Source organism: Panicum virgatum, chromosome 7K, assembly GCF_016808335.1.
Source record: "Panicum virgatum strain AP13 chromosome 7K, P.virgatum_v5, whole genome shotgun sequence".
In the NCBI taxonomy this organism is placed as follows: domain Eukaryota; kingdom Viridiplantae; phylum Streptophyta; class Magnoliopsida; order Poales; family Poaceae; genus Panicum; species Panicum virgatum.
In genome coordinates this window covers 4872966-4945054 of record NC_053142.1, presented here as the reverse complement: position 1 = coordinate 4945054, position 72089 = coordinate 4872966, and the positions used below count along the sequence as shown (strand labels likewise).

General features: G+C 44.4%; 2 protein-coding genes across 2 annotated transcripts; both read right to left on the bottom strand.

Annotated features, from left to right (window-relative positions):
• Window positions 1-19060: 19060 nt before the first annotated feature.
• Window positions 19061-19546, bottom strand: LOC120642852. The gene is made up of 2 exons (XM_039919460.1): window positions 19227-19546; window positions 19061-19119 (listed from the first exon to the last, which is right to left on the bottom strand). The coding sequence occupies exons 1-2, from the start codon at window positions 19498-19500 to the stop codon at window positions 19073-19075; spliced, it is 321 nt and encodes a 106-aa protein (XP_039775394.1). The 5' UTR covers window positions 19501-19546; the 3' UTR covers window positions 19061-19072.
• A 15208-nt stretch (window positions 19547-34754) lies between these two features.
• LOC120639644 (GDSL esterase/lipase At2g42990-like) lies at window positions 34755-46764 on the bottom strand. The gene is made up of 3 exons (XM_039915501.1): window positions 46303-46764; window positions 35313-35802; window positions 34755-35226 (listed from the first exon to the last, which is right to left on the bottom strand). The coding sequence occupies exons 1-3, from the start codon at window positions 46684-46686 to the stop codon at window positions 35033-35035; spliced, it is 1068 nt and encodes a 355-aa protein (XP_039771435.1). The 5' UTR covers window positions 46687-46764; the 3' UTR covers window positions 34755-35032.
• Window positions 46765-72089: the final 25325 nt, after the last annotated feature.

Sequence of the window (72089 nt, the reverse complement as noted above, 5' to 3'; positions counted from 1 at the left end):
TATAGCGCTTGTCCCATAGGATGTAGCCATGAATGGCTTCTGCTAGTGTCCTCTCCCCATCGCCTCCAGGAATATCAAGCTCGAGCGTCTCCCAACCCTGGCACACCTGCTCCACGCCAACTCTTGTGTATCTAGGCGGAATTTGTTGGCCGTGGTACACGTCGCCTGGTTCGGTTGGCATGGCGGTACCGTACGCAACAGTGAACATTAAGTTCTTAACGGCAATCTGCAGGTCACAAGGTGTCCGGTGGGTGATCTCATCCACTGGAAATCGCTGCGGGGCCGACGCTTCAACTGCGGCCTGGATCCCCGTGGGCTCGGCGATGGCGACGTCTGTGGAAGCGCAGCTGCTTTTCCGCTGAGACAGGTGATCGGCTGCGACACTAGGCTCTGGAGGCACCGTTTGCGCTTGCTGTTGCTGGCTCATTGCTACGGCCACTTGGCGTTGAACCTCTTCCTCCAGTCTTTGATCGTGTGACATGAGCCGTTCCTCTAGCCTTCGCAAGTGCTCCCTCTCATCATTCTTTCTTCTTTGCCGGCTTCTATATGAATCAATGTAATCTCTGAACCCATACTTCCACGGAACCACGCCTTTGCCTCTTGTGCGGCCCGGATGCTCTGGATTCCCAAGGGCGTAAGTCAGCTCGTCCCTCTCTATCCGGCTGGAATGTTCCCTCGGCCGCTGCTTGTATGGCCTCCTGTAGTCTCTGGGCTGCTCGCTGGATGTTTGGCCCATAGATGCAGTCACCAGTCATTGGGTCCAAGCTTCCCCCGTGACCATAAAACCAGGTCCTTGACCTTTCAGGTCAGTTCATGGTCGCAGGTTGGATGCCTCTGTCAAGCAGATCCTGCTCCATCTTCTCCCATTTGGGTACTGCAAGCTTGTAGCCTCCTTGGCCTAGAGTGTGATGGTACACTTTCTTCGAGGCGTTGTCTTTGGCCTTCTGCACCTTCTGAAGCCCAAGCTCTGAAGACTTGTATTCTACAAATGCATCCCAGTGACCCCTGAGCTTTTCGAGCTCGCCGGTAAATACGGGTGTGGTCCCGGTCTTGATATATTTCTTCGTCAAAATTTTCTTGAATGATCGCTGCTGTTCGGCCATCTTACTCAGGGTCCAGCGCTTGCATATCTCTTCGGATTCAGCTGGAACCGTGAAGTTTTTCTTAAGCTCCCGCCAGCACCATTCTTTTTCTCTTTCGGGTACCGCATCCCGTTCCTCGCTTGGATTGGAAGCTTTCCAGAGCCTGAAGCTGATCGGGATGTGGTCCCTAACAATACATCCGGATTGTCTTATGAATTTTTTGGCGGCAGCTTCTGGAGCGATCGGTTCGCCATCTGGACCAACTTCCGTTATAATGAACCGCCCTTCTAGTTTTTTTGTTGGGCCTCGCTTCGTCTTTTTCTGCTGCGACGATGATCCAGACGACTATAAAAAACATTCATAGTATTCATATAGATTCAGATAAAAATATGATTGTCACTACAAATAAGTATAGTTGTGATGTGTACATTAGCACTTTGTTCAGCCGCAGCGTCATCCTGAATAGATGGTGCCTCAATTCCATCACCGGACATATTCAAATATATGTCGGTATTGCTGCCATCATCAGCTTGTTCAGGGACATCTCCTTGACCTTCGCCAATCATATTCAACAGGAACTGTTCATCTTCCGCGTCTGTGTGTCGCGGGTCCATCGTAACTAAAATATGAATACAAATAAAACCCTTAAAAAATTCTCTAAATAATCCACATATTTGCGAGCATTTAACTAAGTACCGATCGATGGATGAGGTCGAGTAATATTCTCTAAGTAATTCAAGAAATAAACTTGAAATATTCTATATATGAAATGTTCTAGACGGTTTTTTCACTAAGTACCGATCGATGGATGAGGTCGAGAAATATTCTATCTATAATTTCACTAAGTATCGACTGTGAAATACTCTAGATGGTTTTTTCACTAAGTACCGATCGTTGGACGAGGTCGAGTAATATTCTCTAAGTAATTCAAGAAATAAACTTGAAATCATCTATATATGAAATACGCAATATGAAATCATCTCCAGGATCATCTTTTCTAATCTTGTAACGCAATGCACTGCATACGGGACATGCATCCAAATTCTTGTACTCGCCTCGGTAGAGGATGCAGTCGTTGGGGCATGCATGTATCTTTTGGACTTCTAGTCCCAAAGGGCAAACAAGTTGTTTGGCTTCATACGTTGTGGCAGGCAATTCATTGTCCTTAGGAAGCATTTTTTTAACAAGTTTGAGTAATTCACCAAATCCCTTGTCGGATACACCATTTATCGCCTTCCATTGCAGCAACTCCAAGGTGGTGCCAAGTTTCTTAAATCCATTTTGACAATCTGGGTACAACAACTTATGGTGGTCCTCTAACAACTTCTGGAACTTCAACCTCTCCGTTTCACTCTCACAGTCTGCCTGCACATTGTGCAATACCTGCCCCAGATCGTCGCTGGGATCATTTTCTGCTACATCTACTTCGGGCTCTTCCATGGGAATATCGTCATCGAATGCACCGATTCCAGCATTCCCGGGAAAGTGGTCGTCAAAATCTTCTTCTTCATTGTCTTCCATGGTAACCCCCTGTTCTCCGTGCTTCGTCCAACAAACATACTTTTTCATGAAACTATTTGCGAAAATGTGGCTGTGTAGGATTCTTGAAGATGAGTAATCCTTATTATTGTTGCAATGAACACACGGGCAGCACATAAAACCATTCTGCTTGTTTGCCTCAGCCACAGACAAAAAATAATGCAAGCCATCAATGAATTTTTTCGAACGTCGGTCAGCATTGTACATCCATTGCCGGTCCATCTGCATTTTAAATAAATCGATTTGAATTCTTTACACGTATCGAATAAATAAAATATATCAAACCTAAATTAAACTAAATGTAATATAACATGAATAATTAAAAGATATGCAATATCCATCATACATCTTGATTAATTAAAAGGAGTACTTAATCCATTACAGAACTTAACAAAGGAGTACTATACATGAAATTTAAAAATTCGGTCAACAACTCATAGGTTTTCAACCGTCCTTGCGTTGGAACGCAGAATGTTCTAACGGATTTCTTGCTGGCGCAGAAGAAGATGGCGGAGCTGAAACCTCCGAGTTTGGTGGTGACGAACCGTAACGCCGCAATAAATCCTCAAGATCAAACGGAGGTTCCTCGCCCCTTGCCATGCATTCTCTATATTTTTTTTCCAAATAACGAAGCACTGCCCTATGAAAAGCACTAAGTTTTTTGGACCGACGACCTACTCGAGTTGTGCCCTTCTCTCCAGAAGGACAACGATCACCCCCACCGGCGCCACTCCCTCCAGCTGCTGAAGCCATATTTTACTGAAAAATACCTTTTTTTCCACAAAATTATAAATTCTTACCATTACAAAGCAAAAATTATTTACTATTACAATTACAATGATCAGATTAATAACTCTTGCAAATAATAATGAAATTAGATAAAAAAGACGAAATGTATCATTAATCCTCAAGAAATCTCTAATTAATTGAAAGAAATCTCTATAACTTCTAATTACTTTGACACCCTTCAGTTCCAGGAGTACACTCTTTTCAATATCCATAAACCCTCTAGAAGAAAAATAGGCACAGTCGCAGCACCAACATTTACGATTAATAGGCACAGCACTTGGCACAGGCAGCATGCTCGTTGATATGCTCTCAGTACAACAACGGGCATGCTGACTGCGTCAAATGCTGTCTTCTTATCAATCGAAAGTGCTGGTGATGCGACCAACCGATTTGCGACGTCCTTATAGCGCATCGTGTATCCCCGAAAGGTAGTGCCATCACCGTTGGATGGAGATTAACGACGTATACTTGTTACGAAATAAAGATTTTTTTAGCTTCTAGATGGTTTCAATGTGAGCCTGATTAAATACATCACTAGAGTGTCAAAATAATCCATTCATAATACAAAAAATTCTAATATACTCATTTCATTAATTCATTCATGAATAAAAAAATCAACTATCCACAATATGGTCATATATACAAGTACATCACATGAAGTGTCTACAATCATTCTAAAAATTTCTACTATCCATATACTCATCTAAATCTAAAAGGAAATCACACCTACATATATATGCAATCTAGCTAAATGTCCAAGAAATGAGCTAACTACACATTTTCTCTATTTCTAAAGCATGAAATGAGCTATACAATCCAAGGAAGAAGAGAAAAACAAGCCCCAAACCTTTAGCGCCGATGGATGGATGGGGAATCAAAGATCTTCACAAATATGGTGAAGAAATGAGCAAGAACTCCTCTATCCCGAGCCAAGAACAGCAAGAAAACAAGTGAGCTGAATGGCTCGGGCGGGGGGAGAGGGAAGGGGATAAGGGGGCCAAGGTCTTTTGTCCCGGTTGGAGACACCAACCGGGACAAAAGGGGGTCCTTTTGTCCCGGTTGGTGGTTCCAACCGGGACAAAAGGCTACGCGGGCTTTTTGTCCCGGTTTGATCCCCCAACCGGGACAAAAGACCCCCCTTTTGTCCCGGTTGGTGGATCCAACCGGGACAAAAGGCCCCTGTCCCCCCGCTGGCCCGGCTAGCCGTTGGACCCGGGACAAAAGCCACCTATTGTCCCGGGCCCAAAAACTGCCGGGACAAATGGCCTGAAAGAAAAGTCTATTTTGTAGTAGTGAGAGCCACTCTGCCCATGCAAGCAACGGTGACTACTCGCAAAGGCCACTCCACCACGAGGACAAAAGTACGCCCTAACATGTGCACGGAGGCCACAGTGCCACCTACCGTTCCCCTAAAATGTGACGGGAGAGGGTAATAGCCCTGCGTCAACGAAGCATGCAGTCATCATGACCATACAGACTCCACGAAGGCACGCCCGTCAACTAGGCCAAGGACACGCCTCCAACAGGAAAGCCAGCCCCTACTGATAGGTCATGATGCTCACGACATCGACTCGTCCGCCGAGAGGTCGGTCGGAGACAGAGCCCGTACGATGACTGGAAGGGGAGACTTCCCCGACTAACCAAAGGGACAACTCCAACTGGCTAAGAGGACTTGACCGATTGACAAAACAGGAGGACACCGATCAGCCAACCACGACCACTACCAGACGAAATGATAGAACCCTGTAAGAGGGCCCCACCTTGGAGTATAAAAAGGGAGTCCTCAACGTTGAACAGAGGAAAATGGAGAACTCCCCAACTCATTTTGAGCATTTGGGCTCGAGAAACATAGACACACTCATTCTGAACTAGACGTAGGGCACTCCCAGGCTGAACTAGTATAATCCTCGAGTCATTGTGTGCTAGACCATATCCGATCTGACGCACGATATACACACAATCGAGTAGATTAGTAGTCAGCCAATTCTGAAATCGACAACCGGCATCAAGCTTCACCTAAGCACAACCTTTCATCCTCATACGGATGGCCAGTTGGATGTTGTCAACAAGACCATTGCCATGTAGCTCTATTGCACCATGCATGGGGGACTGCCCATTCACCTAGGTCGCCTAGCATCCATTGGTGAAGTATTGATATACTTCATTCCACACAGCTCTAAAAGAAACACCCTTCCAGGTGGTGTACGGATAGCCACCACCACATCTTCAACCGCATGCGGCCACCGCAGCCTAGACGGAGGAGGTGGACATTCTCTTGTGTGACTGCAATGCCTTCCTCGAGGAGGTCCGCGAGTGTCTTCTCTAGGCTTAGCAGTATGCCAAACGCTACTACAACAACCACCATCGGGAGATCGAGTTCGCGGTGGGAGACTAGGTGTGCCTTCGCTTCGTCCATCACACGAAGCACTCCCTAGCGTCTCGGCCCTGGGGAAAGCTCGGGTCTCGCTATGCTAGCCCCTTCCTGGTGCTGGAATGTGTGGGTTAGGTGGCCTACCATCTTTAGCTGTCGGCCAGCGCTCGATTCCATGGTGTGTATCACGTGGGGCTAATCAAATCATTCCATGCCACACCACTGCAGCCCCGCCGGTTGTTTTTGCTGGTGCAGGATGGCCGGCTGCTGTCGGCAACGGAACACATCCTGTGGCCAAACTTTGACGGGACATCCAGCATGTTTTCGTGAACTGATAGGGTCTTCCCAGCAATGATACCACTTGGGAGCTGCTGCATAAGTTCAAGGAGCTCTACCGTGGCATTCAGCTCGTCACGAGCTGTTTGGAGAGGCGGGGAGAGATGTTACAACGGACATCATGTATAGACATCAGGAGCACGCTAGTGGCTAAGATCATGCCGTCAGGATCAGAGGGGCGCAAGGGCTCTTAGGATTTCCCTTTTTATTTCCATAAAAATAGGATCTTGATGGGTTTGTTAGGAGAGGATATCTACCCTCAAATTGGTTTGGTATTAATTAAGCAAGGCAATTATCTTGCGTGGCCTCACGGTTCCTTCTCCCATGCCTCGCCCTCTTCCTCCATCAAGAACGGTGCCGCATGCTCGCCGCCCTGATGATCACCACGGCCTCCAGTCGCTTTTTCCTACCACTGTACAGCCGCGGTAGGACCCTTGGTCCTATCATTTATCCTGTCTTTTAAGATTTCAGAAGTTCTATTTAGTGAAGTTTTTTTAGACTAAAAGGGCGGGGGGGGGGGGGGTCCTCTATTTTCATTTCCAGGAAACAAAAACGTCACACGTCTTTACAGTAGTTTAAGCATTTTGAAGCATATTCTAAGCGCGCCTGCTCTGAATATCTGCTAAGGCAACAGAAAGGATAAATCCTAAGCAGCTACATTAGTCTCCCTGCTCACGTCAAAACTTGATGAAACGCCCGCTCTTTCTACTGCCGAGTTCCAAGCTTCTGGAGCAGCCTGCGAACCCGGCACTGTCTAGCCAATGCATAGAGGTTGTGCTGCTCTTCTGTTCAGTTCTTCCACAATCTCCCCCAAGCGCAGTTCCACGGCCTCCTTGGATAAGCTTTTCCATCTCCTCAGCATCCTGCTTGCTTTCCTGAGTACCATCCGCACATCTAACCATGTCGCCCCCGGAAAACAAAGAGCATTCCTCAGATTCCAAATACTCCAAAAAAAACAGAGGTACACATGTTATGGACCATATGTTATTTATTGCTAATCCACCAACGGGAGCTTCAAAGCCATCAGCCCCTTGGATGTTCATGATATCAGCACAAGAAGCCCGAATTTCCATGGAAACGCAACAATCGAAGAAGAGGTGGTGAATAGTTTCATCTACCCCACAGAACAAGCAAGTTTAGTGAAGTTTGAAAGTGAATCCCTGAAAAAGGGGTTATGCTAGAATATAGTGAAGACTGGGAATCTAGACAAGTATCTTTAAAGATCTGTATTTTAAAAGCATACTATAATCTTCATGTAAAATAGTTCATATTTTGTTCTATAAAAATATTTATTCAAATAAAGTAAGGTTATTGAAATCTTAAGTGCTGGTTCACCAAATATTGTTTGCCATTAAAATGATTTTTCAGTATCTGTCACAGAGAAACATTATTGTAGCTAGATAGATAACTGAAAGATTCAAAGGAACATATATTGTATCTGTTGTGTTTGAATTTTGTGCCCTACATGTTGGGAAACGGGTAGGCTACGCTAGCATCACTACCGCATATACCCAAGATACTTGCGAGTAGAAGATCATAGATCGTTACCACTAGACGCGCAGCGCAGCGGAAGAAGTCGCGCGTCGATATAGAGGAAGTAGTCGATCACGTCCCACGAACCGAGCTCCTCGTACCTGATCCCAGCAGCCGATCAGCGCAGCAGTCGCAGCAGCGCCTCCACGGAGTCAACACGTACGGGGATGAAACACCGGGCGTCGGTGTGCTAGCACCGCAAGCACGGCATGGGCGGCGGCCGAGAAAGAGAGGGAGGGGCGGCGGCTAGGAGGTGGCGCGGCTCACGGGTTCGTCGCCCCCCTAGCCCCTCCCTCGTATATATAGGGCGTACTAATGGGCTTCTATCTCATAGGCCCATTAGTAACCCTAATCCCTCTTGGATCAATATCCTCTTGGGCTTTTAAACCGTATTGTGATGATGGGCTCTTGGGCATATCACCAACAATCTCCCACTTGCACTAGAGACAATCATACAGACAAGCTTTCCAACATTCCAAACCCCTTAAGTGTGTGACCCATTAGGTTCATGTGTAGGTGGTCGTGATCAGAAATCATTTCCGAATCACAAGTCAATAGCGGCACCTAGCAGGGCATAGTGACTCACAAATACACATAAAGATCATATCGGCCGAACCATAGATATACTCATACACCGATCCCTTTGCCACACGATACCAGTCAAGCTCAAAGCGAGATGCGTGCCACCTTTGTGATAGCTCGACCATTCTCTCGATCTAATAGTGAATTCTATTCATAACTAACCTTTAGTCATCATGATTAACTCTTTAATCACTTTGGCATGGCCATGCACTTTCAAATCCAACTATCTCGAGGGGCCCAGAGATATCTCCCCCGTTATCTAGGAGGGGCAAATTCCATCTTGATCCGCTCACATCCCATTCCATGTTTCATGACACACCTGTAAGCTACTTTTGTAACTACCCAGTCACGGAGTAGCGTTTAGCAGCCCCAAGATGCACCACTACACACAGTGAGAAACAATGGCGATCTCAGGTCTAAGGATCTAGTAGGTATAACACTCAAAAACAACTGATGGCACATACAAAATAACAATCCCAACATTGTCTTGGAGTGGGTCAATCCAACACCATGTTCACCAACATGTGTCCACATCATTAATCCGATATCTCCATATCCGTGATCCGTGAAACATGATCATCAATTAATGCATGTGCTAGTCTCAACGTCATTGTTGTCCCACACAACGACATAAACTAGGGATAATTTAGAATCATATCATTGTCAATAAAGAGTTTCACGAACAAGTCACATACTTGATAATCAATGTAAAAATAATCATCCATGGAACAAATAACAATTATTTATCATTACATAAACATACTCATGACACAAAATCTCCCACGCACACTAGAATCACTGATGTAAGTATCTAATACCCATAGATCTCATGTGTGCCTCATGCTTTGGTTGTGGGAGAGGCTTCGTCAACGGATCAGCAACGTTTGAATCCGTGTGCACCTTGTAAACCTCCACATCACCTCTCTCAACAAAGTTACGGATGAGGTGATACTTCCGCAGTATATGTCTGGACTTCTTAGTTGTTCTAGGCTCCTTTGCTAGTGCAACGGCACCACTATTATCACAATAGAGGTCCACTGGACTGGACGCACTAGGAACAACACCCAAGTCAGAAACAAACTTTTTGATCCAAACAACTTCTTTTGCAGCTTCGGAAGCTGCAATATACTCGGCCTCTGTCGTCGAATCAGCCACTGTATCTTGCTTGAAACTCTTCCAGCTCACTGCCCCACCATTGAGGCAGAAAACAAAACCGGATTGCGATTTGGAGTCATCTTTGTCTGTTTGAAAACTAGCATCGGTGTAACCCTTTACAAGGAGCTCATCTTCGCCTCCAAATATTAGTAACATATCCTTAGTTCTTCTCAAGTACTTAAGGATACTCTTTACAATTGTCCAGTGAGCTTCACCGAAATCTGACTGATACCTGCTCGTAACACTTAGAGCAAAGGAAACATCTGGGCGCGTGCAAAGCATAGCATACATGATTGACCCTATGGCTAAAGCATAAGGAATCGTACTCATCCTCTTTTGCTCATCAGGTGTCGTAGCACACTGACTCTTGCTTAGAGCAATGCCATGTGACATTGGCAAGAAACCTTTCTTGGAATCTTGCATATTAAACCGATTCAATATCTTGTCAATGTACGTGTCTTGGCTTAATCCAATTAGCCTTTTTGATCTATCTCTATAGATCCTAATACCCAGAATGTAAGCCGCCTCTCCTAAATCCTTCATCGAAAAACTCCTTTTCAATGAGGTTTTAACGGCTTCAAGCATTGGAATATCATTTTCGATCAATAATATGTCATCCACATATAGGACCAGAAACACAAGTGCGCTCCCACTAGCCTTTTTGTAAACACAAGGCTTATCTTCATTCTTGATGAAACCAAACCCTTTGACTACTTCATCAAAACGAATATTCCAACTCCGAGATGCTTGCTTCAATCCATAGATGGACCTCTGAAGCTTACATATTTTCCCAGCATTTTTAGGATCGACAAAACCTTTAGGCTGTGTCATATACACATCCTCACTTAGATGTCCATTAAGAAAAGCGGTTTTGACATCCATTTGCCATATCTCATAGTCATAATATGCGGCAATTGCTAGGAGAATCCGAACAGACTTTAGCATTGCGACTGGCGAAAAGGTTTCCTCATAGTCAACACCTTGAATTTGTCGGAAACCTTTCGCCACCAATCGTGCCTTATAGATGTGAACATTTCCATCCATGTCTAATTTTTTCTTAAAAATCCACTTACAGTCGATAGGTCCTACACTGTCAATCTGATCGACCAAGTTCCAAACTTGATTATCATGCATGGATTTTAACTCGGATTCCATGGCTTCAAGCCATTTGTCGGAGTCGGGTCCCATCATTGCTTCTTTGTAGGTCAAGGGCTCATCATTTTCCATCAATAATACGTGGCGCTCCTCCGTAATAAGGAGGTTGAGCTTGTCAGTAGCGCGACGTGCCCTTATAGACCTTCGTGGGGCTGGTGCCTCAACTACGGATTGTGCAACATCTTGCACATCCCGTAGATCTTCAGTGGGTGCTGAAATAGTTTCGGGTGTTTCCTGAATTTCTTCAAGTTGCACCTTGCTCCCACTAAGTCCTTTTGAGAAAAACTCCTTTTCTAAGAAAACACCATTTCGAGCGACAAACACTTTGCCTTCTGCCTTATTGTAAAAATAATATCCTTTGGTTTCCCTAGGATACCCCACAAAGAAGCATTTGTCTGACTTTGGAATGAGCTTATTTGACATCAAACGTTTGACATAAGCCTCACACCCCCAAACTTTGAGAAAAGATAATCCGGGATGCTTCCCAGTCCATATCTCATATGGTGTTTTCTCAACAGACTTACTTGGAACCCTATTCAGTGTGAACGCAGCAGTTTCAAGAGCATAACCCCAAAATGACAATGGAAGATCAGCTTGGCTCATCATGGACCTAACCATGTCCAACAAGGTTCGGTTCCTCCGTTCGGTTACCCCATTCCATTGAGGCGTTCCGGGCGGAGTTAGCTGCGGAATAATTCCACATTGCTTCAAATGATCACCAAATTCAAGGCTCAAATATTCTCCTCCACGATCAGATCCCAGAAATTTAATTGTCTTGCCTAATTGATTTTGTACTTCATTCTGAAATTCTTTGAACTTTTCAAACGATTCAGACTTGTGCCTCATTAAGTAGATATAGCCATATCTACTAAAGTCATCAGTGAAAGTAATGAAGTACTGAAAATCACCTCTGGCTATTGAGCTCATTGGTCCACATACATCGGTATGTACAAGTCCCAACAAGTCACTCGCCCTCTCACTCTGACCAGTGAAAGGCGCTTTGGTCATCTTTCCAAGCAAACAAGACTCACATGTGTCAAATGATTCAAAATCAAATGAGCTTAACAATCCATCTTTATGGAGTTGTTCAATGCGCTTCTCATTTATATGACCTAAGCGACAATGCCAAATAAAAGTGGGATTCAAATCATTTGGTCTAAGCCTCTTAGTATTAATGTTACAGACAGATTTATCCTCAAGATCAAGAACATATAATCCATTCACCAATGGACAATGAGCATAAAAAATACCATTGCAAAAGATAGAACAACGTTTGTTCTCTATTACAATCTTAAAATCACCAACTTCTTCCAAACATGAAGAAGAAATAATGTTCTTGCTCAAAACAGGAATGCAATAACAATTATTTAATTCCAAAACTAATCCGGAGGGTAGAGACAAGTGGTAGGTGCCGACCGCCAACACTGCAACCTTTGCGCCATTGCCGACACGAACGTCCAACTCGCCTCTTGCAAATCTTCTAGTCTCACTTAGACCCTGCAATGATTTGCAAGTGTGAATCATCGATCCAGTATCAAATACCCATGATTCACTGGAAGATAATGCAATATTAATTTCTATAACATTTATACCTGAAGTGGAAGTCTCACTTCCCTTCTTCTTCTTCTTTTCTTCCAAGTACTTCTTGCAGTTCCTAGACCAATGTCCCTTTTCATGACAGTGGAAGCATTCATCCTCAGAAGTAGGGCCAGATTTGACCTTAGGTGCTGGTTTTAGCTTAGAGCCCGAGGACTCACCACTAGAACTCTTTTCCTTGCCTTTACCTTTGGGATTAGGAGGCGTCCAACGCTTCCTCTTTTTGTTCCCTTCTGAATCATCATCACATGATTGGGATTCTTCTTAATGCTCTCCTCTGCTGTCTTTAGCATCCCATGCAACTCACTCAATGTTTTATCCAAGCCATTCATCTGAAAGTTCATGATAAAAGGCTCATAGCTCGCCGGGAGCGACTGGAGAATAACATCAGTAGCCAAGTCTTGGTAAAGTTCAGAACCAAGTCTGTCCAAAGTCTCAATGTAACCAATCATTTTGATCACATGAGGACTGACCGGGCTACCTTCTGCCAGCTTGCACGCAAACAAGGACTTTGAGATATTGAACCTCTCAGTCCTGGCTTGGTTCTGAAACATCCCACGCAGCCCCTCGATCATGGTATGAGCATCCGCATGCTCATACTGCTTCTGCAGATCAGGGGACATGGTGGCGAGCATCAGACAGCTGACATCAAGTGAGTCATTGCAGTGCTTCTCATAAGCTCTGCGATCAGTAGCAGTTGCATTGTCAGGGAGATCATCAGGATATGGCTGCTCAAGAACATACTCCTTTTTCTCTTGCCTGAGAACAATTCTCAGGTTGCGGTACCAATCAATAAAGTTTGTTCCATTCAACTTTTCTTTCTCAAGAACAGAACGCAAATTGAAAGCGGAATTGTTACCGGCAGACATGATCTACAACATTAAAGTAAAGCAAGATTTCAGCACTAAGTTTATGTAAAGACTTTCATTAACTTATTTAACAAAAGACAACCTACTATATCAAAGTCATCTTCCCTCTAATGATATATAGTGGTTCAAGATCCATAATCACTAAAATTCTAGTGAGCTTTAGCATCACGGCTAGAAAAGTAGTGATACAGGTAAGTAACAAATTACTAATCACATCTCTATGCGACTCTTGTTTGTTGGGTGGCATCCAATGCCCCGGCCCCAACCCTATGCCTTAAAGCCCAAAACTGTTTTGATAGCTTTGCTGAGTAAACCAATACTATGCTTGTGAATGTCCGACATCCACCCTATACAAAAGTGATAGCTGAGGGTACTCTACTTTGGTAAACCTACCACACAACAATCAAAATTTATAGGTGCAGCTATTGGTAAAAGGCATAAAAAACTCAAACTTTTCTGAGGGAAGCTATTCTATCATGATTAAAGCATCCACCATATGTAAAAGCATGAAAGAATAGTATGACAGGAAAATAAACATCACAGGCATATAATCATATTATATTGTGAATAGTATGGCCTCTTGCATCACAATGGGCTCCATCGCCATGGCTCCAAGGTGACCTCCATTGCCATCCATCCTGTCTTGTGGTGATCATCATCGCCATCATGATTGAAGCCTCCATGAAAAGATACTAAGCTACTACATCTAATAGCTAGTGAAATAATTACATGAGGATTCAAACATCACAAGTCGACATGCAGGTCGTTATACAATAATAGTGCAACCTCAACCCGGTTGTGTTAACTTAAGACACGCAGGCCGCACAAATCATCACATACATCATCACATGACATTGAGGCCATACCATTCACATCACACCCTGCAAAAACAAGTTAGGCGTACGACGTGTTCTACCAAAGTAGCGCTTAGGAAGCCGCTACAGCGAGAAAGCAACGGCGGTCCCAAGATACTTGCGAGTAGAAGATCATAGATCGTTACCACTAGACGCGCAGCGCAGCGGAAGAAGTCGCGCGTCGATGTAGAGGAAGTAGTCGATCACGCCCCACGAACCAAGCTCCTCGTACTTGATCCCTGCAGCCGATCAGCGCAGCAGTCGCAGCAGCGCCTCCACGGAGTCAACACGTACGGGGATGAAACGCCGAGCGTCGGTGTGCTAGCACCGCACGCACGGCATGGGCGGCGGCCGAGAGAGAGAGAGGGAGGGGCGGCGGCTAGGAGGTGGCGCGGCTCACGGGTTCGTCGCCCCCCTAGCCCCTCCTTCGTATATATAGGGCGTACTAATGGGCTTCTATCTCATAGGCCCATTAGTAACCCTAATCCCTCTTGGATCAATATCCTCTTGGGCCTTTAAACCGTATTGTGATGATGGGCTCTTGGGCATATCACCAACACTACATGTTGATAGGTCTGAGCATTGTTTCAGCACTCGGAAGTGGTGCAATGCTTCTCATTTTAGTTGTTGGCACTATGTATTTGAAACGTAAAATTAAGATGCAGAGGTTAGAAAGGATGAAACTGAAATTTTTCGAACAAAATCGTGGGCAATTGCTTCAACTGTTGGTATCTGAGAGGGCAGATATCGCCGAAGGAATGATTATAACGTTGGATGAGCTACAGCAGGCTACAAACAACTTTGACAAAGCACTTAGGCTCTGCGGCGGAGGGCATGGCAGTGTTTACAAGGGAATTTTGTTGAGCCAAGATGTTGTTGCCATCAAGAGGTCCAACATTGTGATTCAAAGAGAGATTGATGAGTTCATAAATGAGGTTGCAATCCTTTCTCAAGTTAAACATAGGAATATTGTAAAACTACTCGGATGCTGCCTTGAAACAGAAGTTCCACTACTTGTTTATGAGTTCATTTCCAACGGGACTCTATATGCTCATCTTCATATTAGAGATCCCATATCACTATCTTGGAATGATAGGTTGAGGATTGCAGTTGAAACTTCCAAAGCACTTGCTTATCTTCATTCGCTTGTTTCTAGGCCAATAATTCACAGGGATATCAAGTCAACTAATATACTTCATGATGATAATTTGACAGTCAAATTATCAAATTTTGGAGCTTCAAGGTGTTAACTTTAGAATCAACACAGTGCACGATCAAGATGGATCTCTTTCTCTTTTCTTTGTTCAAGCACAAGATGTTCCTAGATCTAGAACGTAGAGAACACAAGAGTACACTGAGAGGGAGAGAGACCTTCTGTACCACCAGTGGAGCTCGAGACGGCGGCCATCTCGGGTTCGTTGATGGAGATCCGCTCAAGGGCGGCGACGAGTGAAGCAGAGAGGTCGACGCCGGGCCGACGGTGTCGAGGACGGTGGCGGCGACGGCGGGAGGGAGTCGGCTGCAGCGGAGGAAGCGCCAGTGAAGCAGAGGTGGAGGCTTCCCGTTGCTCCTGCGCACCCTCAGATCGGCTAGGGTTTTCGGTGGTTTTGGCGGCGCACAGGTGAACCTCGTACCGTGTGCCGCCGGCCTCCACCTTTCTTTATAGCGCAGTGCAACGGGGGCCCACCAACCATTAAGGGTTGGACGCCCCCGATCAGGGCACGGATTAAGGGCCTAATAGGCCGTTGGGCCTATTAGGAAGGAGATCAACCTAACATTCTCCCCCTTGATCTCACTTTGTACTTTAACTTTATACTTTAACCTGAAATTTTTCCTTTAGTTGTTCCATCACAGATTAATGAATAGTGCATGCCTTATCATCACGGTCCAAGACCGATAGACTCAACAGCTACCACACACATCACTGTTTTTGAAACAAATTCTTTATCTTTTGGGCCCTTTTGTTTTCCAGAAATCACAGGCTTTCCCTTAAATCCATGCCGGCTATGTGTTCCATGAACACATTGGGTGGTATGCCTTTAGTTTGCGGATCCGCAAGCATTTTCTTTGTACTTATATGCTCGAGTATAATAGAGTGATTCTGGATTTTCTCCTTCACAACATAAAACTTTATGTCAATGTGTTTGGCAGCACCACTTGACTTATTGTTGTGAGCATAAAACACTGCTGGTTCATTGTTGCAGTACATTCTGAGTGGTCTTTGAATGCTGTCTACCACTCTTAAACCGGGTATAAATTTCTTTAACCATTCAACCTGCCCCGAAGCCTCATAACATGCCACAAATTCAGCGTACATCGTCGATGATGCAGTGACGCTTTGTTTGGAGCTTTTCCACGATATAGCTCCCCCTGCGAGTGTGAACACATAACCGGACGTGGACTTTCGGTCATCAATGTCCCCCGCAAAATCTGCATCTGAGTACCCTTCTATCTCCAGGGAATCGGATTTTCTGTATATTAGCATGAGGCCTTTTGTGCCTTGAACATAACGTAATGCTTTCTTTACCATAATCCAGTGTGCCTGTCCTGGATTACTTTGATATCTGCCAAGTATCCCGGTAACAAAAGCTAAGTCATGGCGTGTACAAACTTGAGCATACTGTATGCTTCCTACAGCTGAAGCATATGGAACCGCTTTCATTTGATCGATCTCATACTGGTTCCTGGGACATTGAAATTTCCCAAATCTATCGCCCTTGACTATTGGAGCAGGTGAAGGCTTGCACATATGCATACTGTATTTCTTTAGAACCTTTTCTAAGTATGCCTTTTGTGACAGTCCCAATACCCCCTTTGTTCTATCTCGGTGAATTTCAATTCCCAAAACAAATGAAGCTTCACCAAGATCTTTCATATCAAAGTTTGAGGACAAGAATTTCTTTGTCTCCAGTAGCATACCAACATCACTACTAGCAAGTAGAATGTCATCCACATATAGGATCATGAAAATAAATTTTCCACTTCTGAACTTTGCATAAATGCAATTGTCCTCCTCATTTTCTTTAAACCCAAATTTTCTTATGGTTTCATCAAACTTTAAATACCACTGCCTAGAGGCTTGCTTTAATCCATAAATGGATTTCTTTAAGCGACACCCCATATGTTTTCTTTCCTTTCATGACAAAACCTTTTGGTTGTGCCATGTAAACATTTTCATACAAATCCCCGTTAAGGAATGCCGTCTTTACATCCATCTGATGTAACTCTAAGTCATAATGTGCCACCAATGCCATTATAATCCTGAAGGAATCTTTACACGAAACCGGAGAAAAAGTTTCGTTATAGTCTATCCCTTCTCTTTGCGTAAAGCCTTTTGCCACGAGTCGTGCTTTGAACCTTTCTACATTCCCTTTGGAGTCATGTTTTATCTTATAAACCCATTTACAGCCTACTATTTTGGCTCCTTTAGGAATTTCCTCTAAGTCCCAAACACCATTGGAACTCATTGATTTCATCTCATCCTTCATAGCTTCCAGCCATTTAGATGAGTGAATACTTCTCATGGCTTCTTCATATGAAGTGGGATCACCCTCCATATGAACCTCTTCTGTATTATAAACTTCATAGTCGCTAGAAATAGCCGACCTTCTTTCTCTTTGTGACCTTCTAAGGGCCACTGCTTGTGGCACATTTTGTGCCTCAACTTCTGGCATATTTTCCATAGGGGGCTGTAGCACCTCCTCCTCATGTCCAACCGCGGGTTCAGGCGGTTCCTGGATGACAGGTTCCAAACCTTCGCTCACTGTTGGTATGGGTGGAGTTGCGACAGGTGTTGACACCGTAATAACTGGAATAGTTGGTGCAGCAACAACCGAAGAAGGTACTGACGTCACTATTTCAGGAACTTTTGGTGCAGCATCAACAGGTAGTGAGAAAAATGGCTCTTGAATCATAGGAGTAGGCACATACACCCGCTTCTCCTCAAGGTCAATTTCTCTAGGTACCATGCTCTCCCTGATCATTTCACTTTCTAGAAAGACAGCATGTCTCGTTTCTACAAACTTTGTATGTCTGTCTGGGCAGTAGAAACGAAAACCTTTCGACTTTTCAGGATAGCCTATGAAATGACAGCTTACAGTTTTGGGATCCAGTTTTCCAATATTTGGATTAAACACTTTAGCCTCAGCTGGGCTCCCCCAGACCCGTAGGTGAGTCAGTGAGGGTTCTCTTCCTGTCCATAGCTCATACGGCGTTTTGGGCACCGATTTGCTTGGCACTCTGTTGAGAATATGGATGGCGGTTTTCAACGCCTCCATCCACAGACTCAATGGCAATGAGGAATAACTCATCATACTGCGCACCATATCCATTAGTGTACGGTTGCGCCTTTCAGCTACTCCATTTTGCTGAGGCTGCCCCGGTGTAGAGTATTGGGCAACTATACCATTTTCCTGTAAAAACCTCGCAAAAGGTCCAGGAACTTGTCCATAAGGGGTATGTCGACCGTAGTACTCCCCTCCACGGTCTGATCTTACTATTTTAATTCTTTTGTCAAGCTGATTTTCAACCTCAGCTTTGAATATTTTAAATTTATCCAATGCTTCAGATCTTTCTTTAGTTGGATAAATGTAACCATAGCGGGAGTAATCGTCTGTGAATGTTATGAACGAATCATAGCCATCCACACTTTTCACAGGAAATGGTCCACATATATCAGTGTGAATTATTTCTAACGTTCCTGCACTTCGTTTGGCACCCTTTTTAATTTGCTTTACAAATTTTCCTTTAATGCATTCGACGCATTGTTCAAGATCAGAGAACTCTAACTGTGGAAGAATTTCACTCTTCACTAATCTTTCAATTCTCCCCCTCGAAATATGGCCTAAACGACAGTGCCATAATTTCGATGAAGTATCTTGAGTTCTCTTTCGTTTCTTTGTTTCTTTCTCTGACAAGGATTCATTCACATTCACATTACATACAGAATGCACTTTATCACGCATAGACAATAAATAAAGATCATTGTAAAGGACAGCATCACCAATACAATTATTATCAAACCATAGTTCACATTTGCCATTCGCAAAATGACAACCAAAACCATCTGTGTCTAAGCGTGATACACTTATCAAGTTTCTTTGAAGCGAAGGAACAAATAAAACATCTTTTAATACAAGCATGAAACCATTAACTAGCTCGATGGAGACATCGCCAACAGCTTCAACATCTGCTTGTACTCCGTTCGCGACTTTAATGTGTCTTTCGCTTCTTTGCGTAGTCCTTGTCGAACGGAATCCCTGTAAAGAATTTGCAACATGCACAGTTGCACCAGAATCAATCCACCAAGTAGATTTAGAAAACTTTAAATACAGGGATTCATTAACAAATGAAATTACATTCTCACCATTCTTTACCATTATCATCTTTAAGTAAGCGGGACAATCTGCTTTACGATGCTCCTTGTCAAAGCAGTGGAAGCACTCATCTTGTGCTGGAGTGCGCTGTTGCTGACGCTGTTGCTGATACTTTTGTGGCATAGGGGCTTTGTCTTTAGCTTTAGAGGAAGAAGCAGCATGGAAAGGCCTTTTCTTGTTATTATGCACAAAATTGACAGACCCACCATTCTGTTTATTGAGTCTATCTTCCTCTTGTGCACACATGGCAATAGCCTTTTCCATGTTTCACTTCTCTGGCTGTGAGTTATAGTTTACAACGAATGTTGCAAACTCTTTTGGCAGAGAAGCGAACACCAGGTGCACCATAAACTCTTCCTTGAGATCCAAGTTCATTGGTTTGAGCTTGGAGTTCAAGGCGCACATCCCCATGATATGATCTCTTATAGTACCGGCATTGCCATAGTAACTCTTTGTGACCAACTGCTCTATGATCTGTGTGGCATATGTCTTTGAAGAACCAGTAAACTGGTTCTTTATCTTTTCAAGGTACTCTGCAGCTGAATCACACTCTCCAATTGAACCCAAAATGTTAGGATCAATTGTGTTCTTTATCACTGCCACACATTTCTTGTTGGCATTATTCCACTTTATCTTTTGGAGATCATAAGCCATCTTTATGGGAGCATAGTCCCTTTGCTTTTCCTGCCACTCATCATCAGTGTCAGATTCCCCTCTCACTGGAGCCGGTGGCTCAGTGGGCTTTGGAGTGGTGATCATCTCATCCACCTCTCCACAGACGAAGGCAAGATCAACCTTCTTGATCCATTCGCCATAGTTGTCTCCTTTTAGAGTCGGGATGTGACTGATGAATCCCATCAAGTTCATCCCCGCTGAAAATTTCAAAAAATAGTGAGAACATAATAACAACAATTGTATGTAATAATTCCAACGTTGGTCAAAACTAGAACATACAACTGTTTATGCAATTAAATCCATATCACCGTTGGGCAGAAATAGAAATAAATGCACAAAAACTATGAAATTACAGTATTGTAATTAACAATGTTGGTCAGAAAATTAACAAAACCATAATCCTTAAAATAAGCTTTTAACCATGCTCTTAAACTTTAATTGTCTCGTTGGTTCGAATTAAAGTATAAAAGCAACTATATAATCTTAGCAGCGGAAACATGTAGGAATTTCTATTTCCAGAAGCAAAACTATAAACTTTTATCTCTAAACAATAAACATGTTGGTGCAAAATTGAATAGAGATCAAACTATAATCAAAACCATTCAAAAACTATTGAAATTGCTTCTGGAAAAATAGAAAAAACAATAAAACTAGGCACTGTTCAGGCGGCCCAGAAGCAAACCGACCCGCGGCCTGCTCGGCCATCTTTCCTTGGGCCCGAGGCCCGACAACCAACGGCCGGGCCGCCGAATCGGCCCGCCGCGGCGTCCCCTCCCCCGCCCGCATGGGCCGCCTATCAGCCCAGGAGCCGAGGCGCGATCTCGACCGTCGATCTTGATCGGACGATCGCCCGCGTGGTTCGCCGAATCAAAACCGACGACGACGCGGCGTCCCTCAAACCCTAGTTCATTCTTTCCCTCCCCTTTCTCTCTCCACGAAACGGAGGCGACGGCCGCTGGCCATGGTGGCCCGGCGGAGTGGGCAGGGCGGCGCCACCGCGGCTTGCTCGACGGCGGCGCGCTCACCAACTCATAGGCTAAAATTTAGGACTATGAGACCACTTTTTCACTATTGTACAAGTTATTGTTGCCATGTAACTCACAATATTGCCTTTTTCAATGCACAAATTATAGAATTATGTAATACTATGAGACAGCTTATAAGACAACATATTGTATGTATTGCCTTTTACATCATCTCAAGATGATGTGGCAATGCATGAGACCACCTATTAGACTAGACCAATATACTTGCTCTTAAGCTGTAGCGCCTAGCTGAAGTCCAATGTAGTATCATGGCCTTTTCTAAATTTTGGTGTTATAACATATTTGCCAAAAAACATAAGAAGCCAGTAAAATCCAGCAATACAGGCCGATCTGCCTCCTGAATGTGAGTTTCAAAATCTTCACGAAAGTGGCAACAATTCATGTCAACTCAGTCGCAGAGAATATAATTAGCCCTTCACATATGGTTTTTATGCGTGGCCGAAATATTTTAGAAGGAGTTGTGATCTTGCATGAGACGGTTCACGAATTGCATTGCAAGAATCAGAGTGGGTAATTTTCAAAATAGATTTTGAAAAGGCCTATGATAAAGTTAGGTGGAACTTCTTGATTAAGACGCTTCGGTTGAAAGGCTTTTCCCACAAGTGGATTGAGTGGATTAAGTCTTTCATCTCAGGCGAAAGTGTAGCAATAAATGTCTATGATGAGGTGGGCTCATATTTTCAAACAAAGAAAGGACTTAGGCAAGGAGATCCACTCTCACCCAACCTTTTAATATAGTAGCCAATATGCTCACACTTTTCATTAAGAGAGCAAAAGCAGAGGGTTTGTTGAGTGGTGTTGTGCCCCATTCGGTAGATGATGGGCTATCAATACTACAATATGCTGATGATATAATCCTCTTTATGGACCATAACCTGGAGCAAGCTCATAACATGAAGACTATTCTTTGTGCTTTTGAGCAGCTATCGGGCCTTAAAATTAATTTCCATAGGAGTGAAATCTTTTGCTTTGGAGAGGCAAAGAATTACGAAAGTCAGTACATGGAACTATTTGGTTGTAACACAAGATTTTCCCAATCCAATACTTAGGTATTCCGATTCATTATAGAAAATTGTCTAATAGCGATTGGCTGAAGATCCAAAAACGGTTTGAAAAATGCCTCAGTAGTTGGAAAGGTAAAAAACCTTTCAACTGGAGGTCGTTTAATACTGACTAATTCTGTTCTTAGCAGCTTGCCCATGTACATGATGTTCTTCTTTGAAATCCCAAAAGGGGTTCGTAAAAAGTTGGATTATTTTTTATCTAGATTTTTTTGGCAAAGTGACGTGTATAAAAGAAAGAATCGGCTAGCAATGTGGGACATCCTGTGTCAACCTAAGGATCAAGGGGGACTAGGGATTCACAATTTGGAATTTAAAAAATATAGCTTTGCTCAGTAAGTGGCTATAATTTGGAATTAGATCTGTTTTCTAATTGGCAATAAGTTGATGATGTGGAACAATTTTGTCTCACGTCTATCAACTATCGATCTAAGCCAAGAAAATGAGGGCTTGAAATGGAACTTAGACCAGACAGGTAGTTTTTTTGGTAAAATCACATTATCTGGAATTAATCAATCAGAACACTCCTAACCTAAATAAGAGAATATGGAAATTAAAAGCCCCCACTCAAGATAAAAATATTTCTCTGGTATCTTAGACCAGGCGTTATTCTTACAAAGCATAATCTTGCAAAACGGAATTGGCAGGGGAAACAACAGTGTTGTTCCTGTCATGAAAATGAAACGATACAACATCTATTTTTTGACTGCCGATTCACGAGAATGGTATGGGCTTCGGTCTATGTGGTCTGTGTCAGTGTTTACCGCCAAGCCTGCTCAGGAATAATCTTAGCAGTAGGGTTGTAGGTAGGGATCGACTACTCTGGAACTCGATGGTACAAGAAACACAAAGATTTAGACAGGTTCGGGCCGTGAGTTGTGTAATACCCTACGTTCTGTGTGGTTGTTTGTATTGCCTTAGGTATTGATGTGTTTCGAGGGGATCCCTGCCCGCCCTTATATATCTGGGGGGACAGGGTTACATGGAAAGTCCTAGCCGAGTACAGTTGGAGTCCTACTACAATATGGTCGGGTAGTTTCCTTGTACTGCAGCTAGTTCTACGCTTATTCGGGTAGTTACAAGAGAGGTAAGGTACATCCATGAGCTATCCCGTACTCTAGAACATTTTACGCCTATAAGCAGTTGTTGACACCAGATTTTGGCACGTGTCAAGGAAGAGTGTTGCAAAGGAGTACGATCGGTGGATTTGGAGAGGTGCTCGCGTGTCACGGTTGAAAATCTTGTTGACCGATGAAGAGGAGATTGACCAGATATTTTGGCTTCGGTTTGGCAAGAGTTATCTTATTTTAGAATAGTTTTTATTTCTTAAGATAGAATCATCCTTTGCCGTAATCGGCTAAGATTGTGTTAGCGTGGGGTATAAATATGAACCCCCCGACTATTGTAAAGATTGATACACATCCAACAAACACAACTTTACTACATGCAATTTACTTTCTCGTCGGCGACTTCGCCACCCTTTTTTCTTTTTCCACGAGTTCTTTCAAGCTGATCAAGGACGCCTCACATTCGAGCGACTTAGTTTGCTGGTAAGTGTTCGTTTTACCGAGTAAATTTGAGCTTTAGCTTCCGGGCGTATCGTTGTGGCTTCGTTCAGATCTATTCAAAATTTACCCAATTTATCTAAGCTTTGATCTTGGGCGTATCGCTGTTTTCTCGTTTAGATCTATTCACAATCTATCCGGCTTAGCGATTTGTCTAATCGGTTGTAAGCTCCTTGTTTATCACAATAAACCTTGTAAAGCTGATTAGATTGTTTGTAAGCTTAGCTTTGTACAGATCCATACATTCGTGGGTTTGTACACTATTATCTGGTACGTGTCGGCTCTAGATCTAGCCGTCTAGCTGCATATCGATATCGACAGCTCATTGCTGATTCCCTGTAGATCGCTTTTATTACACAATTTTTATACCCGATCTGCTGTCGTTTTCTGTATTGGCAGAGCTTTGCCGATACGCCGTGTAAGAGTGATTCGGAAATCCAGCCGATACACTCTTGAATTTGACGATTTGTTGTTTCCTTGTCAATTTATAGGTCAAATTGACTAGCACGCCTTGATTCGAATCAAGTGCAGTTTGAGCTTGGTGTGTGATCATTTCGCGTCTACAGCAGTCCAGCTGCCCCGGGTCTGACAAGCCCCTGAGCTCTTCGTAGCCGAGTCCTGCAGGCGTCTTCGAGTACTCCAAGTAGCCAGAACATCCGTCTGGTTACTTCTAGTCCTTCCTTCGGGTACGTCGAGTAGTTCTCCAAGTACTTGTGGTTGCTCTCGAGGCTGTGAGGTGCTCAAGCCCCGAAATCTTGGTCATATATGATGTGCGAAGTACTTGCGCTCCATTTGGAGTAGCCCCCGAGCCTTAGGTTGAATCATAGGATAAGGCTGAGGGTCACTTTAGTCTTTTCCTTCATTATTTTCCAAAAAATTTGAAAAATAAATCTCTAATGCATATATCCCGCAGCCCCCGAGCCTTTAATTTTAAATCTTTTAATTTAGATTTAAGGATCCAAAACTTGTGGCAAACGATCATATCCCAATTTTCAAGAACTGCTCAGAATAAACAATGACTGCTAGTCTTCCGAGTATTCACGAGATTGCCATTCAGTCCCTTATTAACTCATGCGGTAACTTTTAGGGTTTTTACCCTTTTGATTCCTGGCTGCCGACATTTTTAGATCCAAACTCCCCAAGCTTTTGCCTTCTCAATTCTCCGTCCACTAGCCTCTCTCGTAGCCCCCGAGCTAAGATCATAGCTCATGACGCTGATATGGCTTCCAAGAAGAACAAGTCCAAGGTCGATGACGAGGAGGTTGCTAATCTCTCCACGGGCTGGCGAAAGAGCAAGATGTCCAAAGCAGTTGTGCAAGAACTGGAGACTATGGGGCTGCTCTAGAGTCAAGCTGTGATATTGTGGCGTCCTGCTAAAGGGGAAGAGTACCCATTTGAAGGTACATTGGAAACCATCATGTTTCGTGATTTCGCAGAACGTGGTCTTGCAATGCCTGTCTCAGAATTCTTACATACTCTTCTTCAATTCTAGGGAATTCAATTGCATCATCTGACCCCACAATCCATCTTACATCTTTCCATATTCACCCATTTTTGGGTAGCATTCCTTGGCATCCTCCCTCATTTCCATCTTTTCTAACATTTCTTCATCCTTGTAGCCATTCCGAATGCTAGCAATCCTGCCGTCGTTGGTGGATGTGAGTTAGTACTCCGTCCTGAGACCCGAGACGAGTACTTATCTTATAAACCAGCTAGTAAAAGAGTCGAGTGGAAAAGTTTCTGGTTTCATGTCGGGAACTTTGAATCTCCACTTCCTCAGAGAACTCCTGGCACCCCCAAGTCCGAGCATGCTGGTCGAGTACTGGACCTGGTGGCGGCCAAGTAACATGCCTTCTTAACGCTATTGCAAAATTGAAGTAGAAAGGAATCACTGGAGACCATGTGGTGTTTTCCTACGTGAGTCATCGGATTCAACCTCTGCAGCGTCGGAAGCATCCTGCCTTCAGATATGAAGGCATGAAAGATCCTACCAAGTTTACTCCAGAGGCAATGTCTCATGCTGAGGTAGTCAAAAGGTGCTGCAAAGTACTCGACCAGTTCGACAACTCTTTGGTACTACCAGCACTTTTCTCGGCAGTCAATCCACCTGAGAATACCTGGGTAAGTGTCAATAAGCACCCTCGAGTACTTGTAAGTAAGCCTTTTGCTATTCTGATGAATCCTCTTTTGCAGAAAAATTATAAGACATGGTACTGCATGCCTTCGTCTTCCGATGATGCCGCCCATTCTGGTGGCGATAAGAAGCGTAAAGCGGCTCCTGGATCTTTGTTGCGGAGGAAGGCATACCGACCCGACAGTGGCTAGTAAGAAACTTACTTTCTCCATTAGATTCAATTTAGCCTCATACTGCCTTGTGCTGAATTTGGCTTGTCCAGGATCCAATATCTTCCTACGCATGAGAAAGATGAAGTCCAAGACATCCGTAACTGGGTGCAGAGCGACCCAGAGTCAACTAGTCGATCAGTCCCCGGGTCACCAATAATTGGGCTGATCGAGAACTCTACTGCTGCTACTTGTCAAGAAATAGGCACATCTGGAATGACAAAGGAGTCTACTCCAGAAGCAAAGAAATCTTCCCCATCTGCAGCTAATACTGGTTATGGTGTGGCTGGAGGATCAGAAAATCCTACTGTGCGAGTAGTACCCTTCCTGTCTCTACCTCAGTCTACTCAGGAGGAGATGGGAAAAGAACTCTTTGACGATCCACTGCTGTCTGTGGAAGATGTGAAGAAGCTTGCAGATTATATGCAATGGAGCTTCAAATTTACCAAGGTAAGATTTCTGCTGTTGTCTTTGCTGATGTCAAGTGGTTTTATGATATCTGACATCGTTTGTTGCACTTGTAGGATGTTGCCAATCGGTCCTTCTTGAAGTCTCAAGCTTTATATCAGACCATTGACAATCGAAAAACCTTGGCTCAGCAAAATGCAAAAATTACCAAACGACTTGATGAGGCTCTCGCTGCACGCAACAAGCTTTATGAAGCTAACCGTGAACATACGCGAGAACTTTATAAGATGAAACAGTAGATCAAGAGCCTTAAAGAAGAGAAAACCAAACTCCAAGAACAACTGCATACTGCCCAAGCTTGTAAGTACTTGAATCTTTACATGATAGTATTTTGCATATTCACTGAAATATCCTTGTATCAGGTTCTTCAAGTGATCAAGCTCGACTAGTAGCTGCAGCTCAAGTCATTGTGGACATGATAGATTCTGAAGGGGAAATGTCGAGTAGTAAATCTCTGGTGGAGCGCTTAGAAGAAGCTCCCAAAGAGATTTTCGACTTCATGACGGCAACCTCCAAGAATTATCTTACCCATATGCTTGGGATTGTAAAGTCTTACTGGCCTCAGCATAACTTAGCTCCCATAGCTAAGGGAATAGCAGCTGATTGCTCTGAAGAATCTTTCCAGGGCTATTGTAAAGACACAAAGGTGATTGCTGAGGAGATCATGAAGAACCTGGCAGAGTAATCTGCTTGTAATAGCTCTTGTGATCTTGTAAAGACTTGTCGTTGTATATGTTGCTTTATCCAGTTGGTGTGTCTTCAGAAGCTTGGTCTGATACCATAGCATAAGTAATCGATATACAAACTACTCGAGCAAGCAAGTAGAGTGCTTCCATGGAGTAACCTCCGTAGTTTATCAGTTAGGATGTGTCCCGCCGGATTATCCAGATAGAAAAAATTGTATAGAGATATCCATAATCTACTCGAGCGAGCGAGTAGAGTGTCTAACTTGTAGACTGGAGTAACTATTTAGATTGACCAGTTAGGATGAACCCCGTCTGGTTACCCTAGTAGGACAAATTTTAATAGTATCCAAAACATACTCGAGCGAGCGAGTAGTTGTGCCTTTAACACAAGACTGGAGTCATCTTTATAATTGACCTGTTAGGATGAACCCCATCGAGTTACCCAAGTTGGACAAACTAATAAAGGTATCCATAGAACTTCTCGGACTAGCGAGTAGGTTATGTCCTATGCAAAGGACAGGGATGTGGCCTGTATAGTTATCCTATTCGGATGAACCTTGATAGGTTATCCCAATGGAAAAACTGTGTAGGCTATCCAGATTGGGTTATCCAGGTTGGTATGAATTTATAAAGATTACCCTGGTTGGAAAAAACCTTTGAGAAGTAGTTGTTCTTGATGCTGTCAGGTTGATAACTGTCCTTAACGTAGTCGAAAGTTGATAGAAACTGTTGCTTTATTAAAGACATCAGCTGACATCATCATACAACTTTGGATCAAGGACAAAACCTATGTAAGTGCTCGATATTCCAGGAATTGGGTACCTCATTACCAACAGCATCAGTGATTCTGTAAGATCCAGGTCTTGTAACTTTAGACACGATGAAAGGTCCCTCCCATCTGGAATTTAACTTGTGCAGTCCTATTTCATCTTGAATTTGTCATAGAACCAGATCTCCTATGTTAAAAGATCTTTGCTGGACATTGTGATCATGATAGCATCTGACTCCTTGAAGATATCTAGCCAACTGAGTCAAAGCATTGATCCTGACTTCTCCGACTGAATCTAACTCAAGTTGTCGAGCTTCATCTGCTTCTCCTTCCTGATAGGCTTCTGCTCTTGGAGATTTCCACATGATATCCGTGGGTAATATAGCCTCTGAACCGTATGTGAGGAAGAAAGGAGATTGTCTAGTTGCTTTGCTGGGCTGCGTTCGCAGCCCCCAGAGATCCAAGGAACTATTACAGTCATATCATTCTGCCAGATTCTTCAAGATCTCCTCAGCAATCATTTCTGTTTCCTTACAATAGCCTTGAAAATCCTGATCTGAGCAATCAGCGGCTATCCCTTTTGCTACTAGAGCTAAATTATGCTGAGGCCAGTAAGACTTTACAACTGCAAGCATGTGTGACAGGTAGTTCTTGGAGGTCGCCGTCATGAAGTTAATAATCTTTCTGTGAGCTTCTTCGAAGTGTTCGACCAGAGATCTATTACTCGATGCTTCTCCTTCTTGAGGATCCACCATGTCCACAATCGCTTGAGCTGCGACTACTAGCCGAATTTGTTCATCTGATGGACCTATGCAAGACCAAGCACTTCATTGATTTTGCAAACAATGGCCAAAGACTACCAGGTATATTTCGAGTACTTACAAGCTTGGGCAGTCTGTAGTTGCTCCTGGAGTTTGGCTTATTCATCTTCCAGGCCCTTGACTCGCTGCTTCAGTTCCCAAATCTCTCGCATATGCTTTCGGTTAGCTTCATAAAGCTGGTTCCGCATAGCAAGAGCTTGGTCAAGGCGCTTGGCAATTTCGGCATTCATTTGGGCCAGGAGTTTCCGGTTATCTACAGTCGTGTACAAAGCATGAGACTTCAAGAAAGACCAATTGGCAACATCCTATAAGGCACAAGATGATAAGTCAGAGATCTCAACTAGTCGATATAAAGAAAGTCAATGGGAGAAGCTCTACCTTGGTAAAGTTGAAGCTCCACTACATATGATCTGCAAGATTTTGTACATTCTCCATGGTGAGCAGAGGATCATCAAAGAGTTCTTTTCCCAACACTGCTTGGGCAGATTCAGGGAGAAACTAGAAGGGTACTACTCGAATACTAGATTTACCCGACCCTCCAGCCTCTCCACCACTAGTCGCAGCAGCAGCAGCAGTAGCAGCCGCGGGAGGAGGAAGTTGTTCAATAGGTGGGGAAGATTTCTCTGCTTCAGGAGCATCTTCCTTCGATGTGCCAGAAGTTCCTACTTCCTGCCATGCTGCAATGTCAGAATTCTCGATCAACCCGATTATTGGTGAATCAGGGGCTGATCGAGTGGTTAATTCTGGGTTGTTCTCTACCCAATTACGGAAATCTTGGAGCTGAGTTTTCTCATGCTCAGGGAGGTAGTGTATACTGAACAAGCCGGAATCAGCGCAAGATAATTAAAGATTAAACTAGATCTGACAGAGAAAGCAAGGCCTTTACTGGCCACTGTCGAGACGATACATTTTCCTCTGCAACAACGATCCAGGAGCTGCCTTCCGCTTCTTTCGCCACTCGACTGGGCGGCATCAGTAGGAGATGGAGGCATGCAATACCATGTCTTATAATTCTTTTGCAAAGGAGCAGTTTTATCAGAAAAGCAAAGGGAATTAAGCCTACAAGTACTCGAATATGCTTACTGAGACTTACCCAGAAATTCTCGAGTGGGTTGCCTGCCCTGAATAGTACTAGAAGAATCAAAGACTTGTCAAAGTTATCGAGAACTTTGCAACATCTTTTTATCACGTCAGAATGAGCCATTGGGTCACGAGAGAATTTGGATGGATCTTTTGTGCCATCATATCTGAAGGCGTGGTGTGTTCGATGTTGCAGGGGTTGTACTCGACAATTCACGAAGGAGAATACTACATAATTCCCAGTAACTCCATTCTTCTTCAATCTTGCAAGAGCACCGAGGAGGCATGTTACTTGACCTCCACCAGGCCCGGCACTCATCCAATTTGATTGGGCCTTGGGGGCGCCATGAGTTCTCTCAGGAAGTGGAGATTCAAAATTTTCGATATAAAACCAAATTTTTTTTCCACTCGACTCCTTTGCCAAATGGTTGGTAGGATAAGTACTCGTCTTGGTTTTCAGGATGGAGTACTAACTCACATCCACCGACAACGGCAGGCTTGCTAGCGTCAGGGATTGGTACAAGGAAGAAGAAATGTTGGAAAAGATGAAAATGAGGGGGGACGCCAAGGAATGCTTCACACAAATGTGTGAATATAGAAAGATGCAAGATAGACTATTGGGTCAAATGATGCAATTGGATTTCCCCGTATTGAAGGAGGGTGTGGAAGAATTCTGAGACTGGCATTGCAAGACTGCATTCCACAAAATCGCGAAACATAACAGTCTCGAGAGTACCTTCATAAGGACGGTCTCCCCCCTTAGTGCCACGCCATTGGATCACGGCGCGACTCTAGAGCAGCTTCATGTCCCCCAATTCTTGCACGGGTGCATTGGACATCTTACTTCTCCTCCATCCCGTGGCAAGATCAGGAATTTCCTCGACATCAAGTTTGGACTTGTTCTTTTTGGGAGCCATCTCAGTGCCACGAGCAAAAATCTTAGCTCGGGGGCTACGAGAGGGCCTAATGGAAGGCAAACAGAGAAGAGAAACACTTGGAAGAGTTTGGATCTAAAAATGGCCGTGGCCAGGAAAAGAAAGGGTAAAAACCCTAAGAGTTACCGCACAGTTTTATAAAATTGCGAGTGGCAGTTTTGTTAATTTTTTGAAGTTCAACGGTTATCCCCCATTTTGAGCGGTTTTGTATACACCATTAGAACAGGGATACATGCCACGAATTTTAGACCCTTGAATCTAAACAGATATTCAAATTTAAGGCTCGAGGGCTGCAGGATATGTGGCAGTAGAGATTTATTTTTTAATTTTTTTGGAAAATAAAAGAAGAAAAAGACTGAAGTGACCCTCAGCCTGATTCTACGATTCAACCTAAGGCTCGGGAGCTACTCCATATGGAGCGCGAATACTTCGTGCACCATATATGATCAAGATTTCGGGGCTTGAGCACCTCACAGTCTCGGAGCAACCAAAAGTACATGGAAGACTACTCGACGTACCTGAAGAAAGGCCCACAAGCAACCAGGAGGGTATTCTGTTTACTTGAAGTATTCGAAGACACATCGCCAAGTACTCGACGCCTGCAGGACTCGGCTATGAAGAACTCGGGGGCTTGTCAGACCCAGAATAGCGGGACTGTTTATAGGCATAGAATGTTCTAGAGTAAGGGATAGCACATAGATGTACCTTACCTCTCATGTAACTATCCGAATAGGTGTAGAACTAACTACAGTACAAGGAAGCTACCTGATTGTGTTGTAGTAGGACTCTAACTGTACTCGGCTAGGACTTTTCATGTAACCCTGTCCCCTCCGGATATATAAGGGTGAGCAGGGACCCCCTCGATACACATCAACACCTAAGGCAATACAAGCAACCACACAGGACGTAGGGTATTAAGCATCTTGCGGCCCGGGCCTATCTAATTCTTGTGTTCCTTGCACCATCGAGTTCCAGAGTAGTCGATCCCTACCTACAATCCTACTGCTAATGGTATCCCTGAGTAGGCTTAGCGGTAAACACCGACAGCGCCCGCCCCTGCCACCCGACAGCTCAGCTCCCCTCCCATGCGTCAGGCAGCGGGGCTCCGCGTGCGTGGGAAGACGCCGCAAGTGACGGGTGAGTGCACGGCCTACACGACGACGGGGCTTCTGCGCGCCAACGGTGCGGCCTGCGCGGCGAGGCTCGGCGGCAGCGGCGAGCTACGCGGCGGGGTGCCAGCGGCGGAGCATGGCGGAGGCCCCTTCCCCTCCTTCCCACCCTCTCCCTTCCCCTTCTCCCATCCACATTGTGGATCTGCGGCGGCAGCGCGGCGGGGGCGGAGCAGCAGGAGCTCCGACGGCGCGGTGCGGTGGGTCCATGGCACCGGCGGGACTTTGTGCGTGCGGCGGGAGGGTCGGGGATGGTTGCCAGCGGTGGGCCCTGCGCCACGTCGCGTGGTAGCAGACATTCGCTACCACACCAGAGTTGGCGGATGGGCGGGCTTCTAGTACGATAGCGAAAGTGTTTAGCGTACCCGTTGCAACACATTTGATGCTAAACTCGTCCTGTAGGATGGGGTACCAGGTCGCATAGCGTATCCGGTGCGCATAGCCTAAGACTAGCCATAGTGGTGCCGATGCTAAAATTAGATGGGCCCACGCCAGCTCAGCATGCCAAGAAACCCATAACACCCGCAGCATCAGCATCGATACCGAGTAGGAGTGGAGACGACTTGTCAGACCTATCCGTTGCACCTGTTGTGCTGTTCCTTCATGCGAGAAAAAACTCCACTTCCTCTTCCTCCCTCGTCAACACCAGCACTCAAGATTCTCCCAAATCAATCTTTGAAAACCCTGTAATCGAGGTGCCCTTTTCTAGATCCTGAATCTATACCACCAGTGCTTCATGGATCCAATGGAAATTTCCCAATCAACAAAGAATGAAGCATGCGGTGGACGCGAGAGCGGATAGTGCGGGCGCCGTGACAACGTACCATTGCCGGCAACGATGAGCAGCTGGGTCCATAGGTAGATGGAGGACCCTTTACTGATCATTGTCGGGGATGATGCATAGCTGGGCCGAGGCAAAGAAGGTGCAGGCAGGGAGACGAACCAAGCGGAGATCATGTGAAAGGAATCTGGCGCACGTAGAGAGGGGGAGGGGGTGAATTAGGCAACTTAAAACCTTAATCTAAGGCTCCAACTAGTTTGCACAATATTTAAACTAAAACATACTATATAAATGTGCAACTACGGTTCATCTAGTGTGAAACCCTCATCCCAAAACAAGTTATGCAACCTATAGCCAATCCTATCAAGAAACTACTCTAGAAAGTAGAGTAACGCAAGTTGAATTATGAAATGCGGAAACGTAAAGAGGGGATGAGAGGAAGCATACTGTCAAAACGAGGATTTATCCCATGATTGCTCTAAGAAAACATTTATCCCATGGTTCGGTTAGCCACAAAACCATTCCTACTTCACGTTGTTGAAGCACTCTATCGAGAGCATTGCTTCTCGGCAACCAAGTCTCTTCCGGACCTCTTCTTGCCTCGCCACAAAGGCTTGCAAGTCACCTCGGTCATCTTGGCCTCGGGTTCCACTAAGGAGCTTCTCCATGAAGAATGGGGTTCTCCACGTCCCCCGCACAAGGATGTCGACGCCGCTCCACACCAAGTCGGAGGGTCGTTGACGTTGCCAGTGAGCCACCAAGACTCCAAGGGGCTGGCACACTGTGTACAAGTGTTGGTTCACTCTAGAACCACAGCACAAGGCAGTAAACCTTGCTCTCTCACTCACTCAAGAGCTAACCTAGCACTAACACTCTCAAAGGTATGCTAAGGACTAAGGATTTGATCACTAAACACTTGGGTTGGCTTGGATGTATTCTCCAATGTGTATTGGGTCTCTTTGAACTCAAGCAACTCGAAAATGGCCACGGTGAGGCGCTTATATAGGTCACCAACTCGAACTAGCCGTTTTGTAGCTGTTGTTCCTTTTTATGCATAGGCATCGGAACTTCTGATGGGGGGGGGGACTTTCGGTCATACTACGCCTGAATAGTAGCCGTTTGCGGTCTGATAGTTGATGCGGTAGCTATCGGAAGATCTAATGCTATACTCCAACGGGGCATCGGACCTTCCGGTGCTGAAGCTTTGTCTGGTCGTGTCACAACAGTGCTGACCTCATTGCTCTGATGTCTTGCTCCGATGGCCATCGGACTTTCCAGTGATGAAGGCTCTGCTGCTACGCCTTTGACATGCTCTTTGTGTGAAAGTCCGGTGCTTAGTCTGATACCTAATATTGGGGGCATTGGAACTTCCAGTGGTATGGAGATTTCAACTGATTTCGAACACCACTGAGAATTAGCGCTGTCCTGAGGCGTCGGACCTTCCGATTAGGGGGTCATCAGATGATCCGATGGCCTACCGGAACTTCCGGTGGTACTGAAAATCCCGTTTCTCTGCTTTTTCACTGCGACTGAAGTGTCTCGATGGTGGATTGGACATCTCAAGGGTAAATTAGATGCCTCGACGGTGAATTGGATGCCTCCATGGTGTATTGAACATATCAGCGATGAATTGGACGTCTCAGATATGGTTCGGACATCATCCATTGGACCTAAAAATTCCTTTAAATATGATCTTACAAATTTGTTAGTCACATTGATTGCATTGTCACTCGATCACCAAAATCACTTGGAATGGCCTAAATGGGGCCATGTTCGTTACAATCTCCCCCCTTTTTGGTGATTGATGACAACACAATCAAAGCAAGCATAAATTTGCAAAAGTTGACAAATTGAACACACTTGTTTGGATGCTTACCACCATTCAATGTCGGCTTGGCCTCCCCCAAAATCCATGATTTCCCCACCCTTTGTTTGTCCCCATATCTCGCAAACTTGTTAGTACAATTGATTGCGTTGTCGCTCGATCACCAAAATCACTCGATCACCAAAATCACTCGAAATGGTCTAAATGAGGCCATATTCGTTACATCACATATAAGCACAAGGGGGAGGAAAGGTTGGTACTGATTTATCTTCTCGGTGATCTAACAGAACAGTATGAATAAAGACAGTCCTGCTGATATTTGCATTTTCACTCCTGCCAGTCAGTGACCTAGGGTGGTGCAAGGACAGGTGAGCGCCAACCTAATTTCACATAAATAGGGCATGCACATGTAACACCCTTAATTGGGCCACTATAGGGCCGGGTAAACCTGTGCTTCTCATCTCTAGTACAGCCAGCACGTCCTGCTAGCAAGGGGTTCTAATTAACATTAATTAATTCGGTCCGTTTAATATTTTTGTTATTAAAAACTGCGCGGGTACAAACTAGAGATGTCACAGGAACACTTGCAATGCGTTGTTCAGAAGATTGTCAGCAACTATCCGGTACGTCCGCTCGGACGGATGAACTGAATCGAAGAACATATACTTGTCCGCGTCTTGACACGTCAACGGTTCATCCACGCCGCAAAGGACTGATGTTTCGATGAGTCCTGTACCACAACAACCTTGCACGGCGTTCTCGAATCCTGGTCATCACAAAGAAAGCCGGTCCATCAGTAAATTCTGGCAGACTCTCTGCTCCAGTAGTCATCGATCCTATGTGGAGACTAACCGTAATCGGACGGGCTGGCAATGATGGCAGACGCCAAGCTGTACGTCTCTGCGTAGACCACCTGCGCGCCGGCGAGCTCACCGTTGAGCTTCCTCAGGGCCTCCTGCAGCTCGGCGTTGAACCTCCTCGCCAGCTTGTTGTACTCCTCATTGCACTCGCCGGGCTCGTCGTGGTTCAGCGTCCTCGCCGAAGGTAGGCACCCGAACGGCGCGAGTCCCGTGAACTCCATCTTCCGCGCGCCGAGGTCGTAGACGGCACGAACAGCCGCGTCCGCTAGGGCAATTAGGTAGGCGACATACTCCGGCGGGGTGTACTGGGCGGGCCGGAGGGGAAGGGCAAGGTAGTTCTCGATGAAGTCGTTGGTGCCGATGCTGAAGATGTACAGAGCCTCCGCGATGATCTTGTTGGCCACGGACTCCCCTTTTGCGAGTTTCAGTCTCTCCTTGTACTCCACGAAGTACTCCAGCTGTTGGCTCAAGGGTATAACTGACTGGAATGAATTCAAACAGTTTGACAAAATTAGTTCCGAATAGAAATTTCTATGAGCTAACTGTTTGAGTTCTTGGAACAAGGACACAGACACACAGTAATGTTTGGTACTCTACATTATTATCCGATAAAAAGCTAGCAGTACTAAGGTCCTGTCAAATCAAATAATTATTAGCGTCAAGGAGATCAAGTACAGGTCCGCAGCAACCGGAGTGTTTGGGAGTAGGGTTGAAAACGGGACGGGAAAATCCCGTCCCGACCGGCACCGTTTCCTGTCGAAACCGACCGTGTACCGTTCCCGCAGTGAAAACAGGAAAACGGGAAAAAAAACGGGAAAACGGGCGGGAACGGGAACGAATTCGGTTGGGATGTTTTCCCGACCGTATTTGCGGTTCCTGTTTTCATCCGGGATAATTCCCGCGGGAAATTCCCGTTTTCCCGACCGTATGAGCACCACCGATTCAGCCCATCTTAATCTTCCGCAGCAGGCGCAGACAGCAGGCAACAAAGGGCAAAGGCCCATAGGCCATGACCGGGCGGCCCAACCACCCAAGGTGTCGCACGCCACGTAACGCACAACCCTAACCCAGGCAGCGATAGCCGCAGCCCGCAGCCCGCAGTCGCCCAGCGCCCAGGCCTCCACTCCCGATAGCCGCCGCCGCACCTGAGAGGCTGAGAGTGGGAGACGGGAGACCCCAGATCCGGACGGCCGGACCCGACCTCCGCCGCCGCGACACCCCAGTCCAGGCGTCCAGCGGTCCCCGACTCCCCGCCCCTTGCTGCCGCGATGGTGCTGCGCGCCTGCGCCGGAGCCGGGCTGCCATCTGCCCCAGCAACGGTCGCCTGACCTCCCGCCCGGCGTCCGCAACCGTCGGCTCGTCCGCACTCCGCCAGCGGCGAGCGCATCGGCGACCAACCAGGCTCCTGTCTCCTCCCGCTCCCCTCTCCTGTCTCCTCCCGCCCCCCTCTCCTGGCGACCAACCAGCGGCGAGCGCATCGGCCGGACCCGACCTCCGCCGCCGCCGCACCCCGGTCCAGGCGTCCAGCGGTCCCCGACTCCCCGCCCCTTGCTGCCGCGATGGTGCTGCGCGCCTGCGCCGGAGCCGGGCTGCCATCTGCCCCAGCAACGGTCGCCTGACCTCCCGCCCGGCGTCCGCAACCGTCGGCTCGTCCGCACTCCGCCAGCGGCGAGCGCATCGGCGACCAACCAGGCTCCTGTCTCCTCCCGCCCCCTCTCCTGTCTCCTCCCGCCCCCTCTCCTGGCGACCAACCAGCGGCGAGCGCATCGGCGAACAAGCTGCCGCACCCCTCTCCTGTCTCCTCCTGCCCCCGCCCGCCTCGTCAATCGTCCCGCTGTCCACAATCTCTACGTGGGCCGCGGCCGCGCCCAAGCCGCTCCGCCGAGCCGCCAGCCCGCCATCGCACTGCACGGCGACTTGGCAAGTGACGACTGACGAGTCGACGACATGCAACCGCCGTCCCGAGATTCAGCAGATGCTTCTGCTTCTTCGGCCTCAAAGCGCCGGCTTTTACTGGAGCCTTCAACACAAGTGCCAGTGAATGTGAATAGCAGCACACTAGATGCTACTGCATTTCCAGCACCAGGTACTCACCTACTGTTTAGTGGTTGATGCATTTTGATTTATGCAGATTAGTAGATAGTTGTGTATGTAGTTCAGTTGAGGTGTAGTCATTTCCAACACCAGGTACTCACCTACTGTCCGACTGATTAGGTATACATTTTGATTTTTTGCTATATTGGCAGGATCTAAGAGGTCAAGGGCAGGAACTGGAAACTCTAGTAAAGATCTTGGTTTCTGTTTGTCTGTAGCATCTGCAAGTGCAACTCCGGCATCTAGCCCAAGCCCAGCAGCGACTGATGCAGCTTCTATGCCTTCTTTTCCAAGTGGAGGTGGCTCTGATGGGATTTCTTTGCCAAGTGGAGGTGGCGGTGGGGCTGCTGGTAGTGGTGCTGCTGGTGGAAATGAAAGTGGTGGTGCTGCTGGTGATGGAAGTGGTGGTACTGCTGGTGGAGCACAAGTGCAAGCACAACAAGGAACTAATACTGACAATGTCATCAATGTTGAGGATGATGCGGGTCACATTGATGGAGATGGGCCGCCTACGAAGAGGCAGAAAAAGTGTACTTCTGATGTATGGCAGTACTTCACCAAGAAAACTGTGATAATTGAGGATAATGGCAAGGTATATCAGCAAATATGGGCACATTGTGACTTTCCTAAATGCAAACACAAGGGCAGATGTGAGAGTAATTATGGGACAACTGGTTTTTGGACACATTTGAGAGTTGCACATAGCATTGTGAAGGGTCAACAGCAGCTCAAGGCGGAAAAGGATGATGGAAAGAACATCACTACTGTAACGCCTTACAGGTATGATGAAGAAGCTAGTTTGAGGAAGTTTTACTTGGCAATAGTCATGCATGAGTATCCATTCAATATATCTGAGCATGAGTATTTTGTGGAGTTCATTAAATCGCTGCGTCCTAGTTTCCCAATCAAGTCACGTGTTACCATTAGGAAAGAGATATTGAACATGTATGTGCATGAAAAGGAAAAGTTGTATGCATATTTCACTACTGTCAACTGTCGTTTTAGTGCTACAATGGACATGTGGACGTCAAATCAGAATAAGTCATACATGTGTGTCACTTTACATTGGGTAGATGAGAATTGGTGTATTCAGAAAAGGATTGTCAACTTTGTTCATGTAGAGGGCCGCCATACTGGTATAAAATTATCGGAGACATTCACTGAACTAATGGTTAAATGGTATGTTGACAAGAAATTGTTCTCTCTCACATTGGATAATGCTGCTGCCAATGAAGTGGCAGTCAAAGATATCATTGCTGATTTGCTTTCCAATACTAGTTCTGCATTGGTATGTGAAGAGGCATTCTTTCATGTGAGGTGTGCTTGTCATATTCTAAACTTAGTTGCAAGGGATGGTTTGAGTGTAATTGCACCCACAATTGAGAATATCAGACAATTGGTACTTGCTGTAAAGGGATCTCCTCTGCAATGGGATGAGCTCATGAGGCGTGCAAATGAGTGTGGATTGGATACTTCAAAGGGTCTTTCTCTTGATGTTGCAACAAGGTGGAACTCAACCTATTTGATGCTCCGAGATGCTCTGTACTATAAGGCTGCATTCATGAGGCTCAAATCATCAGATCGCTGTAGGTATGAGAAAATTACACCCTCTCCTAGTGAATGGGCCATGGCTTTCAAACTCTTCCAATGCTTAAAGAAATTCTATGATCTCACTGAGATTTTTTCTGGAACATTATATCCAACTGCAAATCTGTTCTATAGAGGTTTTTGTGAGATTAAGATTTTGCTAGATGATTGGAGTCATAGTGAAGATGAAATTATTAGTGGAATGGCTACTAATATGAGTAGGAAGTTTGAAAAGTATTGGAAGAAGTCATCAACCACACTTGCTGTTGCTTGCTTTCTAGACCCTAGGTACAAAAAAAGGCTTATAGAGTTCTACATGAGGAAATTCCATGGCAATACATGTCAAGTCCATGTTGATGCAATTGTTGATTTAATCAAGAAACTTTACCAGTCTTATGTTAGTGCTGAACCATCATCTTCAAGGCATAAGAGTAGAGCAAATGAACTTAGGGATCTTGATACAGCAGATCTGTTAGTTGACAATGGCGATGACGAACTAGAGAACTACTTGTATGAGAGTAGTGGACTTGAAGGGGACGATATGAATGAGTTGGACAAATATATGGCAGATCCACCTTTGAGACTTAGTGGTCATTTTGATATTTTGGCATGGTGGAAGAATCAAATTGATGAGTATCCTGTTCTAGCAAAAATAGCTCGTGATCTTCTAGCTGTGCAAGTCTCTACCGTTGCCTCTGAATCTGCCTTTAGCGCTGGTGGACGTGTTGTTGATCCATTCCGCAGCCGCTTAGATCCTGAAATGGTTCAAGCTTTGATATGCATGAAGGATTGGGTTGCTGCTGGAAGAAGAGGTGATTTTTAGTGCTGTTCAGATTTAATTTTTATACTATATTTTACCATATCTTGGCTAATTCATGTATCTTGCTGATTTTCAGGTAAGAGGGTTGGTTCAATTGTTGGTGACCTTGAAGTTATAGAGGTCCTTGCAGAAAAGCTGAAGCGTGAGGTACATTTTTTTGTCATCATTTTTTTGTGACCATTGCTTGCTGTCATCATTTTTTGCTCACTGTAATATGCTTTCATCATTTCTTGAAGTTGCTGTAATAATTAGGTGACCATTCCTTACTGTAATCATTTCTTGAAGTTGTTGTATATGGCAAGAATATCCTTTGATTGAATCTATTTATTCTAGGATGATGATGTCGCAGACAGTGATGGAGAAGAAGTTGATGGGCCACCTAATGACGGGGTTTTCTATGACTACTAGCCTACTGTGATGGTCTGATGGAGAAGAAGTTGACTACTACCTAGTCATTTCTTGAAGTTGTGATCTGTTGGCTTTGGCTACTAGCCTACTGTTGCCCAATGTGGCATGTATCTTTTTTTATTTGCACCTTTGAAATTTGAACTGAGTTCCTCTCTTCTGTCATGTGGCCTGTGGGGCTGTGGCCGTGTGGGTGTCTGGATGATGGTGTGTAGTGGACAGAGACTATATGACTATGTTGCATGCATGTGACGTGTGGGTCAATGGCCAATGGGTGATGGAGATAGCCTGTTGCCTGTTGCCTGTTGGAGACTTGAATGGTGGAGCCGCAATGATATTTGCTTATCAAATCATCTATTCAGTATATTACTATATTTTGCATGTGAATGATGTATGGTTGTAACTATTGTGTCGAGTTAAATGTTTTGAGTGGTTACATGTATTGTTACCGATTTGAGTTACCGCTTCCCGATCGTAACCGATATATTCCCGACCGATATATTCCGTTTCCGATATCCCGTAATACCGCTTTCGTTTTCCCGTCCGCCTATCCCGTTTCCGTTCCCGTTCCCGACAAAAAAAAAACAGGAACAGGAATGGTTAGGGTGTTTTCCCGACCGTTCCCGACCGTTTTCAAGCCTATTTGGGAGTGGAGTGAGAAGCAACCGGTCCGCAGCAACAGGAAATGCTCCAACTCTCGCTTATTATTAGCTTCGTGACAGGGAACCAGAGGGAGGTAGCGCCGGCCCATATCCTTGCATTGGACCTGCTTTCTTGGTGATGGAGCTAGCAGTACGTGTGATCTTCTTGTTCAATGGTACACCCAAAAAGGTAGAATCTTCAAAACCATCGGCGACGTCACTGCAGATCTAAGAATATCGAGATACTAGCTGTAGAGATGAAAGTGTGTACTTGCACTTTGCTACGGTACACCTCTTACCAAGTCGGTAAAAATTAGATCGAATCCGGAGCCTTGATTGTAAAGAGAGAAAAAATATTAACAGGCTTCTCCTCCCAGTTAGGCTAATCCTAGTGCAAGTTTCATGTACGTTCCACGCACATTCAATGCAATGACACGCCAGCATTAATGATGACATGGCAAGATTATCATGAAGAAAGAGAGGGAATGCGTTTCATCATGATGAAACTATGGGGGTGTTTGGCTCATGGAACTTATGCAAAAGTTTCTGGTAATTTAGTTCCTAATTAAAGAACCAAATAGAAGAGACTTTTTGAGGCTAAAGTGCTAGTTGGGGCTAAAGAATCAGAAGTCCCTCTTCAGGAGTTTTTTGGGACTAAATGCGTACATGAGACCTACTATTCCACCCCTATCCAAAGTCCACACCTCTTGAATACATGCAGATTAGGGGTAATATGGTATTTTATGCGCTCATTTAATAACCTCTAGTCCCATTTAGACCCTGAAACCAAATAGATAGGGACTAAAGTTTTTAGTCTAGGGACTTTTGGCAACCAAACACCACCTATGCATACACTGTTCAAGACTATGAAACTTGTTGAAACTTGCATTGGAAGTTATAAAGTTTTATTTCATACAATTGCGCCCAATCACATGCCTCACAATTGAATACTATGGCTAGTCTATGAAATCGTGAAATAAAACTTTGCATTGGAGGATCTTGTTTCATTTGTGAACTCAAATGTACTTAGATGATATGGCACTATGGAATCATGCAATGAAATCCTGCATAACTTACAAGCATGCATCATGCCGTCATTTTCTCCGTGAAGTCTGCATGCATGCAAACACACTGCTAGAAAACAGCTCATTCGTCCCTGAAAGTTAGTATCGGTCGCATTTTGGTCCGGTACTAGCGGCTCAATTTTGTACCGGGCAGAACACACAGTGCCTCTGAGAACCGGTTAGTACCGGTTGAAACCCCGAGCCGGCACTAAAAAGCGCTACCAACACGAGCATCGAAACGACTAGCGACCATTTAGTACCAGCTGGTGAATCCAACCGGTACTAATTGGCATCCAAAATATTTAATACCGGGTAGAAGCTCCACCCGGTATAAAAAATATGCTATTAGTACCGGGTGGAGCCTCCACCCGGTACTAACCAAACCACGCAAAAAATATCTCGCGGACGACGACGAGTGACCAACAGAGTCTTTATCCGTTCATCCTTTCTTTCTCCTTTTCCCCAATCTCTTCTCTCTTTCCTTCTCCCTTCTCTCCTCTCTTGAGCAGATGGGTGGCCAAGGTTCGAGCAGATGGGCGTCGCCGGAGCACACGGGCTGGGCCAGGCGGCGGCGGCCACGGCACCTGGCGAGCGCGGGCTCGGCCAGCGGCGGCGGCCGCGGCACCGGGGGAGCGCGGGCTCGGCCAGGCCGCGGCGGCCCCGGCACCTGGGGAGCACGGGCTCGGCCAGCGGCGGCGGCTGCGACACCGGGGGAGCGCGGGCTCCTGCACCCACGTCGACACCGAGGTCGCGGGTGCCTCCGACGAGCCAACGCGCACTGCAATCCCATGAGGACCTCGCGGAGCCGGCCGTGCCGCCGGGCGCCGGGCGCCAGCACTCGCGGAGCTACTGCGCAGCAAGTGTGTCGAGCTCGAAGCCTCTCTCTGCCACCTCGACGGGCAACGACCTACTTCACGGCGGCTACAACAAGCTAGGCTGCACTCCCAGTGCGGATGCGGCAGCAAGCTCCTCGATAGGTCAGTTAGCTTTTATGGGTTTCGCAAGCTTGTCAACAGGGTAGTTTGTTGATTTGGGCAGCGACTTCGTTGATTTGAGCAACGGGGAGCTCGAGCATGGTAGATAGAACCCAGATCTGTCGGATATGTACTAGTTGATGTTGATGAATCTTTTCTGGTTGAATCTCTCCTGTTGTATAATTTGTCTTGTAATTTTGAGTCTCCTGTTGTAATCTAAATGAAGCTTTTCTGGCTCCTCATCCATTTCTTTCAGCTCTCAGTTTTTTTCCCATCGCATCTGCTTATCTATTTTTTCTCGGTTCTTGATTTTGGAAGAACAGATGAGAAAGAGAAAGCAGACGGCGGTAGAAAGAAAAGCGAGAGGGGAGAGAAGGATGAGAAGCAGGAGAAGTAGTTTAATTTTTTTTTGCGCCACAATTTCTTTAGTACCGGCTGGTATTGGTGACCGGTACTAAATGTACTATTTAGTACCGGTCAGCCCGACCGGTACTAAATGCAAATACATTTAGTACCGATCGGGCGGTACCGGGCGAGAAACCGGTACTAACCAGGGGTTTCCGCCCAGTACTAATGCCCACTTTTCTTGTAGTGACACCATCATAAACATTTTTTTAAATTTGTTCCAAACTTTTTCTCGATGGGGAAAGGGCGTGTTGGTTCTATGTCAAGCACAGTAGCACCGCCCAACTAAAAGCCGATTTTTTTTAAAAAATCCGTGACATTAGAGTATGTATGAATGTTACATTCATCGGAAAAAGAAACGTATGAATGTGACATAATAATACAATTGTCATTCCCCAAAAATTGGATCTTTCATGTCTCATCAAAAATATGTTACAGGTAATGCAATTATTATTATTATGTTTTTAAAAAATCAAGCTATCACGTGTCAAGAAATATATATCTCTCTGACCGGTCTAACCGCTCCACGCAGGAGGCGCTGCAAGAAGACCCTCCTCGCGCCGCGCGACCTAGCCCGTTCGTGTGTTGACCAGAAAAGACGTCAACAATATCTTCTCTAATTTATAGGAATAAAAATTTTAGTAAAAACTTATCTTCCAACAGCCTCTTCAATTGAATATCCAAATATAGATGTCCTCTATTCATGCTAGCCATAGATGAAGAGTAAGGATAGCTCTCTAGACTACACAAAAGATATAGAAAAGCTATTGGAAAATACAAAGATATGAAAAACAATTTTTACTCAAATAACCCTTCCAATGATGATTTAGAGAGTAGATTTTAGAATAGCTCTTGGAGATGCTCTGTATATTGCAACTCATGTATGTATACGTGCATTTATCATGCATGGAAGTTAGGTTTCATACATTTGTTTGAGAAAGTTTCTGTATGCATCATCATGTTAGGGGTATTTAGACTGTCACGGTCTAATTGGTTGATTTTTCCTTATTTATCCTTTTTTATATATAATATAATATAAAAATATAATAATTATTTTATACATCTATTACTTTTTTTAGTTTGCGACACGGCCAATTTACAGTCTGACCGGTCGCAAATTAGACAGTCTGCGCGGCCGCCCTGTTTTAAACGTGTGCATGCATATGAGGGGGTGGGTGCTCATATATGTGATAGGCAAGGAGAGAAAGGAAAAAGACGATGAAGTAAGTGCATGCATGTATATAATTATAAAATAAAAAATCATAATTTTAAAATCAAGCATTGAAATCAAAGTTTGATAACATAGTTGTGTTTATTTCGGTAATAGTTTCAAAGCAAAATCTCACACTACTATATTTTAATATTTTTTGAGAGATACTACTTTTTAGTGTATTCTAATTTTCTTATGACTTTTGCAAAAATTGCTTATATATACAATTAAATAATGTTGCTTTGCATGCCTAGTTCAGTTAAATGGATATTGGTGGTCGTGTTGTAAAGATAGATTGTTTTGTGTCATTATTGGATCAGGTAAACAACTTTATTAGGTAGGTGAATGCTTATTTCATGATTAATAGAAGGCAACTTTAGCTGATCGGTTGAGCATTTTAATTAATTTGTTTTAATATTTTTCTATTATGCATAAAGCAACTTATGTGTCTTTGAAAAGTATTTATCAAAATATATACAAGTGGGTCTTGTTTTGAAGGTCTGTTCGAAAGAGCCATAATTGTGCCATGAAATTTGAATTTGATGGATGTGGTTTAAGAACTACACACTTTTTGAATTTTAAAATTAGTCCTATGTGCCACTGTGCATAGGGGTGCAGGGTAAAGTTAGGCTGTGGTGCAATAGCGCATAGGTACGATCAACTGTAATAATGTTATTTATACCTCAACTCTTAGGAGGTAATATATCATATTCTTTAATCATCTAAAAAAATAGACGCTCCATAATTATTCAAGAGTACCGTAGCATTTATGACTTGCCTACCTAATTATCTTTCATATATCACCCATCCACCCCTGACAGTGACATATGCATGATGCATGGTAAGCACTCTTACAATTTTGTCTTCAATTCATGCAAAAAGAACTAACTCAGATTTACTATATGTTGTGTATATGATGGTTTAAACTTTAGATCCTACCTTTCTAAAGTTTCAGCATGCGACTAAGGTGTGTTTAATATGGGGGTGGCTTTTGAAGAAGCTGCTGTGGGCTGTGATTTTTAAAAAACTGCTATAGATTGTTGTCTGGAAGCCCGATTTTTTGTTAAACAACTGTGGCTTTTGGAAATACTAATAAGCGGACCCCATATGTCACTTACAGTGCAGCAAACTCAACTCCCCCTCTCTCAGAGATGAGCGGATCCCAGCTCCACGCCGCACAAGCTGTGGCACGTCAGCGGCGACAACCCCAGCCCCACCTGTCGAGCTGCCGCCTCCACCGGGTCCTCTAGCGCCAACTGATGACTCCTCGCCGGTGTGCCTGCCTCTATAAATAGAGAGAGATTTTTTTTGGCTAAACCACTAAACCCTAAACCATGCTCGGAGAAAAATATAAACGAACCGTTGTCTATATAACCAGTGGTAGATGAGTATTTTTTTTTGGCCGAAAAGCCTGTGAAAGTAGGGCAAGGTGGTTTTAGATTCGTACTAGGACGAAAATTGTTTTTGAGCTTTTAGCTTTTAGACTCTTTGGTTGAGTTGTTAGCTTTTGGAGGCAAAAGCCACTGCAAAAAGCCTAACCAACACACCGTAAGCCACCACACTGCCAAAGGTTGAGACAAATAAGGACTGCTTGGTCTTGAAACAAGTCAAGACGACGATTAGGACATATAGGATGACAGGCTCATCCTTCAGGGTCATGTCTTTCATCAAGAACAGTAGTGAAATACCCATCCCGAAGCTAAAGGAAAGCAACGATGCAATACTACTGTGAAATTATATCAAAACACGACATGCCAGATGGGTACTAGCTAGCTTACTTACTGGGATTTTTGCTGTTAAATCATCAAGCCCAGTGCCCGCGGAGGCAAAGCTCACACCCGTGGAGAGCTGCTCGATCGTGCAGCTGGGGTCCAGGTAGGCCGGTACAGACGGCGGCAACCCGAACGCCTCCGAAAGGAAGTCCGTGACGAGGCGGCCATTGGAGAACCTGCCGGTGGCGACGCCCCCGTCGAAGTCGCGCCCATATGGTGGAAAGTTGGCCTTGGCGACGGTGGGGATGAAGTTGTTGTTGCCTGCGTCGACCGTCGAGTCCCCGAACACGATGATCGCTGACACCTTTCCGGCGGCGGCGGTGCTGGCTGAGAGCGAGAAATGGACGACGAGAAGCGGCAGACAGTAGAATAGGCTCTTCAAGGACATCGTCATCTAGACTGGTTGCTCCAACTTGATTGCAAATCGGAGTAGATGCGATGACTCTAACGAAACGGTACCTTCAAGGTGCTATTTAAGAGTATGAGTATCCGTATATTATTTATAATTGCTGGATCTGAGCTTATGGTCACATGCTTGTTGAGGTTGTACACGTTTCAGTCTAGAGCTCACATGGTCCGAATAGCAAGATAACGCTCCTGAGAGTGATAGCTGAGCTTCTCTCTTCTTTCATCTGTTTCTGAGACGCTTAACTAAACTTAAATTTGTGGTGTACTTTCTCCACTTCACATATAGGACGCATCGAAAAGAACAGCTAGCTGCAAATCTCTGTACTATAGATAGGACCAGAATTTTTCGGCAACCGCCTCCATTAATTTGCTTCTTTTCCAATCATTTCGTAGATCTACATTTCGATATGACAGGATTTGCTGATGGCGGCAGGACTCTATTAGGCATTCGCGAAACTACTTTCTAGGAAAGATATCTTTTGGGTCAAGCATGAATTAACTTATCTAACCTTATCTCATTAGCTTAAGATATTGGTATTTTCAGAGTTACATAGACGAACTATTGGCCCACTAACGAAATTTATACTATAAAAATTGAAACAATTGAAACTCTTTCTCACCAAGATTAAGCCCACCGGTACCCTCACGGAGGTCCCACTTGTCAGCCCAAAGGTTTGACGAAAGAGGGTGTAGACCCACGAAATTGATAGAAGGAAAATGTTTCCACCAAAATCCTAATATTTTTTACACCAAATACTTTTACCTACCCACCTTTGTGCCCACTTGTTACTTTCCATTGTATAGAGATGAGGCAAACATAGTTTTTGGTAAGGCATCCTAAAATCTCTCCTTTTATTTTCTTATTGTTGTGAGCTGATTAACCCTCTTTTGTTTATCTTCCTTTTGTGTTGTGCACTGGTTGATTGAGTGCCAAACCTTCCATTTGTGTTGTGCGCTGGTTGATTGAGGGCTTTTGTGCTCCGTCAGGTGCGCCGCTCCCACGCTCGACCGAGATTGGCTCGCGAGCAGCGGTCACACTGTCGTCATGCCGCCTTCACGAGCGCCCACTGCAACATGCTGTCGTCGCGATGGCCGACTGCCCGAGGCAAGTGTCGACCTTCATCTTTGATCTTGGATTCATTAAATCAGCGGTGAGGATGCCACCCCCTCCCCCCGTTGCACCTTGGCCATGGTGCATGTTTTCTCCATGGCGTCTAGGGATTTGTCTAGCAATGTTTGTTTTTTATTTTGCTAACTGCCGTCGAGATCGCTGACCTCCATCTTTGTTCTTTGTTTCATTAAATCAGGGCACTTTCATTAAATCAGGGCACTGTCAGGATCCACCTTGTAAGGAAAATAGCCCCATTAGGCCATTGTTTTGTGATTTTGGTGATTGAGTAACAATGCAATCAATGGGACTAATGAGTTTGTCAAGTGAACAATCATAGATCCTAGGGATGAAGCAAAAAGGCCAAGCAAAGCAAAACATGAAGAAAGAACTCAAAGAAATATTGAATTGGACACGTTCTATAGAAAACAGTAGCACCGGATGAACTGGTGACTAAACACCGGTGTAACCGGTTGGATTCGGATACAGCAGTGCCCTACCACCGGTGCATTTGGTCTGCGTAGAAGGGAGCCAAATGAAGAAGCCCAAGTTGCACCGGTTGAACCAGTGATGCCAAGTTGATGCACCAGTGCAAGCACCACGCTACGTACCAGAGAGCATGTCAAGTGGCTAGGACGCAAAGCTTCAGGACCGGTTGAACCGGTGGTCACCGGTGCAATACACCGGTCTATCCGGTGACAGCCACGTCAGCTGTCAGAAGGCCAACGGCTACTGACGAGCCATGAGTGACCGGTTGCACCGGTGCCACCTCACCGGTCTATCCGGTGCCCTGCGCAGAAAAGACCCAACGGCTCTTAACGACTCTATAGACTTGGAGGCCTATATATATGCCATCCCCTGGCCATTTGAAGATTGCTGGAGTTACTACAAGCCTCAAACACATCCAGGAAATCCTCCAAACCTATCCAAGTGCATATTGATCAAATCCTTAGGTTTAGCACTAGCTTTGAGAGTGTAAGTGCCAGATTAGCTCTTGAGTGAGTCAGCAAGCAAGGTGCTGTGCCTTGTGGCTGGTTCTTGAGTGAACCATCAAGAAGATTTCGGTGCACCGGCACCTTGGAGCATTGGTGGCTCGCCGGCACGTCATCGACCCTCCGATTTGGTGTGGAGCGGCGACGACATCCTTGTACGGGGGACGTGGAGACCCCCTTTATTCAAGGACAAGCTCCTTAGTGGAAAACAGGATCAAGGTGACTGTGGTTGAGTCCACGGAAGAGACTTGATTACTGGGAATCGATACTCTTAGTGAGTGCTTCAACAATATGGATGTAGGGGTGCCTTTGTGGCTAACCGAACCACGGGATAAACACCCGCATCAAGAGTTTGCTTCCTCCTATCCCACTCCTTACGTTTCTGCATTTCATACTAGCAGTTTTTGTATGCCTTTACTTTCATAGAGTAGTTTCTTCATAGGAATGGCTATATGTTGCTAAACTCTTTTGGGATAGGGGTTACACACTAGCAAAGCCATAGTTGCACATATAGATAGCATGTTTTAGTTTAATATTGTGCAATTTAGTTGGAGCTATTGGTTAAGGTTTTAACTTGCCTAATTCACCCCCTCCCCCTCTTAGGCTAGAGCACCCGATCCGGTCTTTCAATTGGTATCAGAGCAGGGACTCACTTGTCTCAAAAAGAAAGCCAATTCCATTGGCTTGTGAAAACCAGCTCACTTGATCGGTTAGGCTTCACCACCTAGTGAGTTAGCTCTTTGGGGAAGGGATGGATTCATTAGGACCTCCTCCATGTTTCGATGGCATGGGCTTCCAACGATGGAAGATTTTAATGCAATCACACCTTCAAGGAAAGAGTCTAAATATTTGGAGAGTAGCTTGTGAAGGAACTAAAAGCAATAGCCAATAAGAGAGAAAATATGACGCCACCGCCAAATGCATTATCTTGTCATCTCTAAATGAAAATGTATTTAATCATGTTTATTCTTGTGAAAATGCTAAAAAACTATGGAAGACTATCATTGAGAACCATGAAGGCACGGAGGATGTAGCCAATGAAAGATATCATGTTCTCATTGATAAGCTTAATAGTTTTAAGCAACTTGATGATGAAAACGCCGAATCTATGTACTCACGATTAAACACTCTTATGAATGAGATCAATTCTTTAGGTGTGAAGAAAATTGATGATACGGAACTCATTCGCAAGATCCTTCACTCACTACGGAGGTCGGATTATGATTTGGTGATCACGGTGATTTATGAAAAAGATCTCGATCAATTGACACCAAATCAAGTCCTCAACAAAGTGGTCGCCCACGAGCTACGCCATGACATCAAGCCAAGAGCGCCACCTTCTTCACCAACACATAGTGCACTTGCATGCAAGCAAGTCAAGAAGTTGAAGAAGATGGCCATCAAAGGTAACTCAAGTGAAGAGGAAGAAGAGGAGGCATGCCAAAGCTCCTCAAATGATGAAAAAGAGCCAATGGACCCCAATCTTTACAAATAAGTCAAGAAGATGAACAAAAGCTTAAAGGAAATCAACTCAATGGGGTATATGGTCTTCCTCAAAGATGGGCATCACCATCAACTTATGAAGGTTGAGAAGAGGTTCAAGAAGAAGAAGCAACAAAAGGAGAAGAAGCCCAAACATGAATCATTTTCCATTTTTAGTGAATGGGTTAGTGGTGGTGAAGAATCAAGCGCAAACTCAAGTGATGAATCAAAAAAGAAATTCACCACCCGTACCAACATGGGGTCATCATCAAATACTTGCCTTATGGCCCAAGGTATGGAAAGCGATGTAAGTGATGATGACTTCGATTCTCCTTCGTATGATGAGCTTCTTGACCTTGTACATGAGAACCAAAGAGTAATTAAAAAGCAATCTAAAAAATGTAGTGCGCTCAATGATCTTAATGCTACTCTTGCCACAAATTACGATGATTTATTGCGCAAATTCCAATTGCTTGGCAAGGAGCATGAAGAGCTCAAATTAAAAATTGAGAGCATTATAATAATTAATAACTCTTTGGAAACCTCTAACTCTTGCAATAAGAAATGGCATGAGGATGTTTTTGTGGAATCATGTGATGACCTCATTGCCAAGGAAAATGATGAGCTCAAGTAAGAGGTAGAGTGGCTCATGAAGGACTTGGCTAGATTGTAGGTCAAGAGCATTGAGAGCAATGTCCAACCTTCTCAAGATAACCATAAAGACATGGTGAAGAAGCTTGAGAAGGGGTCCACCGTGACTTGCTCAAAGTGTTATAAAAAAGGCCACAAGTCCAAAAAAGTGCCCTCAACCAAAGAAGAAGCTTTTGGATGAGAAGAACAAGAAAAAGCTAACAATCAAGAGTTCTCTCATCTACACCAAGCCCAACCGTAGGAACAAAAGCAATAGGACCTCTTATATGATCAAGAAGAAAACCAATGGCAAGGTGGTTGTTCACAAGATTGGGAAGCAAGAAAGGAGTTGGAATCACTCTATTTGGGTGCCCAAGGATGTCATTACCAATATGAAGGGGCCTCAAATGGTGTGTGGGTTCCAAAGGAGATTTGAAGCCCAAGAATGACTTCGGGGGATTTGGAGGCTTAGCTTACAAGATGATGAAAAGGTTCAAGCAAAAAAAGCTAAGCTCACAACTTGGACATTTTGTGCCCAAGTCCCCCATAAGGTAATGGTTGCTAGATTTCAATTCAAGCATCATGTAGCTCCATTACTCTTTGCTACGATTGTTTGCATGCTTTGCATTCTCCTAGTGTTACATATGGTAGGTTGCTTGTGTCATGATTCTAACCCATGAGCAACCTACATGGTTTGATAAGTGTGTAGAAAGCTACACAAGGTTACCCTTCATGGTACATGGACTTCATGAGGTATGTATTTCATTTGTGTACCATGAGCACAAGCTATAGGGTAAACTTCCCATTGTTGTCAAAAACAATATGCATACATTTGATTAGTGATTGCAACACTAAATGCACACATTTAGAGGGAGCTCATCCTATGGTTTGTGATTTTGAGACTAACATGTCTTCAAGTCTATCTTTTCTAGTCTCTTTCTAGAGTTAACACTCTAAGATAATATTGTTCACGCACAATGTGAATCAATAACTCTATAAGAGTGATTAGATAAAGTAGTATGCTTTCATACATATTGAGCCATGCTCTATTGAACTTAAATTTCCATATCTATGTTCATATGCTATGTGCTCATACATTTGCTCACCTTGGTGTACCAAGTGTTCTTCACTTCAAGACTTTCAAATTGGTACATGCAAGGTAACTACACCATCCCCCGGAGGTATGCATGGTCTAAAACTCATTCAATTGATTTCTTTGACAATTCTTTGTTATTTTAGAGCTACCTCCGTGCATGATATGATCTAAGCTTTCTCTTTCAATCTCTAGTTGTGCACATGATTTTTACATTATTATTTTGTGCACACACTTTGTGGAAAGCTTAGCTCATGTCATGCTAGTTTCGTGATTTTGTGATCCACCTTAGTAATTACTCAATTGATGTCTTAATTGATATCATACAATTGGATCATGATTCATGAAACTAACTCCCTAGGCTACTAACTTTTCCCTTTGAGCTATATTGTTTTGCCAAGTCTTTTTAGGTGATTTGATTCCAAAGGGGGAGAAGTTTGGATCAAAGCAAGATGATCAAAGGGGGAGAAGTTTGCAAATAGCTTTGACAATGAGGGAGTAGCAAATATGGGGAGAAACAAAGGGGGATTATGGATTTAGGGGGGAGGCCAAGTCAACATTGGATGATGGTAAGCATCCAAGCAAGTGTAAGTGGTTCAATTTCTCAATTTTTGCAAAATTTATGATTGCTTTGATTGGTTTGTCATCAATCACCAAAAGGGGGAGATTGTAAGGAAAATGGCCCCATTCGGCCATTGTTTTGTGATTTTGGTGATTGAGTAACAACGCAATCAATGAGACTAATGAGTTTGTCAAGTGAACAATCATAGATCCCAGGGATGAAGCAAAAAGACTAAGCAAAGCAAAAAACGAAGAAAGAACTCAAAGAAATGTTGAATTGGACGAGTTCTACAGAAAACTGTAGCACCGGATGAACCGGTGACTAAGCACCGGTGTAACCGGTTGGCTTCGGATACACTGGTGCCCCACCACCGGTGCATTTGGCCTACGCAGAAGGGAGCCAAATGAAGAAGCCCAAGTTGCACCGGTTGAACCGGTGATGCCAAGTTGATGCACCGGTGCAAGCACCATGTTATGTACTAGAGAGCATGTCAAGTGGCCAGGACGCAAAGCTTTAGGACCGGTTGAACCGGTGCAATACACCGGTCTATCCGGTGACAGCCACGTCAGCTGTCGGAAGGCCAACGGCTACTGACGAGCCGTGAGTGACCGGTTGCACTGGTGCCACCTCACCGGTCTATCCGGTGCCCTGCGCAGAAAAGGTACAACGGCTCTTAATGGTTCTATGGACTTGGAGACCTATATATATGCCATCCCCCGGCCATTTGAAGATTGCTGGAGTTACTACAAGCCTCATACACATCCAGGAAACCCTCCAAGCCTACCCAAGTGCATATTGATCAAATCCTTAGGTTTAGCACTAGCTTTGAGAGTGTAAGTGCTAGATTAGCTTTTGAGTGAGTGAGCAAGCAAGGTGATGTGCCTTGTGGCTGGTTCTTGAGTGAACCATCAAGAAGATTTCGGTGCACTAGCACCTTGGAGCATTGGTGGCTCGCCGGCACGTCATCGACCCTCCGACTTGGTGTGGAGCGGCGATGACATCCTTGTACAGGGGACGTGGAGACTCCCTTCCTTCGTGGACAAGCTCCTTAGTGGAAAATGGGATCAAGGTGACCGTGGTTGAGTCCACAGAAGAGACTTGATTACCGGCAAGTGATACTCTTAGTGAGTGCTTCAACAACGTGGATGTAGGGGTGCCTTTGTGGCTAACCGAACTACGGGATAAACACGCGCGTCAAGAGTTTGCTTCCTCCTATCTCACTCTTTATGTTTCCGATTTCATACTAGCAATTCTTGTATGTCTTTACTTTCATAGAGTAGTTTCTTGATAGGAAAGGCTATAGGTTGCTAAACTCTTTTAGGATAGGGGTTACACACTAGAAAAGCCATAGTTGCACATATAGATAGCATGTTTTAGTTTAATATTGTGCAATTTAGTTGGAGCCATAGGTTAAGGTTTTAACTTGACTAATTCACCCCCTCCCCCTCTTAGGCTAGAGCACCCGATCCGGTCTTTCACACTTGTGTTTCCCATCAGATCCTGACCCCCAAGTTGCATGTTGTATCAAGGTATTTATTTTCTCCATGGCGTAGGACATCAAGCAACATCGATCGTCAAGGGTCTTTATTTCACATTGTTTATTTTTTAATTTGCTTGCATGCATCAGGCAATGAATTCTTAGAGCACATATCGGCAAGCTTTTTAGCACCAATGCCAGGGTATAATTTTTTTTTGGTGAAATTAGATGTGTAATTATATGTGCCCAAGTTGTTATCCATCATTCGTGGAGAAATTCATTGCAGATGTGATGCCTATGAACTTAAGGGTGGTGGTGAATCAGAATGTCGTGACCAGCCAAGGTCCAGAAACAACAATTGAGTTTGCTCTCGCTTTGGTGGAGCATCTATATGGCAAAGAGAAGATGGAGGAGGTTGATGGGCCTTTGGTAAGCTGTAAGTCATAAAACTCCTCTGTTTCTCTTTGTTGTGTTATTCCATCACGCAACAAATGATATTTTTAGTTGTAGTTCGATGCAATCCAATTACTTTTAAACCATTTGACTTTAAACACGTGCCTGTGGCACGTACATATCCACTAATAATTGATAAAGGTTAAAGCCATATGCATCTATACATTTTTCCCATGCCCCCTTAAGTCAATCCTCATAGGGTTTGATTTTCATTACCTGAAAAAAAATTTGAAGAGCCCTATCCAAATAAGTTTAACTAGCCCTTTATTTTTTGAAACTAATCATCCTCATCCCACCAGAGCAAGCACCGAATAAAATACATTTGTGCTACAGCGGCAGCGAACAATCATGCCCGCCGTTGGTTACCAGGGGTTATGTTGGCTCAAATTCAAGGCCAACACACGAGAGCACTAGCGTGTGTAGCGAGCAAAGGCACACATTGCAATGCCGCTGCGTAGATCTGGTAACACCGATTTGGGAGGCTGGTCAGGCCAGTTTGGCCGGGAGCTGGCGAGTATCCAACAAACACTCATCTGAGAGGGACCCAGTCAGGGGAAGCAGAAGCAATGTTGTTCTAGGTCAAAAGGCCACCTACAACATCTTCAAACACCATCGAGACATAGAAGAACAACATATTGGGGTTGGAAGAGTTAGGATTGGAAAAGACAAAAATAAAGGAAAACGATAAAGCTTATATTATTGATCAACTGGATGTCCTCAATCGGTTGTGGCCCTTTATATTTATAAGGAGGGAAGATCTTACTCTATTAGGAGTGTAATTTTATACAAATTCCATGTCTACATACAACTCCTAACCCAAACTGTACAACCTAGATCGGTCTGACCAGTCTACTGGATTGGTCTCAATGGTCCGATCTAGGTCAAATCTTACTGAAGTCATAACTTTCTCATCCGAAATCTAAATTGGACAGTCTATATACGCAATAGTGAAGTCAAATTTGAATTTTGACAAAGTTACCTAGACCATTCTGACTGGTGTTGACGGCTGCTAAGTGCAAAATATGTGTCGTCAACTCTTGCATAAACACTTAAAGAATGAGCCTACAAGAATACAGGTCGGAGTTTGACTCGTAGTATTACTCAGAGAGCATGTTTTCAGGGACTGAAAATATCCTACGGGATCGGATTATCCGACGCTAAGGAAAAATCACGTCGGACAAAGTGTCGGATGATGTACCAGAGAGCATGTTTTTGTAGATGGAAAAAGGATCGGATGATCCGACGTGGGCTTCACTATACGTTGGACAAATTGGCTGGGTAAATGATCAAGTGCCGTTGTTCTGGAATTCAAATTTTCAGCGGCACCGGATGATCCGACGCTCTACTCAAGAATTGGTCGGATAAACACGTCGGGTGAATGACATCAGCACTGGTTTAAATCTTAATGGCTAAAATGGAAAATGCAATGGGGTTAGATGATCCGACGCCCCTATCTAGGGATGGGTCTGTTTATCCGACGTAATCAACTTTTTCCAGAAAGTTGGTAACGGCCACTAGGTAATCTCTAGCCTATTTAAGGGGGTACCTCGGGTCTCTTTTGAACCTTTGAACACCTGAGGCCACCCATGAGCTGAGAGAAGACATCCACACATTGAGATCGACCATTTCAATCAAGAATTCAATCCTTGGAAGAGTGCAAGTGTGCTAAAACCTTAGGGCCAACTGAGTGATGGTCAAGTGAAGGCTTAGGACTTGTTACTCTTGGTGTTTGACGACACCTAGATGGTCTTGGTGATCGGAGGCTCTTGGTGAGCTCTTGGAGTTTGTGGGAGCCCCAAGAAGAAGAAGTTGTACACAGTCTGAAGCCCACCGTTCCGGAGATGGAGAAGGGGTATTCTTAGTGGATACTTGCTCTTCGTGATGCAAGAAAGCTTAACCCTTTGTGGGTGCTCCAACATGGATTGGGGGGAGTGTCAACTCCTCGATACCACGGAAAAAAATCCGATTGTCTCTTGTCCATTCTCTTTACATTCAAGCAATTTACTTAAGCATTTTCAGTTTCTTGCTCTTGGCTTGTTTGTTTGAGATTAGGACTTGCTCTTGATAGCTTGTTTCATTTGGGATGGCCGTTGCTTATCTAGTGTGTTCATCTAGGATGATGGCTTTGTTAGTGTGCTTACCTACCTAGATTCATCATGTTAGTGTGCTCTAGATCTTAGGTCTTTGAACTTTAGGTTTGGGCAACACTAGTGGTAGGCTAAGGACGGTTAGAAATCGAAAAAGTCCCAATTCATCCCCCCCTTCTTGGGCCACGATCCTTTCAATTGGTATTAGAGCATAGGCTCTCTTTTTTGGGTCTAACAACTTAGAGAAATGGCCCCGGGGAGTAGTGGACCACCCAAGCTCGATGGGCGAAACTACAGTTATTGGAAAGCCCGCATGGCGGGTTATCTTGAGGCTCTTAACCCTCTTGCTTGGGAGGTCACCGACAAAGCCATTGGTGTTATGGATGAGGACCACACAAAATGGAATGCTAGAGCCAAAAATGCTTTGTTTGATGCTCTTAGTGAAGAAATCTTTGCACTTGTGCATAGCAAGAAAACCGCTCATGAAGTGTGGGAAGAGCTTGAGACCATTCATGTTGGGTCTAAGAAGCTCCGTGAAGAGAAGTACCAAGTGCTTAAGGAGAAACTCAATGAGTTCAAAATGCATCCTAGTGAACTAGTTGAACAAATGTATGCTAGGTTGAATGTACTTGTTGAGGACATTAACGCGCTTGAAATTTCTCCTTTGTCTACTAGTGACATCATCCGGAAGATTCTTCACTCATTGCACAAGTCCAAGTACAACATTGTGACATCCTTGCTGTATGAGAAAAATCTTTCCACATTGCAAGTGAGTGAAGTGGTTGGAAAAATTCGGTCTCATGAGATGTTTCTCTTGGGCGAAATTGATCCTCTTCAAGCCAAAGGTGATCTTGCTCTCAAAGCAAAAGGCGAACACAAGTCAAACAAGAAGAGCAAGGGCAAGGCACCTATGTCAAGTTCAAGTGAAGCTAGTGATGACTCAAGTGATGAGGAAGGTGATGAATAAACCAAACTTACTCTCCTCATGAGTAAGACCACAAAGCTTAGGTCAAGGTTGAACAAGAAGGGGTACAACTTCGACCCCAAGAAAAACAAGTTCCGTACAAGGAAGCCAAAAGATACCCTCAAGAAGATATGCTATGTTTGTGGCAAGTACGGTCATCTCTCATACGATTGCCCTAAAGAATCCAACAAGAAGCAAGATGAGGACAATCAACCAAGGCACAAGAAAGATCATAATCACAAGAAGGACCATGACAACAAAGAGTACAAGAAGAAGAGGTCCTTTAAGAAGAAAGAGAAAATCAAGGCTTTCCTTGGGGAGTGGATCACCGACGGCGAGACGTCAAGCGACGACGATGATGATGATGACTCCAAGAATATCATTGTGGGGATCGCCATCCATGAAGATGAACCACCGCTACCTCCACTACCCATGTGCCTCATGGCTAGAGGTAACCCCAAGGTGAATTCCGATGACTCATGCTCTAGTGATGATGATAGTGAAAATGAGATATCTCCTAGAGATCCTAAGTTGCTCCTAGATGAATATAATGACATGATCAAGAAGCTTAAATCTAAACTCAAGTGTTTAAAAAATGTGCATGTTGAGCTTAAGAGTTCACATGATGAGTTATTTGTTAGACACAATGAGGTAGTACTATAGTAGAGACTTATGAAAAATATGTTGTATCTAGCAAGCAACTTAGAGAGGATCATGATAAGTTACTTGTTAAGCACAATGAACTAGTTGAAAAACATGATGAAGTAGTTGTGCTCAACAAGTCACTTGAAGAGTCCAACAAGAAGCTTAAGCTTGATTATGCTAATCTAAATTCAAAATATCAAGAACTTGAGTTTGCTTTTGATGCTATTGATGATGAACTTGAAACTCCAAAAACTAAAAACATCAATGCATCAACTTCTTGTGAAACACATGTGGAGTCTTCCAAATCTTTCACTAATCATGATGTCCCTAGTTCTTCCAAGACTAACCATGATAGGGAAAAAGAACTTGTGGAGGAGCTTCAAAGTTTGACCAAGTACATGTTCAATGTGACAAGAGGAGAATACTTGCACAAGGAGATTCTCTTCAACAATGCAAGGCACTTTGGAACTAAGGGTCTTGGATCCTTCCCCAAGCCACCGGAGAATGTTCCAAGGTCTCCGGAGCTCAAGGATTGCTTCAACAAGGAAGTAGGCTCCTATTGTCAATATTGCCAAGATGTTGGACATCACACATGGGAGTGTCCTATTCCTACTCACCCTCTTCCTACCTTGCCTAACAACTATAAGTCTCAATTTGGCAATCATCACTTTTTGTTGAGCAAGCTTAAGAATGGCAAGGTGAAGGCCAAGTTCATTGGCACACAAGAGAAGGAAAAGCTACCCTGCCAACTATGGGTTCCCAAAGTCTTAGTTACTCACATCAAAGGACCCAAAGTTGCTTGGGTTCCCAAACCTCAAGAGTAATTCATTTGTGTGTAGGTGAACTACAAAGCCGGTGGAAAACATTGGATGCTTGATAGCGGATGTACACAACACATGACCGGCTATGTAAAGATGTTCATCTCACTAGATGAAGAAGTGGGCGATCACGAGCATGTCACCTTTGGTGATAATTCTAAAGGGAAAGTGGTAGATTTGGGTAAGGTTGCTATCTCCAAAGATCTCTCAATTTCAAATGTGTTGCTTGTGGAGTCGGTAAGCTTTAATTTGCTTTCAATTGCACAACTTTGTGATTTGGGTTTGATATGTACCTTTAGTGATAGTGGTGTAATTGTTACAAGCAAGGAGGACAAGAGTTTGATCTTCAAAGGCTTCCGGCACGGTAATATCTACCTTGTAGATTTTTCATCTAACGATGCTAGTTTGGCTACTTGTCTCTTTTCAAAGAACTCAATGGGATGGCTTTGGCACCGATGGATTGCTCACATTGGGATGAGTCAACTAAAGAAGGCATTCAAAAGAGGTATGGTGGTTGGTGTGAAGGATGTTATTTTTGATAAAAATAAGTTGTGTAGTGCTTGTCAAGCCGGGAAGCAATTTGCTTCACCACATCCCATGAAGGCGTACCTATCCACATCAAGGTGCTTGGAGCTACTACACATGGACCTATTCGGACCAACCACCTACAAGAGCCTTGGAGGTAATCTTTATTGCTTAGTCATTGTTGATGATTACTCTAGATCAAAGAAAAAAATAGCGCGCTATCAAATGTCGCGTTTGCTATAGCGGCAGCTACACACAGTAGCGTTACCTTGTTTCCCCTGCTATAGCGCCGCTATAGCGCGCTATTTTATTTCAGTCACATGAAAACACGATTAAGTTCACTTCTCAGCAAATAAAGTTGATTAAGTTCACAAATCACAATTCTTAGCAAAGCAAACAGCCATGAAGGTATCAAGTACATACTACATAAGCATCCAGCCATCCACAATTCCACATTGGCAGCTAAGACTCCAAGTCTCCAACTCTCCAAGAGCAATGATCTAGTAAGGACTAAGGACTATATGGTTCAGCTACAGCCTCAGAATTGTAACACCCCGGGTGTTTAAAACACTAAACATAAATTATTAAACATAGCATCATGCATAATCATCAAGATTAAATTAAATAATGCATTTCTTGTATGTTTACAAATGCATGTGTATGTATGTGTATCTAGGTGTATGTGTGCAAGATATGTGTAGATTAGAGTGCTCATGTATTTTTCACCCTTACCATGAAATGACAAACAGAATGTAACGATATACATCCTAGGTGATGTTTAAAATTTTTGCAAGATTAATCAAATTCAAATTTTAAAGTGGTCACATGAAATGATGAAATAATTCAAATCTTTATCAACATGCTTTAAAAATAATTTTCAAACCATAGCTCAACTAAACTTTTGCCCAAAACCAGAGTTGTATAGTTTCAAATAATGAACAACTTCCATGTTCAAAGTTTTTCAAGTTAATACACAAAAATTGAAGAGAATTTTCAATTTGAACTCTAATAGGGCAATAATTCATATTCATTGAACATTTAAAATTTAATTCTTAAACTAGGCTTCAAATGAGTTTGTGCCTGAAACGAAAGTTGTAGGATTTTAAATTTTGAACAACTTTTGTTTTTGGAGATTTTCGAGTTCATGTGAAAAATTTCAAGAAAACTTAAAGTCAAATCTCTTTCTCTCTCTACTCTCTCTCTCTCTCTCCCTCCTTTCTCCCTCCTCCTGCTTCCCTGCTTCCCGAGCGCAGGGCCGAGCAGGGCAGAGCACTCGAGCGCCTGCCTCACTGCGCCGCCCGCACGATGCCGCACTGCTGCCTCACTGCGCCTGCTGCCGCCGCGCCGCTGCCACGCTGCGCCGCGCCATCACCCCCACTCGAGCGCGCACGCCGCCCTCGCTGACTTCCCGCTCCACCGCGCACGCCACGCTCGGCGACAGCCGCGTCCGGCCGAGCGCCGCGGCCACTGCCCGCGCTGCCCGAGCTGCCCGACCTCCCTGCCCACGCCCGTCCCCTCCTCCTTCACCATGCTCGCCCCTAAAAGCCGAGACAAGCCCCTGCTCGCACGCCCACGAGCCGGAACGCGCACGCCATCGCTGGTGCCCACCATTGCCGCCGCCTCTCCCCTTAGCAACGCGGAGCCCCCTCCTCCACCCTCCTTCGACCCGAGCTGCCCCCGGGAACGGGTCCCCCTCAGCTCACTGGTCCTCCCCGACCAACCCACCGCTGCCCCCAAGCCACCAGAGCGGCGCCGCCGCTGTCCCGTCACCACCATGGGCGACGCCGCCCCTACCTCGCCGTGGAGACCCATCCTCCGGCCTCCCCTGAGCTAAACCGACCCCGCCACGACCTTCTCCATGGCGCAGTGCAACTCACTGACCCCCTCCCCGTCGCCCAGTGCCTCTAGAACGCCGCCACCACGGCCTAGCGCCGCCGCCGGCCGCCTGCTCCCGTGGAGCTCCGCCTCCGCCCCTCCTCAGCCCCAATCGAGCCCACAGCCCCCTTCCTTACCTCCCTCCGAAGCCCCCAAGCCCGGGCGCCCCATCCCTGCGCCGCCGGCAAGACGCCGCCGTGGCACAGAGCCACCGCCGCCGCCCCCCTTCCACGGCGCCGCCGCCACAGGCCGTCCCGGCCCAACCCAAGACCGCCAATAGGTGCGCGCCGACGTCCTCTTGCTCTTCCGGTGCGGGCCCCCCACCCCCGGCGACCCTCCTCGCCGGAAAAAAGCGCCGCCGTGCCCTCCTCTATTCTGAAACCCGTCCAGGGACCTCGGGTTAAAAGAAAACAAAGTTCCAGGGGCCTAGATGCAAAAGTTCGTTTCCTTTTTCTTTTGTTTTCAAAAACAGCAAACTTGTAAATTCCATATAAAATTGTAGAAAAATCATAAAAATACAAACTAAAATATTTTGGAATCCTTAGATCAAAACCTACAACTTTTGTTACATCCACTTTTGCTTTTGATCAATAGTTTTATCTCTAGATTAAATATTTGTTTAATCCACATTTGTATGTATCTCAAGTTATACCCATGAACTAAGGCTAGTTTTTGGTCAGTGTACTACACACTAGATGAATAGCTTACTGTAAAAATTTGAGAACATTTTGACAACTCTAGCTATAGGTTTCATTAAATCTTGGTTTATGCCTATGTTAAATAGAATTAAATCCACAGGGTTCTATATTAGTTTTCTTGAGCTGAAATTTTTACAGTAGTCTTATCTTTGTTTTTATATGCTATAGAAAAATTTGGGAATTTTTAGTAATTTATAACTAGTCCTTTTGTTTTATTCATGAATAAAATTTGTAAATCAAAAGCCCTAGTTTCTTTTGTTAGAAAAATCTCATGATTTTATTAGAGCTTGATTTTCACTACTTGAACATTCCTGTAAAATTTTAGCCACTGAAACTTAGTAGTTTGGTCTGAATAAATTGAACTTGGTCTATGTTACTATAACTTGACTTACTTTGGATACCTTTTATAGCGCTTGTTTAAATCTGAAAAATATACAGTAGGACCAACACTTGTTAAAGTACAATACATAAAAAATTCAACCCTATAAGCACTGTGCAACTATAGTTTTGGACAGCATGTGTATCTCTAGTGTTTGTTAAAGAAAATGACTTTTGGTATGTGTTGGTAAATGATGGAAACCCCACAGTGACTCTATGGACTAATAATTGTTGTTTACTACTCTATAAAGGATTGTCTAAAATAATGTAACATAGTCCTTTGCAAATCGTCTTGAGTTTGTGTTGGATTGCAACTCTTTAGTGAAGAATTGATTAATTCGTATCACTAAAATAACTCACGCATATGCATTTCATATAGATTCGACTACTCTCCCTGACGGTACCGTACGAGTTGGTGCCGGAGTCCGAGTGTGAGCAGCGTGAAGCTCAAGTGAATCTAACTGAAGCCACTGAAGACCTGAACCTGAGTTCAGAAGAGCCCAAGGCTAGCTCCGCTCAGGAAGGCAAGCCCCGGAGCATGTCCTACCTATTTTAATTTATGCAACTATTTGTATTCCTGTTTATTGTGCATTTAAGTTGCAGGAATTGTTTGGAACCTTAGTTGCATGATCCTAGGTACCTATGCTTGAACACTAGTATGTGTAGGTCGCTAGTTGGCTATGCTAATGGTTCGGTAGAAGTCGAGTGATTTCCTGTCACTCGCGAGCTCATAGGAGTTGAATGCTTACTACACACTGCAATATAAGGTTTACGGGCGGGGTTGTTGTACTTGTGATACCCCGTCTGTTTAGTCAAAATGGATAAGGCCGCGGTGTGTGGTAGTGGTGGTTAAGCGTTTGAACGTACTAACTACATGCCGAGAATATGGTAATCAGTAAGCTTAAGTACCTGATGGAACCGGCCGTGGAACATACTCCCCACTGTCTTGTCTATGGTCACGCACGGGTGCAGAGCACCCTAGGGCGGTGGGCCTGTTTCATGCTCGGGGAAAAAGGGGAAAAGTCGCGTGGGTGATCGCATTCCCCATGCGTGTGTTTAGGTCTGCCTGGCCAGGTTAACAAATTCGATTCGAATCGTCCGTCTCTCACGGATATTGAGACTGCTTAACCCTTTTGCCACATAGAGTAAGAAGTGGAATATTGATGATGAGAAATATGGTTGAATGATGAAAAATAATTGTTTTTCCACCATGTATGCTATTGGATAGATGCTAATGTAGAATGGTTAATAAAACTAGAACTTGAAAGCTAAAATCGGAAAATAGGGACTTACTCTTTATTGCTTGCGGCAAAAACAAACCCCTCAAGCCAAAAGCCTTGCATGTCTAGTTAGAGGGTTAGATATATCCTAGTCGGGTAAGCCTTGCGGAGTGTTAGTATACTCAGCCTTGCTTGTGGCTCCACTTTGTTTCAGGTGATACTTTTGAAGATCAGATAGCTAGTTTGACTTGGCCGTGTGTTTCACCTCCTGGTTGGTCGGTGGAGTGGGATACGACCCCGGCCAACGATGGCAATGTCGAGTGATGTCATGTACGGGCTTCATCATGACATCATGTATCGTCGTTTAGAACTCGTTTTATTTCCGTTGCAGTGAACTCTGAACTACTTCTTTTCGAACTTCAAGTATCTTTCGAAGACTTCGAACTTGGTTTGTAATAATTAAGTTAAGACTCTGTAATGTAATGTATCTGGGAAATGTTGTACTCTCTGGACTCACCTTCGTGTGGGTTACATGTAAGCTTTGGGTTCGATCGACGCTCAGGTGGATTCTTCGGGACTTTACCCGACAGCACTGCCGAATTACTCCGTTTGAAGTGCGTGTTAGCCGGGATTATCTTTAAGATGATGGTTAGCGCACTTGAGCCGGATTAATTAGGGCGGGTACTGCCACAGCTGGTATCAGAGCCGAACAAAGCGCACACCCGAGAGTGCGACTAGGTTTTAAAAGTTTTACTTAAAACTTAGCCACATAATCGCGTTTGGTAAATACGTTGGTTCGTTAAGGATTGTGTATAGTACGTAAAGCCCTAGGGATATTATGGGAGTTTTTAGGTGGCTATCTAACTTATGGTTTGTTTATAACTGACTTCCAGCACGTTTCTTTCTGTACTTTAAATTCAGTACTTACATTATGTAACGACGCATCTACGCTAAGGTAAGACGGTAAGGATCCTCAGTCAACTGAGAGAGTTTGACCTTCCCATCGGTGATGCGGACCGAACGCTGCGCTCAAGCAGTGGCCTACTTGAGCTGCTGCCAATATACCGACCATCAGTCGATTATATTGGGAGTAAAAGAAACTGTGAATACGCCGCCTCGGTAGCGTATGAGCACTGTCCATGCAGTGTTGGACGCATGGATGCTGCTTCTATAGTGAGCGGTAATGTATGGGAACGCTTTCATGGATGCTGGCATGAAAGGTTCAATGAATATATATCTATCAATTTTCTGCAGGTACACTAACCACGATTACGTACGTTAAGAACGGTTAGAACTCGGCTAGATATATATATATATAGGGAGAGACGTAAATTGTGCCATGCCACCGGTGCTAACCCCGTAAGTCCAAAGCTATTTGGCAATTTTTTTTCTTGTGAGGACGAATAGGACCTGCATGCATCCTGATCATAAACATAAAGCCAATAGAAATGGATGTGGATTAATTGGGGATATTAAGGTTTGCATCTGAGCACAATTCTTTTCTCTCGATCAAGGTCTATCTAGAAATCTGTCTTTTCTGCCGTATCGAGAGAGATGGGACTTATTGGATATATCAAGGACCTTATATGTTGAAGTGCACAAGGACAAATTTACTACAAAAATTTTTCTACTACCTGTTGTTAAACTTTGAAATTTTTGGACATCAACTCCTTGAGTTGTGGATACTTTAGTGCACTACCGAGAATCTGTTTTTATCATCTTGATTCACAAGTTTTTCCCATATCACACACCAAATAATTTCTTTAGAGGGCCAACCCTGTCTAGGGGAAAATGTGTCACCTACCTCCTGTGTGATATTGTGCATTTATCGTTTTCCCTACTTCGAGTTATGATCAGCTTTGTGCCACTCCTTTTCTGAATTTTCAGAACAAGCACCTAGCAGCCCGCACACTTTTAGCCTAACTTTGAGTTGGAATCTGGTAAGTAGAATCTGAGAGAATTGTTGGACAACAAGTGGAGATAGAAATTGAGAAGGATATTTGCGGGGATCCCAGGATCCGGCCTGGCTCCCTAGTCAGCCCATCAAAGATGAGTAATAGTATCTCCCTTGGACAAGTTTGAGGAAATCTCAATTGCCCTTCTTGCACAGATAATTCTTTTGAAAACTAAAGACGGTGCATACAAATACAAGAATATCATGTAGGATCATTACATGCATAGTTGTGGTATTGCCATTGCCAAATCACCTGTATTTTTGGGGGCTCTGTCTCCATTAACATCCTATGCATCTAGGAAGGACTTCTGATTATCACCTAGCTCTATCTTCCTTCCTAGTCATGCACATTATTTGGGTCGCTATATTTTCATTTTGTCGTGGTGTTTGTCACTGACATATGGTGCCGCGACGGAACCTAGAGCCTCGTATGCGCTACAGCCATACGCTTGTGTCACTAGGTGCGCGCTGGTATCATAGTCCACGATAGCAACCCCGCGACATACTATTTTCGTAACCTGCATAATGTGATGACTTGGGTTCTAATTCGGGTCAAAATAAAAGTATTAAGGAGTATCTGCATGACTCCCACGGTTGCTAACATGCATTCCAACACGTGCACCATCAGTCATGCATCATGACCGGCACATCATAACCAATGCAACACGCCATGTGCATAATTTCATAATTGCATCGGTCATCGCATCCATACATTGTATCATCGATCTCCTGGCATGTTGGCATTTCCATAATACATTTTTTTTCTCAAAATAAATATCAACTCCATTAAAATAAAAGCAACTTTGAGCAAGAATGTCTTGAGAAAACCTTGCTTATGCCACATAATAAGATCTCGGGTTAAAAAAAAAATGCCTCAAATAGTAGTAGACTTGATCCTGTTGTTTTCCATGCTACGCATGTGCCAGTGCAACTATTCGATTATATACGTATAAGATCCTCAGGAGTCACCATACCGAGGATGAAGACACGTGGGACACTGGAAGTTACCTAAACCAAAATTTTCGTGTTCCCCAATCTCATTCCAAGGCACACACACGTTCCCCTCTAATTTTACTCACCCGAATCTCGGGTCGAGATTCTTTTTAAGGGGGGTAGGCTGTAACACCCCGGGTGTTTAAAACACTAAACATAAATTATTAAACATAGCATCATGCATAATCATCAAGATTAAATTAAATAATGCATTTCTTGTATGTTTACAAATGCATGTGTATGTATGTGTATCTAGGTGTATGTGTGCAAGATATGTGTAGATTAGAGTGCTCATGTATTTTTCACCCTTACCATGAAATGACAAATAGAATGTAACGATATACACCCTAGGTGATGTTTAAAATTTTTGCAAGATTAATCAAATTCAAATTTTAAAGTGGTCACATGAAATGATGAAATAATTCAAATCTTTATCAACATGCTTTAAAAATAATTTTCAAACCATAGCTCAACTAAACTTTTGCCCAAAACCAGAGTTGTATAGTTTCAAATAATGAACAACTTCCATGTTCAAAGTTTTTCAAGTTGCTACACAAAAATTGAAGAGAATTTTCAATTTGAACTCTAATAGGGCAATAATTCATATTCATTGAACATTTAAAATTTAATTCTTAAACTAAGCTTCAAATGAGTTTGTGCCTGAAACGAAGTTGTAGGATTTTAAATTTGAACAACTTTTGTTTTTGGAGATTTTCGAGTTCATGTGAAAAATTTCAAGAAAACTTAAAGTCAAATCTCTTTCTCTCTCTACTCTCTCTCTCTCCCTCCTTTCTCCCTCCTCCTGCTTCCCTGCTTCCCGAGCGCAGGGCCGAGCAGGGCAGAGCACTCGAGCGCCCTGCCTCACTGCGCCGCCCGCACGACGCCGCACTGCTGCCTCGCTGCGCCTGCTGCCGCCGCGCCGCTGCGCCGCGCCATCACCCCCACTCGAGCGCGCACGCCGCCCTCGCTAACTTCCCGCTCCACCGCGCACGCCACGCTCGGCGACAGCCGCGTCCGGCCGAGCGCCGCGGCCGCTGCCCGCGCTGCCCGAGCTGCCCGACCTCCCTGCCCGCGCCCGTCCCCTCCTCCTTCACCATGCTCGCCCCTAAAAGCCGAGACAAGCCCCTGCTCGCACGCCACGAGCCGGAACGCGCACGCCATCGCTGGTGCCCACCATTGCCGCCGCCTCTCCCCTTAGCAACGCGGAGCCCCCCTCCTCCACCCTCCCTCGACCCGAGCTGCCCCCGGGAACGGGTCCCCTCAGCTCACTGGTCCTCCCCGACCAACCCACCGCTGCCCCCAAGCCACCAGAGCGGCGCCGCCGCTGTCCCGTCACCACCATGGGCGCCGCCGCCCCTACCCTCGCCGTGGGGACCCATCCTCCGGCCTCTCCTAAGCTAAACCGACCCTGCCACGACCTTCTCCATGGTGTAGTGCAGCTCACCGACCCCCCTCCCCGTCGCCCAGTGCCTCTGGAACACCGCCACCACGGCCTAGCGTCGCCGCCGGCCGCCTGCTCCCGTGGAGCTCCGCCTCCGCCCCTCCTCAGCCCCAATCGAGCCCACAGCCCCCTTCCTTACCTCCCACCGAAGCCCCCAAGACCGGGCGCCCCATCCCTGCGCCGCCGGCAAGCCGCCGCCGTGGCACAGAGCCACCGCCAACGCCCCCCCTTCCGCGGCGCCGCCGCCACAGGCCGTCCCGGCCCAACCCAAGACTGCCAATAGGTGCGCGCCGACGTCCTCTTGCTCTTCCCCTGCGGGCCCCCCACCCCCGGCGACCCTCCTCGCCGGAAAAAAGCGCCGCCGTGCCCTCCTCTGTTCTGAAACCCGTCCAAGGACCTCGGGTTAAAAGAAAACAAAGTTCCAGGGGCCTAGATGCAAAAGTTCGTTTCCTTTTCTTTTGTTTTCAAAAACAGCAAACTTGTAAATTCCATATAAAATTGTAGAAAAATCATAAAAATACAAACTAAAATGTTTTGGAATCCTTTGATCAAAACCTACAACTTTTGTTACATCCACTTTTGCTTTTGATCAATAGTTTTATCTCTAGATTAAATATTAGTTTAATCCACATTTGTATGTATCTCAAGTTCTACCCATGAACTAAGGCTAGTTTTGGTCAGTGTACTACACCTTAGATGAATAGCTTACTGTAAAATTTGAGAACATTTTAACAAATCTAGCTATAGGTTTCATTAAATCTTGGTTTATGCCTATGTTAAATAGAATTAAATCCACAGGGTTCTATATTAATTTTCTTGAGCTGAAATTTTTACAGTAGTCTTATCTTTGTTTTTATATGCTATAGAAAAATTTGGGAATTTTTAGTAATTTATAACTAGTCCTTTTGTTTTATTCATGAATAAACTTGTAAATCAAAAGCCCTAGTTTCTTTTATTAGAAAAATCTCATGATTTTATTAGAGCTTGATTTTCAGTACTTGAACATTCCTGTAAAATTTTAGCCACTGAAACTTAGTAGTTTGGTCTGAATAAATTGAACTTGGTCTATGTTACTATAACTTGACTTACTTTGGATACCTTTTATAGCGCTTGTTTAAATCTGAAAATATACAGTAGGACCTACACTTGTTAAAGTACAATACATAAAAATTTCAACCCTATAAGCACTATGCAACTATAGTTTTGGACAGCATGTGTATCTCTAGTGTTTGTTAAAGAAATGACTTTTGGTATGTGTTGGTAAATGATGGAAACCCCACAGTGACTCTATGGACTAATAATTGTTGTTTACTACTCTATAAAGGATTGTCCCAAATAATGTAACGTAGTCCTTTGCAAATCGTCTTGAGTTTGTGTTGGATTGCAACTCTTTAGTGAAGAATTGATTAATTTGTATCACTAAAATAACTCACGCTTATGCATTTCATATAGATTCGACTACTCTCCCTGACGGTACCGTACGAGTTGGTGCCGGAGTCCGAGAAGTGAGCAGCGTGAAGCTCAAGTGAATCTAACTGAAGCCACTAAAGACCTGAACCTGAGTTCAGAAGAGCCCAAGGCTAGCTCCGCTCAGGAAGGCAAGCCCCGGAGCATGTCCTACCTATTTTAATTTATGCAACTATTTGTATTCCTGTTTATTGTGCATTTAAGTTGCAGGAATTGTTTGGAACCTTAGTTGCATGATCCTAGGTACCTATGCTTGAACACTAGTATGTGTAGGTCGTTAGTTGGCTATGCTAATGGTTCGGTAGAAGTCGAGTGATTTCCTGTCACTCGCGAGCTCATAGGAGTTGAATGCTTACTACACACTGCAATATAAGGTTTACGGGCGGGGTTGTTTGTACTTGTGATACCCCGTCTGTTAGTCAAAATGGATAAGGCCGCAGTGTGTGGTAGTGGTGGTTAAGCGTTTGAACGTACTAACCACATGCCGAGAATATGGTAATCAGTCAGCTTAAGTACCTGATGGAACCGGCCATGGAACATACTCCTCACTGTCTGGTCTATGGTCACGCACGGGTGCAGGGCACCCTAGGGCGGTGGGCCTGTTTCATGCCCGGGGAAAAAGGGGAAAAGTCGTGTGGGTGATCGCATTCCCCATGCGTGTGTTTAGGTCTGCCTGGCCAGGTTAACAAATTCGATTCGAATCGTCCGTCTCTCACGGATATTGAGACTGCTTAACCCTTTTGCCACATAGAGTAAGAAGTGGAATATTGATGATGAGAAATATGGTTGAATGATGAAAAATAATTGTTTTTCCACCATGTATGCTATTGGATAGATGCTAATGTAGAATGGTTAATCAAACTAGAACTTGAAAGCTAAAATCAGAAATAGGGACTTACTCTTTATTGCTTGCGGCAAAAAACAAACCCCTCAAGCCAAAAGCCTTGCATGTCTAGTTGGAGGGTTAGATATATCCTAGTCGGGTAAGCCTTGCGGAGTATTAGTATACTCAGCCTTGCTTGTGGCTCCACTTTGTTTCAGGTGATACTTTTGAAGATCAGATAGCTAGTTTGACTTGGCCGTGTGTTTCACCTCCTGGTTGGTCGGTGGAGTGGGATACGACCCCGGCCAACGATGGCAATGTCGAGTGATGTCATGTACGGGCTTCATCATGACATCATGTATCGTCGTTTAGAACTCATTTTATTCCCGCTGCAGTGAACTCTGAACTACTTCTTTTCGAACTTCAAGTATCTTTCGAAGACTTCAAACTTGGTTTGTAATAATTAAGTTAAGACTCTGTAATGTAATGTATCTGGGAAATGTTGTACTCTCTGGACTCACCTTCGTGTGGGTTACATGTAAGCTTTGGGTTCGATCGACGCTCAGGTGGATTCTTCGGGACTTTACCCGACAGCACTGCCGAATTACTCCGTTTGAAGTGCGTGTTAGCCGGGATTATCTTTAAGATGATGGTTAGCGCACTTGAGCCGGATTTAATTAGGGGCGGTACTGCCACAAGAATCTGAACCAGATAGCATATCAATATCATTGGCATCTTCTCCATCAGAAGATGGAGATGACTCCTCATTCTCAAATGTAGGGATCAACCGCTTTCTCTTCTTGCTCCTTAATTTCTGCTAGTTAGCTCTCTTAGTTCCTCTCTACTCCTTGAGGTGCAGCTGGCAACTCCTTGTGATAATGCTCCAGTTTCTTCTTCCTGCTCTAAATCTCCTTCTGTTGGCTCAATGCCAGTGATCCACTCGTTGTCTTCATCTTCTAAAGCATCATGGACAGGTTTCTCAATGGGATCTCTATCCTTGTTGTTCTTCTTTTGCCTTAGTTTTGAGTTGAATTTGACAAACACAAGATCCCTCATTCTGTCATGAAGGATCCTGTTGCGTCTCTTTGTGTGGACCTGCATAGGTTTGATAATTGATTTCATTATTTTTTATTTCAATAAGCCTCAACTTATTATAGACTATAAGGCAATAACAAAAGAGGATGAAATAATTGCAAAAATGAACATAGAAATCAGTAAGTTTAAGTGACAGATTCATACTTGTTCATATGAACTCCAGCATCTCTCACAAGCTGATGAACTGCATGTCAAACTTAGAATTCTTGCAGCTAACTTTCTGAGGTTTGGTGCACTAACTTCCATGATTCACCACCATTTAGCTAAATTACAAAAAAAAATTGAAAACAGAGGACAATGTAAGATATTATGTACAACTCCAAGACTTGGTGGCAGTAGCACTACTCAACAGTTTTCTATTTTAAATTAATCATACCTGGATCAAAATTGATATTTTTTCCACTGCCTTTAGCATTTCTTTGCCAAAGGATTGTTCAGCATCCTGAAACATGTTTGAAGCTCTTCAATAATCTTGTCTGAGTCTCTCATTTGGAACAAGCTTGGTAATGCAAGTGATTACACCGTCTCTAAATGATTCATTCTCCTCCATAGCCAACTTGTTTTGATAATAATAGAAAGGGTTCAAGTAGTAACCAGCCCTATGTAAAG

Bases quoted from the DNA above. Each gene is read 5' to 3' on its own strand.
- LOC120639644 (XM_039915501.1), bottom strand. From the start codon at position 46,686: ATGACGATGTCCTTGAAGAGCCTATTCTACTGTCTGCCGCTTCTCGTC. The intron at 35,803-46,302 runs GTAAGTAAGCTA...AATTCATTCCAG, and splicing joins ATTTAACAGCAAAAATCCCA to TCAGTTATACCCTTGAGCCA. The intron at 35,227-35,312 runs GTTAGTCTCCAC...TGTGATGACCAG, and splicing joins TGCCAGCCCGTCCGATTACG to GATTCGAGAACGCCGTGCAA.
- LOC120642852 (XM_039919460.1), bottom strand. From the start codon at position 19,500: ATGGAAAAGGCTATTGCCATGTGTGCACAAGAGGAAGATAGACTCAAT. The intron at 19,120-19,226 runs GTGAGAATGTAA...AATTCTTTACAG, and splicing joins GATGATAATGGTAAAGAATG to GGATTCCGTTCGACAAGGAC.